Source organism: Elaeis guineensis, chromosome 1 (genome assembly GCF_000442705.2).
Source record: "Elaeis guineensis isolate ETL-2024a chromosome 1, EG11, whole genome shotgun sequence".
Lineage (NCBI taxonomy): Eukaryota > Viridiplantae > Streptophyta > Magnoliopsida > Arecales > Arecaceae > Elaeis > Elaeis guineensis.
Genome location: NC_025993.2, coordinates 118297943 through 118370031, shown reverse-complemented (window position 1 = coordinate 118370031; position 72089 = coordinate 118297943). Strand labels below are relative to the sequence as shown.

At 36.1% G+C, this 72089-nt stretch overlaps 1 protein-coding gene across 3 annotated transcripts; it reads left to right on the top strand.

Annotated features, from left to right (window-relative positions):
* Nucleotides 1-40492: 40492 nt before the first annotated feature.
* On the top strand, nt 40493-65401 carry AGL2-3 (agamous-like MADS-box protein AGL9 homolog). 3 transcript variants are annotated; one of them, XM_010914716.4, is made up of 8 exons: nt 40493-40788; nt 45198-45276; nt 62695-62756; nt 62896-62995; nt 63341-63382; nt 63456-63497; nt 63609-63724; nt 65132-65401. In XM_010914716.4, exons 1-8 carry the CDS (start codon nt 40604-40606, stop codon nt 65208-65210), a joined length of 705 nt encoding a protein of 234 aa, XP_010913018.1. In that variant the 5' UTR covers nt 40493-40603; the 3' UTR covers nt 65211-65401.
* Nucleotides 65402-72089: the final 6688 nt, after the last annotated feature.

The window sequence follows — 72089 nt, the reverse complement described above, 5'->3', positions numbered from 1 at the left end:
ACAAAATACTATGTTTCATAGATTTTTTGATAACATGGGAATCTCTCCTGTGTGATAGATGAAAGAACAGGAACATGGCAAGATTATCGATAACAAGCATTCTTCTATATTACATTATAGATAGGTAAACATGAACGTCACAATGAAGTGAGGTAATTATACGGTCAAACTAGAGACCATCCTTTAATTCTCCAAAATCCAATAAACTTTTTGTCATAATTCATTTGAAAATATGGGAAAGCAATATGATCTCATAACTTTGGAAGATATCTTGTGCATTCACTTCTCAAGTCTGAACCTTCTAAAAGCTAGATATATTACAAGTGAACTACTGGAAACTCAGATGGCTGACCAAGTGCACCATGAAATTCCATTCCCTTGCTTGCTTCCATGTGATGTGACATGCAAACCCAATTGCGCCTGTTGCTGGTGCCAAAGTGGGGCTACAAGTAAAGTTGATGTTGATGGTATTATTTCATTTGCTTTGTGATAGTAGTAGTACATACTAATTGTTTCGATACAAAGATCAGCTTATAGTTTTTTTAATGATTATTATATTTATTCTATTTATTTCATTTTTTTTTGTTGAAGAAGACAAATTCTTAGTTATTTAAGATATGATACTTTTAGTTTAGGAAGTAAAAAAAAAATAATTAAAATATGCAGCTTAGACTGGTACAACATTCAATGCGGTGAGTATTTGGTACAATATAATTAGAGATATAGTAAATGGCTTGATTGAGCTTGCCTATAGTTCGTGCATTTAATCATCGAGCTAGCTTATTACTACTGCAGCTTTTTGGCTAGGCCAATATGGTAGTAAAAAATATATAAACTTGCAAGAATAGCTTAATTATCTAAAATATATAAAAAAATTAAAATAATGAGAGGAGCCTCTTTAGGGAAGAATTTTGAGTGGATGGAAAGGAAAAAAAAAAGAAGAAGAAGAAAACTTACTACAAAGATAGCGTGGTTTACAAAAGTTCTTATCTCAAATTTTTGAAATAATTAGGAATTGGGAATACTTAAGTTTGTCATCCAGTTAGAGAGTAAACTAATCTTGTTATACCTTCAGCTGATAATTTTTTTGAAGTGGTGTCAAAGATAATATGATCATTAATTTATTTCATCTCTTTTTTGTTATTTGTCCAACTAAAAAGCATCTTCTGCTTCATTATGATCTTTAATATCTATTCTTCTGAATGTATGCCTTTGAAATAAAAGTTCTAATTAACAAAAAGCACCAGATCATCAATTGCACGAAGGGAAGGAGCTAAAGAGAAGCCTATAAATTACTAACCATGCCAAGTAGCTCTATAAAAGTGTGTCCTCCTTCTTGCGATCCTGTATCATGTTACCACATCACTAATAATGGCCTCATACTTATCCTAGGAAGGCCTTAACATTATGTTATAATTTCATTTATATAATATACTGTGATGTAACAAGGTCTGTAGGTGTGATTGAAAATTAACCAAAAGTCGATATTTTGTACCACCCCCTTCCTTTCTTCATCTTTTAAGTTACACAGTATATAGGAGCTAGTAATTAAATTTTAAAAAATCAACATTGTAACTTACATATAAAATCTGATGGATCTGGGAATTCACTCTTCACTCTTCATAGTTCACCTAATATTTTTTTTTTTTAAAAAAAAAAGGCTTCACAAAGACTATAAAAAGTGTTGTCTAGAAAATTCTACGTATCAGTAAAACTAGTGGAGGGCCATCCATCTTTTCATTTTTTTCTCTTATGTCTTTGGTGCTAAGGTACATGTAAAATAATGGAGAATGGATAACCAAACCTATCATGAGCCTAGATAAGTACATTAGGCATTTTCCTTTTTCTACTAATAAGTTTGTATAATTCAATTTATATAGTTTCTTTTTGCGGAGTAGTGGAGGAAGCAAGAGATTTCCCTTTTTATTAATAAAATGTACAAGAATTTTCAACATTTGAAATAGAGGGACAGAGGTGATCAATGTTGGGTATAAGGATGAGAAATTGCTCATTAAACAAAAGTATACTTAAGAAAAGATAAAAATGTCCATAATTTTTTGTGATTGTCGACATCTTTGAGCAAAAGTTATCCCAATGCCTGAAGATTCTTGTACATGATGCTTTTGACCAAAGATTTTTTTCTTAAATTCTTGAATTTCTCTTAAGCCAAATTTGCCCGCAAAGTGTAGTAATGAGTTGAGACCCAAGTCCTTCCAAACAATGTGTGTACATTTTTGGATCTCAGATAGTCTATAAAGCTTGTAGGTTAGGTGGCCATCATTGTAATTTTAGGTATAACTTCCATATGAACTAAATGATTCTAGTGAAAGGACACCTAATAAATAGATTTGTTATAGTTTCTAAATTTGCTCCTCTTCACTTAGCCTCTTCTTGTAATTACGACCTCACTTGCATATTTTCAAATAGACTTATCATACTATGCACACATACATACACATTTATATGTAATATCTATGTATATATTGGAGGAAGAAAAAGGATACTTGATATAAACTGCTATTACACTTCACAAAAAGAAAAAGAAACCTCTCTCCCTCTACCCCTACCTCACCAATACACACGATAGAGCATACAAGTTAGATAATTATGTTGTGCAAGATGAACAATTTTTAGCAGATAAAATTTGAAAAGATGACGATTATATCTAGGATAGTTGAATATGAACTCTAAATTGATCCATTATCTATTGTTTGCTTGCCTGAATCACTATTACCTATTTATATGATGGTGGTGTAGAGAAGGAAAAGCAAACATGTAGGACCCTTATAAATTGCAAGATTAATATATATATATATATATAGAAAGAGAGAGAGAGAGAGAGAAACTCCCCTCCGATTGATCGGATTCCAGCATAAATCCAATCAGATCCTCGTCCGTTGGATCAGTGCACATCTCAAAGCCCTTCCTAAAGCCAGGATTAGCCGTTAGCTGACCTGGTATTGTTTAAAAATAAAAAAAAAGATGCGATGGAGAGAAAGCGCACATTGAATGTGATGCGATGGTAGCCCCCGTGCGCACCCCCGTCTCCTAATCTCCTCTCTCTCCCTCTTTCTTCTGCTCCCATCCCTCTCTTTTTCAAAAGCCATCTCTCTCCCAAACCTTCTTCTCCTCTCTTTCATTCAAAACCCTAGCCAACCCAAAACCCCCACTCACCGCTGGCTCTTTCCCAACCCCCAACTCTCATCTTCTTCTCCTCTCTCTCTCTCTCCCTCCTGCCGTCGGCTGTTCCCTAACCTCCAATGCCCACCTATTGCCCCAACTTCTCCTCTCATCCCCAACCCCAAGTTCTTCAACCCCACCTGCCGCCGGCTCTTCCCCAACCCCCACCCATTGCCGGCTCTTCCCCAACCCCCATCTGCTACCTCCACCCACAGTCGGCTCTTCCCCAAACCCTAACTTCCACCCTCCGCCTCTACCCGCCGCCGTCTTCTCTCTTCCCCATTCATCACTAGCCGTCACCACCCCCATCCAATGCTGCCACCAGCCTACACCGCCCCCAACCGATGCCGCCATCAGGCTCCACCACCCCCAACCGTCGCTGCCACCACTCAGTGCCACCCCCAACCATCACCAGCACCATCCGCCACCACCGACGACCTCAACCATCACTGCCACCACCCGCTATAGCTCCTAATTGGCACCGTCACTACTCACTGCTGCATCCCATTGGTGTCACCACCACCCACCGCCGCCCCCGCGTACAGCCAGAGGTCCACCTCTTCCATATTAGATGAGCATCTTTCTCATTTATTCTCTTCATATCAATAGCTAGGTAAATATTAATTCTCTTAGTCGAGGCATGAAAGAGAATTATAGTATTTCTGATAGATCTAAGTCATGATCAATCATAAAATAGAAATATTTAGAGATACGAGAACAAATGAACTAATGACACATATCTTTCTGTTGTGACATTAATCTCAGTGTTTAGTAGGTATTCATAATCTTTCTTGCTGGATTGTGAGTAATGCTGTGCATGGTGCATTGCAATTTGCATATGCGGATTAGTGTACATTAATCATTCTTGCGGGCAATGCTTATCTATTAATAAATGGCAAATGGATTTCTCATGTCTGTAATAGTAGGACGGTTATTTAGGACTTTTAAAATTACTCAAAAGAGAAATCCAGGATTAATATAAGGGAGAGAATGGTCACTACAAATTTTTAACAACTCTGTTATATATTTTTTTGATCTGCTTTTGCTTTGTATAAGATGCACAATGATTTGGGCATATGTTGCAATTTCTATAGAGTACTATTTTTATAAAAAAAATAAGATCTGGATATCATGATTAGCATAATGTAATTCTAATATTTTAATGGCTAAGGTGATTGTTTTAGAGACCCCCTTTTTCTTTTATAACCTTTATTTTAACTAAACTACTAAGACAATAGCTTGTAATATGGTTATACTAATTGTTAGATAACATTCATTAATTAAAAAATATTATGATAAATTTAAAATTCCGTTCATACTCAAGTGATGTCAATATGTTCTCTTCTTTGGCCTCTCATGCATCAAACCTTCTCCCCTCCAAATGTGCCTATGGAAGCATCAAATCGGTGTTCTTCGTCGAAGCTTTGGGACTGCTCCCTCTATTAGAACCCTAATCCTTTGATTTTTTGACTACCCTAATCCTTTTTTGGTATTTGAATGTCACTAAATATAGTAAAACATATTGTATTATTCTCCGTTTAACCGATATTCCTAACTAATACAATTTATTTTATTTTGTGTAGAAGTTTTAATGTCTCAACAAAGTTCAAGATGTCAAAATAGCTCATGTTGGCTTGATTAACATCAATTAAAATCTCAAATTTATAAAAAAATCCAAATAAGTTGTATTATAGTTGTGAAGAACATTATTTTATGGACTAGTGTTTGCCTACAAATGATCCATTGAGCACTCAACCATCGATTTTAGTGGATGATTCGCTTCGAGATATAAGAAGAAAAATTAGTGATTTAAGGATGGAGTCCAAAAAGTTATATTGTAAAATTAAAGATTTAGGTGAGAGTAGTGCTATAACAAATAGAATTCTATTTAAAATGATAGTACTGCTTGTTGTTAGAGTCCTGCTAATATTAAAGCGAATGTTATTGGAAAACATGTTATTGCAATGAATGTTGGAGTTAATTTTGTATGGTATGATTTTAGTTATACTGTAATAAAGTGTTAATGCAAAGAATGACTTGTATCAGTTCTTTTTATACCATGCATTTTATGGAGAGTCTGATGACATAGTGGTAGATTACAATTACAGATGTTCATGTGTTAGAGTTACGTACCAGATATACTGTGTAGGTGATCGTGAAGGATAGTGAGATGGGATTATCATAATTTGCTTTATGCTACCGATTTGACCATACTATTTGTCTACATTTATAAGAAATTTGTATTTTGTCATAATATTTGGATGCATTGTAAATCTCATGTATAAAACTGTATAAATCAGTAATAGATGAATCAAAAATATATATTCAAATTTGTATTCTGTCAAAAATCTATTTGCTACAATGACACTATTATTTTGATGTATACAAGTATTCAGTAACTTTATTTTTTGTGATTGATGCAATAGATTTTTGAACATATCTGATAATTATTTAGTTTTACTATTGGTGTGAGAATTATTTTCTAGATAATTTTATGTTCGAAGTTATTCTAGATTAATTTGTGCTTATTTGTAGGGAGAGTGGTTTTGTTTGTGCATTTACGATCTTGTTTCTCATTGTTTCTAAGATTATTGAGAGGATAAATATGAACTGTCATAGAATAAATAAAAATTATCCACAATAAACAATAAGTCTTGTGAAAATAAACAACAAGAGAAGAGGATAAACAACAAGAGAAGAGAATAAATATAAAGTACTCCAGAATAAACACAAACTTTCTATAATAAACAAAAATTATGAATAATAAACACAAACTTTGAGATGATAAATAGAAACTGTCTAGGACAAATATGAATTTGGGATTCAAAAGTTGAGTGATCCAAGGATTCATCCAGGATAAACAGCAAGAAGAGAAGATAAATACTAAGTCCTACAAAAATAAACATAAACTATCGGAGGATAAACACAAACTTAAAATTATAAACATAAATAGGCCCAGAATAAATACAAACTATCTAAGTTGCTCTCTGCTTTTTATGAACCCATGACAGAATAAACATAAAGTACTCCAAAATAAATACAAACTCCATATAATAAATAAAAATTATGAATAATAAACATAAACTTTAGGATGATAAATAGATTCTACTTAAGATAAACATAACTCGGATCATCCCGTGGGCAATTTTTGTTTATTGTCCCAGAGTTTATATTTATTATGGATAGTTTCTGTTTATTATATGGAGTTTGTATTTATTTTGGAGTACTTTGTATTTATCCTGCCATGGGTTCAAGAAAGGTAAAGAGCAACTTGGGCAGTTTGTATTTATCTTGGATCTGTTTGTGTTTATTATTTAAAGTTTATGTTTATTCTTCGATGCTTTGTGTTTATTCTCGCAGGACTTAGTGTTTATCTTCTCCTCTTGTTGTTTATCCTGAGTAAACCTTTGGATTACTAAATTTTTGAATCTCGAGTTTGTGTTTATCTTGAATAGTTTTTGTTTATCATCCTAGAATTTATATTTATTATTCATAATTTTTGTTTATTAGTTTATATTTATTCTAGAATATTTTGTATTTATCCTGTCATAGATTCATGAAAGACAGAGAGCAACTTGAACAGTTTATATTTATCTTGAGCCTATTTATGTTTATTATTTGGAGTTTATATTTATTTTATGATAATTTATATTTATTTTTGTAGAACTTAGTGTTTATCATCCTCTCTTATTGTTTATCCAATGAGAGCCCTAGGATGACCTAAGTATTGGGCCCCGAGTTTGTATTTATTTTGGACTATTTATGTTTATCGCCTCAAACTTTACATTTATTATATTGAGTTTCTATTTATTTTGTAGTGTTTGTATTTATCCTAGGATAGTTTGTATTTATTCTGGATATGTGTATGTTTATTATTTAGAGTTTGTATTTATCCTTGGATAGTTTATATTTATTTCAGCTGGAGTTAAGTGAGTTCATATTTATTTCAACCAAAAGTTAATTTATACATCTTTCTCATTCTCTATCATAGGAGAACACAAATTCACTTGATAGAGCAAACTCAAATTTCTGAATGAATAAGATTAAAACTTAGAATATGATCCACCTAACTTGTGGACCTTCTCTTTGTGTTTATTTTGGAAGGACCCTTGGATCACCCAACTTGTGGACCCTGAGTTTGTATTTATCCTATGACATTTATGCTTATTTCAGTAGAGTTTCTGTTTATTATATGTAATTTATGTTTATTATATGGCTTTGGTGTTTATTCCTGGGTAGTTTGTATTTATTCTGTAATGAGTTCATAAGGGACAGAGAGCAACATGTGGTAGTTTGTGTTTATTCTCTATCAATTTGTATTTATTATTTAGTATTTCTGTTTATCCTATTATGTTTTATGTTTATTTTAGTAGGATTTAGTGTTTATCCTCCTCTCTCTATCTTTATCTGGGAAGGACCCTTGGATCACCCAACTACAGGACCCCGATAGGGAAGATGTTTCTTCTGATGACAAATAGAGGGGAGAGAGGAAGAAATCTGTTTTGATAGCAAGAGAGAGGGAAGAGTTTCATTTGGAAGAGGCTTTTTCGAGGAGAAACAGAGGGAAGAGTCCTATGGCCTTCGAAGCTTTTAGAGCAGATGTGGATAGTAGTTAGAGAGAAAGAAGAAGAGAAGGTTGATGGTGGCCGGGGGGACTTTCGGATAGATGTGGACCTTGGTCAAAGGGAGAGAAGAAGAGAAGACGGTGGCTGCATGTGGGGGGTTCGAAGGAGATGATGACAGTGGCTGAAGAGAAAGAAGAAAAAAAGATGGTAGTGGCCACAGGGGGAGGGGTGGGGAGGTTCGGAAGAGACAATGACGGTAGCCGGAGAGACAGAAGAAGAGAGGACGGTGGCTAGAGAGAGAAAAGAAGAGAGGATGGTGGCCGGATGGTGGCCAAAGAGAGAGAACAAGAAAGGATGGTGCTGGATAGTGGTCGAAGAGAGAGAAGAAGAGAAAAATTTGGTCGGAGAGAGAAAAGAAGAGAGGACGGTGGTCGGATAGAGAGAAGACAAGATAGATTGCAGGTGGAGTTTGGAAAGAGAAGAAGGGTGAAAGGGAGAGAGAGGAGAAAAGATGGGAGGAAGAGATGGTTTTACGTCACGTCCCATTCAAAAGCATGAGTTTTTTTTTAAATTCTACCACATCAGTCAAACGGCTCCTAAACAGTACGTTAGTCCTTTAAAATTTATTTTGAGATACGTGTCGATCCAGTGGAGGAGAATATGACTGGATATGGACTGGGATCCCGTCAACCGGAGCCCAATCTATATATATATATATCAATGTTACATGCTTCCAATACTTTTTAAAGAAAATAATTCTTTTTTGAGAGATAAATATCACTATTATTGAGTGGATCTAATCAGCTCAGCTAAGGGGCTATCATACTTTATATGCACATAATTTGCATAAACTAGTTTTAACTTAACAACTTTGCATAAAATAATGATGTTTAAGTACACCCTTAATGGTGATTGCAGGAAGTTTGTTGAACAAATTGACTGTTTTACACCCGCAAATTGTTGTGCTTGGAAAAAGTGCACCAATACTACACTACAATAACAAAATATTTAATGATGCTTAACATGGTTCGATAAAATCTTGCCAAATATATTGACTAGAAGAGAATCCTCTATGCATTTTGCAAGACAACCTTGATTTACTTGATCACAAAAATACTAAAAAGTGTAGATGACCTTAAGATTTCATTGAAGTAAATAATTGATTCTAGATGAGTCGGTAATAATAAGAGTTAGGATATTAGTTAGAAAACAAAGAAACATCACAAAGCATGTTGACTAATAAAGAGAACATTTAACTACCTGGCATTTTATGCTCAAAGATCTAAAGCCTATGGATGGCACTGACTAGACTGATTGGTGAATCATTAGCACTACAATTAACTTCTTCACTATCATGGTATAATTTATTTTTAAAAAAAAATTGGAACTAGGATTTTCAATACATAGCACCATTTGTTGTTGTTGTTGTTTTCTTTTTTTTTCTTAGATATTGTTCATCAAGGAAAGTTCTATTATCAAGTGCTTCTAATCCAATCCTAATTAAAATAATGCATGAGGGGATATTACTACCGAGTGAAATAGGCCATAATTTTAAGCAAAGGCTATTGGCACCCATTTTCATGCATTCAAAATTATTTAAGCTATATATTAGAATGTGATTAATATAGTTCATAGGAATTGGTGCGATAAATAGTGGTTGTTGAAATGCTAATGTGCGGCTAAGCCATCAATATATATATGGAACTATGGAGCTCTTCACGTGCACTAACAAGCACTGCAAAGCATTCACGAAAAAAACTATACTCAATACATGAACAACATTGTATAAAGAGGTTTTCTCAATGATATTGTATAGAACCTTCTCAACCCAAAGATCAAAATTAGGAACAAGAGAGAATCCAATTAATTATGAGTGGTCCGAATGACTTTATATGCATTTAACATATCTCATGAAGATGGAGGATACTAATCCTTAAGAATAGAACAAATAATATAGTGGTGAATATTTAAAAAATATGAGATCACACATAATTTGTCTTTCTAGATTAAAAGACAATGATATAGTTTAATTTTGGTCCAACAAGTAATTATTTAATCTTATCAAGAGATGCCATAGCCACCAATATTTAATATTGTTACTGTATATCATTTCTAGATGAGGACTTTATATGAATGCTAAAGTCACTGCACAAGGACTCCTTGAGAGCTCCTTTTTCAAATGAAAAGGAAAAAGAGAAAATATAGAGTCGTTTGAGCTTTTATTGTCTATGTCTTACAGGTTTTAGTGTCTTTGTCATTTTCATGATTCTGTTAGCACGAACATCCATTTAAATTTTGTTTAGTTGGCCTAATGATGCTATTGTCGAGTACAAGTATGATAGAGATAGAGCTCACCAGTAGGCAACCTTAATCCTAGGTACTAATCTAAAGACAAAATAAGTTACTTGTTTGACTGCCATTTGATGAATACTATTTTGTTAATTAATTACTTTGTGTGTAAACTTCTAAATATGCTCTATTATTGAATGGAACCCTTACTCTATGGTTTATTGGTTCTAAGAGGCTATGACAAGGCTGTCCATTATCTCATGTCTTTTTATACTCTGTTCTGAGATTTTTTATGCATATCCTTAAGTGTGCGATTTAGAATAATTTATTGAAAGTTTACAGACCTCATGATGGTCCATATTTTTATTTTTTGCATGTTTTTTTATGCTGATGATTGTTTATTGATTGCCCGTGCCACTGAGAGAGATGCCATCTGCTTAGCTATTTTGATTGAAGCATATTGTCATTACTAAGGATAGGCAGTTAATCTTGAAAAGTCATACATTACTTTTACTCCTAGTACCCCAAGTACTCTAAGAAGTCAAATACTTAGCTTGTTGCATATTACTGAGAAGAGAATAACATGGCAATATTTAGGTTTATCTTTGTTTAGTTCTAAGATCGTATCTTATGCTTTTTTACCTTTAACTATAAAAATCACTCATAGAATTACTGATTGAAAATGGAGGAATTTCGCTTTGGCGGGTTGGACGGATTTAATTCAATCAGTCTTGTCATCTATCTCTCTGTATGCTTTAGTTGCTACTCATATTCCTTTGTCAGTGCTTAACAAGATTGAAAAGAAATTTAGGACTTTTATTTGGGGACATTCAGCAGATAAGTGGGGTTTTCATCCGATTACTTGGGAAACAATCTGCTTGTCAAAACTATTAGAGGGCTTGGGCATTCAATCTTTAATACAAAGAAAGAAACATGCATTATGCAAAATGGCAGCTCAACTTATTTTAGAATCTGACTCTTTATGGGTTGAGTTGGTGAAAGCAAAATATAGATTCCCAGGTAATTGGTTCCAATATCATAAATCCCGAAAGTCATCTATAGTTTGGAATGAGATTGCTTCGTTAGGGCAGTTAGTTCAATTTCAATTCTAATGGCTTATTGGTACATGTCAATCAGTTAACATGTATTCTGATCTATGGATTTTTGATCTTTTGATTGCTGCTTGGCCTACTTACATTAATATAAAAAATATATCATCTGATAGAATAGTAAATCAGTTTATCTTTAATTCCAAAAACTGGCAAGTAAATGGACTGACTGCTTTCCTTTCTGTTGAAATGATAACATAGATACTTGCAATACCAATCCCGTAGGATATTTGGCCTGATCTGCTTATTTGGGGGCACACAAAGTCAGTTCGTATGGGGCTTAAGGATATTGCTCGCATATTCTCTTCAACTTCTATGCATAATGATGTTTTTTCTTGTTCTTGGGTGCGGAAAATGCCTGCCCCAAATTGAGTCAAAAACTTTTGGGTGAGACTATGTGGGGAAAGGTTACCATATAAGGTGGTGCTTGCAAACTGTAATATTATTCCAAGGAATCATCAATATTGTGATACTTGTACTGGTCAACCAGAGGATTGTAGCCATATAGTTGTTCAATGCGTTCTTTTGCTCGTAAACGTTGGTAGCGACTGTGTCATATGTATCAAGTTTATTTCCTCCTGAATTCTTTACTGGATTTGCTGAAATATTTATCAAATGCCTTGGTAGAGAAATCTAGGAAAGTTCTTATGGTGTATTTGGCATTCGTGTTGTAAAAGAATATTTAGTCAGGTCATTATTCTCCCTGCTCAGATTCTTCGAAAGGCTATTGTTTTCTTTCACTCTACAATGCTTTCTTTACATTTATCCTTAAGTATGCCGTTTAGGCACTGGGGTAGTCTCATGTCTTCATCTTTTTCCAAAACAACATCATCTACACTTGTCAAATGGCTACCTCCTCCTATTGGTACACTTAAGATAAATTTTGATACATCAGTGATAGATGGGAAAGGTGTTGTTGGTTATGTTATTCAGATTCATGATGTTTATCCTCTACAAGCTGGTGGTAGGTGTTTGCGATCCATGACAGTGTCATATATTGAACTTGTGGCAGCATGGCTTGGAGTTAGAGCTATAATTTTTGAGTGCAATGCTTCAAACCTATGGATTAAAGGTGGCTCCTTGACGGTAATACAATAGTAAAACAAACCACAGTCTTCAAACTGTTTTCATATCCCTTTCCTCAAAGATTTATATCATTGGAAGTTATCAAATCCTTCTATTATTGTTTTTCATACTTACATAGGGAAGCAAACCAAGTAGCTGATTATGTGGCCTCCAAGGAAAGTTCGGATAATTTTATATGGCATTTGTTGACTGATTTTGATGATCACTATTTCCATCTTATTCAAGCCAATGGATATGGTACTCCATTTGATAGAACATAAATGCTATCAACACACACTAATTTCACATTCTTGCTGTTCATTCTTTCAGCACTTGCGGTATCAGCATTGGATAAGATATTAGTTATTCATCTAGATAAGTATCTTTTATGCATGGTAGACCTTACCTCATTCGTGCTCTTCAAATGTTAATTACTTATGTTGTATGTGGCTTTCATTAATTTCAGCCTGTTGTCAGTTCATGTTCGAGATGAATTTCACAATTCATGACTTGGCAATGCAACTTCTATTGATTCAATATCAGGGTGCTTATGGTCTTTCTATCCCAGATGATGTCCTAACTGATGGGATATGCACTTTAATTTACTTTTCCTATGCATTATGGGATCTTGATTGACATTCCATTTGCCTCCCAAATGATGTTATTCGTGTATTTGATACTGATGTGAGTCAATTTTTATCCCAAATCCTCACTGTACACCAAACAGTTGGTCACCCTAATTGTTACGCTTTAGAGATTGTCCCAGTTATTACTTAGGCATATATTACAAATGGGGCATATCTGGCATGGCTTTTGTTGCTTACTCGATCTTTGCTGCTGGTATTGTTATCTCCAAAAGGACGTATCAATGGAAGCTGATACTGATGGGAAAAGGCATATATTCTACTTACCTTATATATTCCAGGCTTTTGTTCAGAAACTTGTTTTGAATTTATCCAGACTATATTATTTTCAGTATAGTAGTTGCATCATCTTTGCTACATGTCCATGGCTTTCTAGAGTGCTGCATATTTATCTATTCTAGTATATGATTTTTGTTTGGGTGATTCAGCTGACTCTCCGATTTCGACTTTCGATCGGTCTGATAAGTACGACTTACCGACTATCAATCGATAGGCCGACTAACAGTCAGCTATTCACAAATTTAATAGACTCTAATTATGACGACTCGATTGATTTCAGATCGATGACCATCGGCATATCAGAGTTATCGATCGATGGTCATTCGGATTTTCACAACTACCGATGTACGATCGACATATCTTGATTACCGATATATAGTCTGCTTATCAGAAACTGCCAGCGCAAAAAAGTACATAATGACCAAAATATGATCAATAGTGGGTATAACCACCTATCCTACGATTATATAATATCAGAACGAGCAAGACCCATGTCTCTAATCGTTATAGACGGTTACCAACTACTCGTTTATAAAAGGAGGTAAATGAACAGTATTTGATAAGGTCTCTTAAGAGCTGAAACTCTGCCTCTTTGAATTCTTATCCTCTGTTCATCACTCTCCACTGACTTAAGCATCGAAGGATCTCCGTCGGATACAATTCCGATCAGCGTAGACTTTATTTTGTAGGTGCTCTTTCACCGACAACAGGCGTAATAGGAGATTGACCGTAACAGATTGACGCGTCAGGCAATACGAGCAATTATGGCTAAAATCAGAGCTCAACATTCAACTGGATCAGGGAGGCAATCTTCTCACTGGGAAGATCTTCCTCCCCCACCTCCATTGACAGAGCCAAGCTCTTCTCATCCAATAATTACTACGGACGCACAAATTGTTGCTTTAATGTAGCAAATGAAGATGTTAACGGAGGTAGTCTCCAGCCTCCAACAGCAACAAATATAACAATAGTAGCAACCATCGGTGGAGGAGCCGGTGGCTCCTTCGATGCCATCCAGGCACAGTCGCCGTCTTCCACGATATTCACCTTCTTCATCTCCAGAATGACGGCTATCTTGGTATTCTCAACGGGTTGAGCAACTGCATTCTCAGCATTCTCACCACACCACCCATCCTTCGTGGCGATCTCCTTCTCCTTCTCATGTACATAGTATCAAGAAGGGAAAAAGGCCGCGTGAACCTTCTCCTTCTCCATCCTCAAATTCTTTGGGAGACTCTACCCCTGGATTATCTCAGCAATGGTGGCTCGATGACTACAAGCACAAGTTCAAGGAGATCGATCGCCAATTTGCTCGACTTCAGGTGGAAGGTCGGAAGTCCTCCAACGACTATGACTTTCACACTACCTAACCTCTCTCTTAGCGCATCCTGGACGAGCCAATTTCATCTCGATTCAAGATACCGCAAATAGAGCCATACGACGGCTCCACTGACCCAATTGATCATCTGGAGAGCTATAAGGCTCTCATGATAATCTAAGGGGCAACCGACGTCCTCCTATGTATTGGCTTCCTGACGACTATTCGGAAGGCTGCTCAAGTCTAGTATTCTGGATCGCAGTCGAAGAGCATAAACTCTTTCGAGCAGCTCGAGTATTCTTTCGTGACCCATTTCAGCATTAGTCGAAAGGTGTCCGGATATCAGACGATCTCTTCTCCATCAAACAAGGTGAGACAAAGACATTGAGAGATTTCATGGCTCGCTTCAACATGGCCATACTAGAGATCAGGGATCTCAATGAAGATATGGCTATATCAGCCATGAAGAGGGATCTGAAGGGATCCAAATTCACTTATTATTTGGATAAAACTCTCTCCTGGATCTATGCTGAACTCTTGGAGCGCATGTACAAGTATATTCATGTGAACGAAGGTGCTTCTGACCAGTGCCAGACAGAGAGAAAAGATCAGAAAAAGAAGCAAAAGAAAAGTGAAGCTCCGACCGAATCAAATCGATCAACCATCAATAAGCGAGCTTTACCTCGACGATGGAGTCTAAGGCCGAACGACTATGACAAGTATGACTCCTATTCTCCTCTTTCTACTTTTCGTGCATAGATTTTGATGGAGATCGAAGGAGATGAGTATCTTCAATATCCCCATCAATGAAAGCACCATCGAGGAGTCATGATAGGAAGAAGTACTGTTGGTTTCATCGTAATCATGATCAAAATACCGAATAGTGTATTCAACTTAGAGACAAAATAGAGGCTCTGATTCAACGTGGCTACCTCAAAAAATTTTGACGAGATCACCCGACTCAATCTCCCACCGACCAACAGGCTCAGCCACAAGCTGAGGAGATGATCAACAATCGACCAACAGCGAGAGTAATCAGTATGATCTTTGGATGATCGAAGGACTGGGGGATAACTTCCGAAGAAGAGTCGGCGAAGAAACGACGACTGGACAATGTAATCTCTTTTTCGAAAAATAATGTTAGGAGAATACAAACACTTCATGATAATGCTGTCGTTATTTCGGCGACAATAGTGAATTATGATGTAAAAAAAATTTAGTTGATAATGAAAGTTCAACTGATATTCTCTTTTACTCGACTTTCTTCCGAATGCGACTACCGACTGATCGACTCAAAAGAGTCTCGATGCCATTAGTCGATTTTACTGAAGATGTAGTTACCGTGGAATAAATAATTACTCTTTCTTTAACCGTGGAAACAAATCTATAACAAAGTATTTTCTTTTAACATTCACAATCATCCGAGTTCCATCGACTTACAATACCATTCCTGGACGATCTGGACTTAATGCCCTGAGAACAATAATTTTAACATGCCATTTACTGGTCCAATTTTAAATAAGAAATGGAGTCAAAAAAATATGTGGAGATCAACAACTTGCTCGATGTTGCTTCCTGGTCTCTACAAAGAATAATCAATCTGAAGACTTTTTCTCCGTTGATAAATTGGATCCAAGAAAAAATGAAGAAAGCGATAAACTGGCCGAGCAATTGGTTTCTATCACATTAAAAGAGAAAGATCCTGAGAAGACGGTCCAAATTGGATTGCAATTAGATGATCCGGAGCAGCAACAACTGATGAATATATCAAAAGAAACACCAATATTTTTATCTGATCGGCAACCGATATGTCAGAAATTCCTCCGAAAGTAATAACCAATCGGCTGAATATTGATCTTAAAGTTAGACCGATGAGACAAAAAAAAAATCTTTTACTCCTGAAAGGCAGAAGGTCATCGACGAAGAGGTCAATAAGCTCCTCGCAATCGGCTTCATCAGAGAAGCAAATTATCTCAATTGGCTTGCTAATATAGTGATGGTGAGAAAAGACAATGAAAAATCAAGAATTTGCATTGACTACACAAATCTCAATGTAGCTTGTCCGAAGGATAGTTTTTCTTTACCAAAGATCGACCAACTAGTTGATGCGACTTCGGGCATTGACTTTTAAGCTTTATGGATATTTTTGCAAGGTACAATCAGATTTGAATGGCATCTGAAGATGAGGAGCACACTGCCTTCATAACTGACAAAGGCATCTACTATTACAAAGTAATGTCATTCAGTTTAAAGAACGTCGGAGCTACTTATCAATGACTGGTCAATAAACTATTCGAGGAGCAAATTAGATAAAATATGAAAATCTACATTAATGATATGCTGGTAAAAAGTCTCCAAACTTTTGATCATATTTAAAATTTGAAAGAAGCCTTCAGCACACTTCGACGATATCATATAAAATTAAATCCAACTAAGTGTGCATTCGGAGTAACTTTCAAAAAATTTTTAGATTTTTTGTGTCACAATAAGAAATTAAAGCTAATCTCAAAAAAATAAATGCTATCATCAATATGAAACATCGAAGCTCCAAAAAAGAGATACAATAACTTAATGGAACGATCGTCGCACTTAGCCGATTCATCTCAAGGTCGGCAGAAAGATGTTTGCCCTTCTTCAAGACCTTGAGACACGCAAAAGAATTCTCATGGTCAAACGAGTACCGACAATCTTTCGAAGATCTAAAAAAATATCTGGCATCTCCACTATTGCTTACAAAATTAAAGGTCGGAGAAACTTTATATCTCTATTTGACGATTTCAAGAGAAGCAGTTAGTTCGGTACTCATCCAGAAGGATAAAAATTAAATTCAATGACTAATTTACTACACCAGTAAGATGCTTCATAATGCTAAAATAAGACATTCAAGATTGAAGAAGATGATCTATGTCCTAATCATATCATCACAGCGACTTCGTCCTTACTTTCAAGCACATCCCATAGTCATCTCGACAGATCAGCCATTGAAGGTAATTTTATACCGACCTGATACTTCAGATCGAATGACAAAGTAGGCAATAAAATTCAGTGAGTTTGATATTCAATATCATCCACGATCGTCAATGAAGGCATAAGTTTGGATCGATTTTATTGTCGAGCGTATTATATTTGACAATAACTCTGAGAATGAACCCAATGACAAATTAAAGCAAGTTGAAACTCCTAAGGCTGACTTAACATCAGTGTGGGTGCTACATATTGATGGAGCATCCAATGCATAAGACAGCGGAGCCGGTCTCATCCTCACCAATTCTGAAGGGATTGTAACCGAATTGCCCTTCGATTTAATTTTAAAATTTTAAATAACCAAGCTAAGTATGAAGCTCTCCTAGTTGGCTTTAGGATTGCCAAAAAGTTTGATATTGACAAACTGAAGGTCTTCACCGACTCGCAATTGATTACCAGACAAGTTAAGGGTGAGTTTGAAGCCCGAGACCCCATTATGATGAAGTATTTTTAAAAAATGAAAGATCTTACATCAACTCTAAAATATTTTGAGATCTCTCATATTTCAAGAATGGAGAATGCTCGAGCTGATGTACTTTTTCGACTTGCAACCACTTCATTCAACTTGCTGGATTGGACACTCATCGAATGTCTCGAACAATCGAGTATTGATAAAGTCGAAGAAGTGCTACAAATCAATAACGAGCCATGCTGGATGGAACCGATCATCCAGTATTTGACTGATGAAATTCTACCTGCAAATTTCTCAAAAGCCAAACGACTACGATGGATGGCCTCGCAATATATTTTAATGAATAGATAACTTTATAAAAGGTCATTCTCTTTCTCTTACTGAAGTACTTGAGACCAATGGATGCCGACTATGCACTCTGAGAAGTTCATGAAGAAATTTATGAAAATTACTTGGAGGATAAATTATTAGCTTATAAAGTTTTGTGACAAAAATATTATTGATCCAACATGAAGAAAGATGTAGCTAAACTTGTTCGAAGATGTGAACCACGTCAGAAGTATGCTAACATACAATATCAACCGGCCAACCAGCTGACATCAATTGTTGCCCTTGGCCCTTTGCATAATGGAGAATCGACATATTTGGTCTCTTCCCTCCAGCATCCAGTCAGAGAGAATTTATATTAGTTGCCATCGATTACTTCACCAAATAGCTAGAATCTGAATCCTTAATACAAATCATTGAAAGTAAGATGAAAAATTTTATTCAAAAATTAATCATATATAGATTTGGTCTACCACACACTATTATCACTGATAATGGTCAATAATTCGACAATCAGAATTTTAAAGAGTTTTGTACGAAATTTCATATTACGCACAAACTCACATCAATCGGCCAACCACAATCCAACGGTGAAGTAGAGGTAACAAATCGAATAATCCTACATGATCTCAAGACCAGACTGAATAAAGCTAAAGACCTCTAGATGAAAGAATTATATTCAGTCTTATGGGCATATTGGACAACTCCTCGCATACCGATGGAAGAATCGCCATTCAACCTAGCCTATGGGACAGAGATGATGATTCTACTTAAGATCAGATTACCATCAGCAAGAGTGGAACAGTATAATAAGCTGAGTAATTCTGAATGTCAAAGAGCCAATCTAGACTTACTTCTGAAAATTTGACAGCAAGCTCAAGTTCGAATGGCAGCATATCGGTAAAGAATAGTCCGGTACTACAATGCAAAAGTTAAGCTGAATGTCTTTCATCCAGGAGATCTAGTCCTAAGAAAAGTCAAAGTTTCAAAACCGCTAGATTAGAAAAAATTATCTCCGAACTGAGAAAGACCCTATAGAATAATCGAAACATTTTAATCGGGAGCATATCGACTGGAAGCCCTTGATGGGACAACTATTCCTTAGACTTTAAATATTGATAACTTGAAGATGTACTATCAATAAAGTTGTTCACATGTACAATATTCAGAATGAAATATTAAAATTCAGAATTGTGAAAGCTCCAATCAACTACATCTACAAAATGATATTAGACCGATAAATAATCGATTAAATTTTATCGACTCCATCTCAATTTTCACTGTAAAAATTGATTTAAGTCAAACGATGACATCAAGTTGATATATAATCAGTTGACTTATACCGATTATATCTCATTTTTTACTATAAAAATTGATTTAAGTCAAATGACTACTCATGCTGATTTAGCTTTAGCTAAATGAAATATTACACCGACTCAACTCCAATCAAGTAAAAAATACACCACTTGACTACGATCAGTCGAAGAATTTTTGGCTTACCACCATCTATCAAATATCTAGAAAATATATACACTAAGTCAGCTGACATCCGACTAGCAGACAAACTCTACTACAACTAATGGTCGACATTCAATTCACTGATGGATAATCGAAAATCCAACTATTATTCAATGACATTAAAAGTACAAATACAAAGAGAGATTCGGTACTTAAAATTTTTTTTTTCATTCATTGAAGAAAAGATTACAAAATTGACCAAAGGTCCGATTACAAAATCCTACTACAAAAAGAAGAAGTGTTGCATCGATCACCAGTCGGCTTCCTCATCGCCTTGCTCTGATACGACTTCAGTGGTTGGAGCAGGTTCTGGTGCAGTTGGTACGTCTTCTTCAGTTAGCATGATGGTCTTCTCAGCAACCTCTTCTCCCGAACTAGGGAGACAACACTGCTCAGGTCCAAGTTCAGATACAACCTCCCGATTGCATCTCTACCGTCCTAGTATCCGACGCAGTAAGAGGCAATCTGCCCTCGAGAATTTCATCCTTGAATTCTTGCGAATCCTTGAAATTCTCGATGGCCAAACTCAGAGTGCCTCTCACTGACTCAGCTTCTTCTTTTATAGAGGCCGACTCTGCATCGGCCAGTGCCAGCCTCTCCATGGTGGCTCGACGCCTTCCGCACTCCACTTCGAGCTCCTCGATGCATCCATTTCTCTCTCTAGAGCTGACTGATGGAATGCTTTTTGCTCTTGATCCGAGATTCAAGAGATGCGATGCTCTGATGAGCCGACTCAAATTTGACTTTAGAAAACTATAGGTCGGCCATCATATGGGAGATTTCTTTTTGGAGTATCTTTTTTCATTCAGTTGCCGCTTGAAGTTGTTCAATGATAGTAGTTTTTTCGATGTTGGTGGCCGCCACTCTGTCCATCCACACCTGACGAAGTTCGATGATCTTTCGATATCCACTCTCTAGAGCGTACATATCATGTGTCCACTAAAAGAAAAGGACAAGTCAGATCAAAAAAAAAAGAAAAAAGAAAAGAAAGAAAAGTTTTATTGACTCATCCCAAGCATCGTCAAGTAAAATGAAGAAAATATTTCAGACACAGTCTGAGTTTTCTTGCTCTCCCTATTAGATGGGAGAAGAGCTGCTTCGATGAGCCATCTGGCTAAGACTGGATTGGCCAAAACCGACTCACTGACAGGGATTCGAAAGTCAAAGAGGGTGGGGAGGCCCGCAGATGATCCATCATCGGTAGAAGTAGCCGACATCTTTTTTCGATCCCCAATCGGCGGTCGTGCACTTGAGACCGCCATGAAATTAGTGCTTGACTGCATCCAAGACCGCTCTGCTGGAGGAACAGTTGGTGCAGCAATAGATTGTTCGGGTTTGACTGTGACTCCTGATTCAGTCCAAATCCCTATTGCTGGAGCCGTTGATGGTTCTACCATGGCATCTTCGTCTCTCGCTGTCCTGACTCCAGTTGATGGTATTTCAGTCGAAGAAAGTATTGTTGGAGCCGACAATGCTATAACTGGCTTAGGAACTATCACCGACGGAACGTCGGGTTCCCTTGTCGGTACCGACTGAGAATCAACCTAATTTTTTCTTGATGGTCGGGAGGATCCAATGTCGATCGCTGCTCTCTTCTTGGTAGCATGTAAGCGGATGTCGACAGTCGAAACTCGTACCCTCATCCACATAGCTGCAATCAAAAGATAAAGTTCAGTATAAAATTTAGAAACAAATAAAAAGAAAAATGACGTGACTGACTATGCTATACCTAAAGAAGTTACCGAATTAAGTCAGACATCATAGAGAGCCTGCTCGGTCATCAGCTCTCGCTGCGGTAAACTTCCATATTTTTTAGTCAGAGAAAGTCTTTTCGATCGATGGTATCAATCCGACTATGCTCATTGGGGCCAATTCTTGGATCATCCCATCGTGAAGGAAAGCTCTAAGAAGATGAAGAAGAAACGAAAAAAAATAGTTCTTCCATCTATGAATGGACAATGGAAGATGAAGATGAAAGAAAGATCATTCCTTGGGTTGAAAAATCATCAACCCTTGACTTTGGGATGGAGACGAAGAACAAAGAAAATTCCAAAAAGAGAAGGATGAGGATTGATCGGGATAAGACGACACAATAAAGCAAAGCTGATAATCTGTCGAATAGAGTTCGGAGTCAGATGAGCGGGACAAAGTTGATAATAATCAAGAAGATTTCGGACAAACTCCGGAATCGAAAATTAAAAATCGGTCCGAAGATCCTCGATATAGAATGCAACCTAATCCGAAGGAGAAGAGTTCACCCAATCATCCGATCAGGAGCAGAAAGCTGATATTGCTCCGGGATACAATATTATTTTTGGAGCGGTTCGATATTGGGCTCGGATAAGGAAGAGACTTTCCTCTCTGAATTTGAAGGAGAATCGTCGATTGGATTCTCCGATCGACTATCTCGAGAATATGAAGCTTTCATTTTCTTACTTGCCATTAGAAATAAAAGAACCTAGAAGAAAAAGAACAAAAACCTAAGACGGAGGAATAAAACTCAACCTGAAACTAGGGATAATGCGAAGAACAGAAAAACTTTGAAAGCTCTTAACATTGGGGCAGAACCTTTTGTTGCAGAAGAGAATGACGATTACAAAAGCAGAAAATCCAAATGAAAGTGACTTTATGTATATAGGACCCCTCAATGGTCCAGATGAAGTCATTCAAATCAGGATTTTCTGAGATGTCGACATATGGCTACATCAAGATCGATCATTATCAGACAGTTCGATGCATCTACCTTCAGATCACGCCACCTCACCACTATCCGTATGAGCAGTGCTGAGCCAATGATATCTGGATACGTGACTGAAATTGACTAGTCGAAATCAAATCATCCGAATTCTCCGGACGACGGACTATCTTCTCGAAGTGACACCCCAATGATGATGTTGCGGTTATCGAAATGATAAAATGAATGAAGACCTTTCGTATTTTGAAGAATCATTAATATCTGCAATCGAATCGGAGCTCGAGACAATACGTGGCAACTCCCTTCGTCTAATGTGACAGACCATGTGACAACATGCATGTCAGATTACCTTGGACTTGGGAGTGGGGAGCAACTGTTGGGGCGATTCAGCCGACTCTCCGATTCTGACTTTTAATCGACCTGATAAGCATGATTTATCGACTATCAATCAGTCAGCTGACTGACAATCAGCTATTTGCAAATTTAATAGACTCCAATTATGATGACTCGACTGATTTCAGATTGATGACTGTCGGCATATCAAAGTTACCGATCGATGGTCATTCAGATTTTCACAATTACCGACGTACGATCGACATATTTTGATTACCGACATATAGTCGCATACCAGAAACTGCCAGCGCAAAAAGTGCATAATGGCTAGAACATAATTAGTGTGGGTATAACCACCCATCCCACGATCATATAATATCAAAACGAGCGAGATCCATGTCTCTAACCGTTACAAACGATTACCAACTATTCATTTATAAAAGAGGTAAATGAACAGTATTTGGTAAGATCTCTTGAGAGCTGAAACTCTATGTCTGTCTCTTTGAATTCTTATATGCTGTTCACTACTCCTCACTAACTTAAGCATCGGAGGATCTCCACCGGACATAATTTCGATTAGTGTAAATTTTATTTTGCAGGTGCTCTTCACTGACAACAGGCACAATAGGAGATTGGCCACTACAATTTTATTAATAGTTGATCAACTAGATCTAGTTGCTATCAATAAGGAATCTATCCTTAATGGACCTTAGCAACAAATGCATATTTCTATATAGTTTTGTACATAGTTTTAGAGATTAATACAGGTTTATGGACATGCATCAATTTCTACATATATCTTTATGGAATAACAGATGAAGGTTTATGAGCTTCACGGCTCAGTAAGTAATAGATATATTTATAAAATAAATTTAAACCATGATGATATGCAACTCAAATGTATCATACAAAATGTGATATTAATTTGATCAATATCAAACTTATACAATTAAGGATATTCAAGATGTAGTCTTATGTGAGTTTTTCTATAATATAGAATCAATAGATAAGATACAAGTCCAATATATACTTAATTTCATAATACTATAAATAAACATGGATACTCACTTCTTTTAGCTTTACAGCCCCTACTATGGTACTATGATAACCCTATGTGGCGAGAGATCTTAAGTCCACAATTATCCCCATGATAATGATCTCCAATCTATGCCTACCCCCCATGGCGGGGATCTCAAATCCATGATTATCCCTATGGAGAGATCTCAAGTCTGCAATTATTCCCATGGTGGGAATCTGAAGTCCACGCTTATCCTCTATAGTAAGGATCTTAAGTTCGAACATCAAGATAGTAGGGCTAAGAGTCAAGTGATACATACATTAATATACATAATTTATATACTTTTTATCTTTTCGATACAACTTTAATATAGTTTTGATATAACTTAATATAACTTTGATACAGCTATGAGATATTATATTTCAATAGACAATAATTATGATTTATCAAATCTGATCCGATCATAGCATGTAACATCATGTAGTTCAATATATAAAATTTCAATTCATTAATCAATTATTCATAATATATAAATTTTATGCATGATCAGATTAGAAAGTAATTAAATCTAGCTATTTACATTATGTCAAAGAGATGATACACAATAATTTCATATACAATCAGATCTTAATGTAGTTACCATAGTTTGTATCTTGTCAATAAAGATGATTCTCATTTGATTCAGATTAATCATTATCAAATGTTAATATTATTTACAATAATTTGTATCTTGTCAAAGAAATGATATGAATATCTATTTAATTCTGACTAATTATAAAATATAAATATTACTTACCTCAAATATGCTAATAACTGAACAATTGACCACTCTATTAGAATTTCTTGGGACCTAGTAATCCACAACTATAGCTAAGTTAATAAGTCACAATAAAGTTTGAACTAATTCCTATCGATTTTTTTAACTTTTTTAAATCTCCTAATTCTCAAAATTTCACTATTTTGGAAAAGAATAAAGAAAGAGAAGAGAGGATAAACATCCTCTCCTTTATCCTTTTTCTTAGTAATAGCCCTAATCTACTAATTTATCTTGGCTAAACTCATCCAAAAATTTTTAAATTTTTATCCCAAGTCGATTTATGGGCTAATACTCTACGATTAAAATTTCAGCTTAAATTACCTAGCCAATAAGGAATTAAAATTTATGGATTAAATTTAGACAAAGTCAATATGCCCCTAGACACAAAACATCCATCTTTTCAAATTTTTCTCTATCACAATACTTAAAGTTTTTATTTTTACCCCACTATTCAGTCCATCATCTATTACTTAATTCATAACAAAAATCAACTACATACAAGAGTTTTACCATCTACTTATTAATTTCTAACTAGAGTTAGCCAAATAATATAAAATGGCATTTAGGCTTATCTACTCTGATAAAGAGCTTACGTACGTCAACAACCACAGCCTAAAGTAGTGATAAGGAAGAAGAAGAAAAGGAAGGAAAAAAATAAGGAAGGAGAAAGAAAGAGAGAGGAAAAGAGAGATAGAGGTATCCCATTTTCTTTTTTTCTTTGTTTTTGTTTTCCAACCCACACACACACAAAGATGGAAAGAGGGAGAGCACGGAAGAGACAGAGAGGCAAGAAAGAAGGCATGAGAGAGAGAGCACTGGGGAGAGGGCATTGGGGGGGAGCAAGTGTGAGGGAGATTGAGAGCAAGAGAGAGAGCGCAAGAGAAAAATAAAGGGAAGGTTTGATTCGAAAATGACTAAATAAGGAAGTTTTTCTTTTCCTCTAGTGAAAGGGTAGCATGCGGATCCCCTAAAGAGCCATGGATCCGCAACATGCAAACCCCTATGTGGCGAGGTGAAAAGACTGAGTCTAGGCTGGATCTCACATTTTCTCCGCCCATATAAATTTTGTTGGGTGGATGTCTGGCCAGGACACCACCTCCCAAGATCTTTTCAGTACCATGCGATGCAGCAGGAAGAAAGAAGAAATAAAATAAAAAAAAATAATCAAAATACGTGGATCAGCCACAAAAGGGCTCGCCTCCACGGGGCATGCAAACTTCACTATGAAAAAAAATTTTACAAGAGGAGACCTCACCCTCAACCCTTGTACACCAAATTCTCTCTCACTAGAAGTTTCCCTCACAAAAGCTCTCTCTCTCTTGGAAGACCCCCTGAACCCCTGAAGTACCTGGCGACCGCTATCCAGGAGCCTCCTGCTCCTTCTCTCTCAGCGCTTCTGCCTCTCTCTTCTCTCGGGTTCCATACGGCTCGTACGGCGCAAAAAATCGATCCACACACCCTCTCTGTTACCAATCAGCCCTATTTAAAGGGCTTAAAACTTGATTAGAGAAGGATTAGGAGTCCTAAACAAAGCCAGATAACCCCTGGACCATCGGATCAAGATCGGGAGCCACCCACGCCCTCAGATCGTGCTTCGGTCCACAGAATAGTGCCGTGGACCGCGAGAAACACGTGGAAAACGCCCATGCGGTCCACAGGCCCAGCCGTAGACCGCCCGATCCATGGTGGACCAGAGAACAGGGCCAGCAGGCCGCCTGGGCTGCGCGCGCCTGGGCCGCGCACCCGGTTGGGCCGCGCGCCCGCATGGGTCATGCATCCGGCGCAGGCTGGGTCGCGCGTCCCGCGCGTCGCCGCCTGCGGCCGCACCGCTGCCGCCGGTCACCTGTCGCCGGCGGTCTTCCATCGCCTCGAATCTCGTGCCAACTTCAAAAGCTCATATCTCCTCCATCCGAGCTCCATTTCGGGTAATCTTGGTCTCGTTGGACTCCATTTTTCGTCGCGAACCTCGCTGTGGGCTCAATGTAGGCTGAATCTTGAGGCATCAAATTTTAATAATCTCTACCTCGACTCGATATTCGATCTCCTCCAAACTCTGAGAGCTTCTGGATCTCCTCGCCCCCATGCCCTGGGGCAATCGCCTGCTGATCATGGATGGGCAAACATGGGAGTCGAGCCAGGCTGCTCGATCCCATCTCCGTCGTATGCTGTGCTCCTCCTGACCTGAGACCTGCTCGAGGCATCATCCTGCGGCAATAGAAATCTCACCTTGCGATGTCGCCTCTCTCCTCCCGAGTCTCCTGTCTCGTGCCCGATCCACCTCCTGGAGCTCCACCTCTCTCTGGACTCCGCCTGGCTCCCGAAGCTCTACCTCGCACTGGGCTCCCTGCCAGTAATAATGTCCTCTACTCCCCTTCTTCCCCTCCAGCACAATCCTATCGCCGGTAACACCCTCAGGATTCCTCCACCAGCTAGCATCCTGTAGCCTCTTGAATCCAATCTGCTAAGTGAGATAAGATTTCGTCTGAAATCGGATATGTATCGAACCTTTCTCAATCTTCTCACTGCACCGTCATGTGTCCTCCAGCTGACCGTCCCAATGCCTCTGATCGCACAGCTTGATCCATCCGACAGATATACAGTGCCCTCACTATTCTCCAGGGAGTCAAGCTGCTCCTCTCTGTGACATACATGATAGGGGCATGCAGAATCTAATATCCACTGCTGGGAAGAAGTAGATACCTCATCAGATATCTCCAGAACATCTCCATCTAAATCGCTGTCGGCCGTCGCTACAGCAGCCACCGTCCGATTTTTAAGTTGAGGGCAATCTCTGGCTAGATGCCCCAACTCCTCACACGGTAACACCTGATTTTGCTCAAGTCCCTCCTGGACTTAGACCGCCCTCGTTGTGATCTCCTGTCGCTCCGTCTACCGCCTCCTGCTCCTCCAGAAGCCACCAAAGCTGAGCTATCGCCACCTGAGCTCGAAGCTGGGTTCTCCCTCTTGAGAACCTCATTCTAGAGTATCACCGCGGTGACCTCGTCCATCTTGATAGTGCTCTTCCCCACTAGAAGAGCAGTCACCAAGGACTCGTACGAAGGGGAAAGCGACGCCAGCAAAACTAGCACCCTGGTCTTCTCCTCAACGTTCTCGCCAACGCTGAGAAGATCGGTGAGGATCTTCTGGAAGTGGCTCAGATGCTCCTGCACGCTCTGTCCCTCAGTCATCCGCAGTTGGTAGAACTGCCTCCAAAGGAAAAGTGTGTTGGTGAGAGACTTCACCATGTACAACTCCTCGAGCTTCGACCACAGCACCATCGGGGAAGTCTCGCTCAGCACATGGATCACCACCTCATTCGCCAAGTACATGCGGATGGTACTCACCGTCTGCATCAGTAGCCGTTTCCAATCCCGCACCTCCATGGTGGTCGGCTTCTCATCGCACAAGAGAGCATCGATCAACCCTGTTGGATGAGCAGTCCTTCACCCTTGCCTACCACAAGGAGAAATTGCTCTTACCATCAAACTTGTTGATCTCCATCTTGATTGTTCCTGTCTTCTCCATCTTCAGTCTTGCTCACCACTGCTGCAATCTGCGTCCTTGTACCACTTGCTCTGATACCACTTGTTGGGTGGATGTCTGGCCAGGACACCACCTCCCAAGATCTTTTCAGTACCACGCGATGCAGCAGGAAGAAAGAAGAAACAAAACAAAAGAAAAACAATCAAAATACGTGGATCAGCCACAAAAGGGCTCACCTCCACGGGGCATGCAAACTTCACTATGAAAAAAAAAATTTACAAGAGGAGACCTCACCCTCAACCCTTGTACACCCAATTCTTTCTCACTAGAAGTTTCCCTCACAAAAGCTCTCTCTCTCTTGGAAGACCCCCTGAACCCCTGAAGTGCTTGGCGACCACTGTCCAAGAGCCTCCTGCTCCTTCTCTCTCAGTGCTTCCGCCTCTCTCTTCTCTCGGGTTCGTACGGCTCGTACGGCATGAAAAACCAATCCACACACCCTCTCTGTTACCGATCAGCCCTATATAAAGGGCTTAAAACTTGATTAGAGAAGGATTAGGAGTCCTAAACAAAGCCAGATAACCCCTGGATCGTCGGATCAAGACCGGGAGCCACCCACGCCCTCAGATCGCGCTCCGATCTATGGAATAGTACCATGGACCGTGAAAAATGCATGGAAAACGCCTACGCGGTACACAGGCCCAGCCGTGGACCGCCCGATCCATGGTGGACCGGAGAACAGGGCCAGCAGGCCGCCTGGGCCGGCCCACTCCCGCGCGCGGGCCTGCGCGCGCCTGGGCCGTGCGCCCGGTTGGGCCGTGCACCTGCCTGGGCCGTGCGCCCGCCTGGGCCGCCTGCCCGCATGGGTCGTGTGTCCCGCGCGCCGCCGCCTGCAGCCGCACCGCTGCCGCCCGTCGCCGATCGCCAGCGGTCCTCCACCACCTCGAATCTTGTGTCAATTTCAAAAGCCGTATCTCCTCCATCCGAGCTCCGTTTCGAGTGATCTTGATCTCGTTGGACTTCGTTTTTCACTGCGAACCTCGCTATGGGCTCAATGTGGGCTGAATCTCGAGGCGTCAAATCCTAACAAATTTTGTCCTCAAAATTTATATCTTTTGAAACTCAAAATATTTCACATTGCAAATCTAACATTGTCAAATCCATTCTAATAATCATAAATTATACTCACAAATTTTTTTATCGGAACTAGCAAAAAATCTGGCCTTGTCATAGATTACTCTCAAAGTTATTTCTTAAATAAATAAAAGTATTGCTCAAATACTAATCTATGGCCAAAATCTTAATGGTGAGGATAATTTTATGATCTTTGACATTCTTTAACTAATCATTTATTCTATTATTGATAGTTGATCTTTTGGCAAGTTTTTAAACTTACTACAGTCCTTGCAAATTTTCAAATATACTTGTAGATAGTTGGCTTTACCAAACTTCATATCAACTCTTAAAGGACAAGAATCATTAAATATCTAAGGCTTAGTATTAAGAATTGATGTTCCTCATTATGACCATAAGAGTCCTGTTATAATCTAGCCTTAGGCATTCTTCAAATTTCTTACAATTGGGATGTCAAATAATCATCACTTTAATGTATCAACCTAGATCAGCTTGATCATTTTACTATTTATACCTCTATAGTCTTTCTCTCTTAACTATCATAATTCCAATTCTAATATTTCATTCTGATATTAAATTTTCTAGAACCTATTGATTATTTCTTTTCTTTTCTTTAACAATCTATATCAATATTTGTTTCACTAGATTCTAATACATCCCTCTAGTTGACATGCTTGCACCCTTTACTGGGTCCTTTTTTTTTCATAGCATTACTATGGTTAGCATATAATCAACTCCTTCCAAAATATGATAACTTGATTCTTACTCACTACATGTCTCCTTCATGATCTAGTGATTAATAGTTTTCAAATTTTTAAGCAAGTAATAAAATTAGACCTAATAGATTTTTAAGTTTTATCATCAAATATGCTAATATTCAGAAAACCTTTAATTCTGTTGCTAGTAATCAAAGCATCAAATATTTATTATTTAACCTACATGCCCTTGGAGGATTCTTATCAAAAATGACTTCAATCTTTTATAACTACATTAATATTTATATTATTTCTTATCCAAAAAATTATATAAGATAGTAAAATTTAATTAAGGCTTAGTATGTTATTTCTAATTCATTCAAAGTCTTAAATTTCTTTCTAAATTTATTAAGAATATTTGATCAACTATCAGTTTCTTAAATTCTTGAATATCATCTTAAATCTTTTTTTCAAAAGATATCTAGATATTTAATTAATTATGAAAGTTTTCAATAATATAATTCAAAATTCATCACTACTAGGTTCTCCAATATAAGATTAAATTTGAATACATTCAGATCAGTTATTCAGATATCAAGTATAGCATAAAATTATTCTATACAATAATAAATTATACCTTTCTTTGCTTCATCCTCTCCCTCCAACATCAATTTTCTCTCAATGAAGATTCAATATCTGGAAGGAGTCCTTGTCTAAGCCTTGTTATATGATGCTGCAAGATAGAACATTCCTCAATATGCTTTTGATTTATATCTCTTAATCTGTCATAGTGCTACCTCAATTGTTAGAGTTATACTCTTGCAACATTATAACCAGCACTTATCCTTAGATAAAAATACTTATAATACTCCTTATCTAAAAAATTAACATCCCACACCTTAAAGTGAAATCAATGCTTCAAAATATTGAAAGCATACATCGTTGCTTGCTCTGATATCACTTTAACTGTTATGCCTCTGACCCCAAAATTTAAATAAAATAAAATTTGAGAATGTGAACAGCTGCTACATACTTATAGAGTACTATTTCTATACATATGTAATATTTTCAACTTGACAAAAACTTTCATATAATAGAAAAGATAGTTTACTTATCGCACAGACAATGGTATTATCAGAACAACCAACTATTGCATAAAATAATATTTCAAACTTCTACTTTTATAATATTCTATATCTATTTTATACATAACATCATTATCCTCTTACTGACCCTAGTGAACTATCTATTTTTTACAAACCAGCGTCACCTCAATATACAAATCCCAAGATGCCAAGGTCTGATCCCAAAACTAGATTTCTGAATTTGAAAATAATATGTGAAGGTTTATAGCTTTACGGCTCCGTAAGTAACAGATACATTTATAAAATAGATTCAAATTATGATGATATGCAACTTAAATATATCATACAAAATATGATATTAATCAGATCAATATCAAACTTATACAATTAAGGATATTCGAGATATAGCCTTATGTCAATTTTTCTATAATATGGAATTAATAGATAAGACATGAGTCCAGTATATACTCAATGCCATAATATTATAATTAAACATAGGTATCCACTTCTTTTAGCTCTATAGCCCCTACTGTAGCACCATGATTACCCTATGTGATGAGGGATCTTAAGTCTATGATTACCCTTATGATAGGGATCTCAAGTCCATGCTTATCTTTCATGGCAAAACTCAAGTCTATGATTATCCTCATGATAGGGATGTCAAGTCCACATTATTTCTGTGATGAAAATCTCAAGTCCATGCTTATCCTCTATGGTGGAGATCTCAAGTCCGAACATCAATACAATAGGATCAAGAGTCAAGTGATACACATATCAATATACATAATTCATATACTTCTTTTTTTCTGATGCAATTTTAATATAGCTTTGATATAACTTGATATAATTTTGCTACAGCTATGATATATTGTATTTCAACAGACAATAATCATAATTTATTAAATCTGATTCGTTCATAGCATGTAACATCATTCAGTTCAACTTATAAATTTTAATTCACCAATCAATTATTCATAATATATAAATCTCATGCATAAATAGATTGGAAAGTAATTAACGCTATTTATATTATGTCAAGAAAATGATATACAATAATTTTATGCACAATCAGATCTAGATATACTTATAATAGTTTATATCTTTTCAATGAAATAAGATGATTCTTACTTGATTCAAATTTATCATTGTAAAATACAAGTGTCACTTACAATAATTTGTATCATGTCAAAGAAATGATATGAATGTTTGTTTAATTCTAATTAATCATAAAATAAAAATATTGCTTATATCAAAGATATCGACAATCGAATAATTGACCATTTTGTCAGGATTTCTGGGGACTTGATAATCTATAACCATAGTTAAGTTAACAAGCCATAATACTTTTCCAACCTTCTTAAGTCTTTCAATTCTCAGAATTTCACTATTTTGGAAAAGAATAAAGAAACAAAAGAGAGGATACAACATCTTCTCCTTCATCCTTTCTCCCAGCAATAGCCCCAATCTACTAATTATTTACTCTAGCTAAATTCATCCAAAAATTTTCAAATTTTTTTCAAATTGACTCACGAGTTAACACTCCCCAATTAAAATTTCAACTAAAATTATCTAGCTAATAATGAATTAAAATTCATGGATTAAACTTAGATAGAGTTAATCTGCTTCCAAACACAAAATATTTATCTTCCCAAATTTTCTCTATCACAATGCTTAAAGTTTTTATTTTTATCCCATAATTCATTCCATCATTTATTACCTAATTCATAGCAAAAATTAACTACATGCAAGAGTTGCACCATCTACTCATTGATCTATAATTGAAATCAACTAAATAATATGAAAGGATGCTTAGGCTCACCTGTTCTGATAAAGAGCTCATACACAGTAGCATCCATAGCCCAAAGCAGGGACAAGAAAGAAAGAAGAAGGAAAAAGAATAAGAAGGATGGAGAAAGAAAGAGAGAGGATGACAGAGAGAGAGGTATCCCATTTCCTTACTTTCTTTCTTTTTGTTTTGTAACCCACTCATACACACAGACATACATACATACAAAGAGATAGAAAGAGGGAGAGCATGGGAGAGATAGAGAGGCAAGAGAGAAAGGTGGAGAGAGAGCGATGCGGAGAGGATGCTGGGGAGGGAGCAGAGCGCGAGAGAGATTGAGAGAGAGAAAGAGCGTAAGAGATAGAGAGCGTGAAAGAAAAACAAAGAGAGGGTTCGGATCGGAAGCGGCTACTTGAGTTTTTCTTTTTTATCCTCTAGTGAAAGAGTAACTCACGGTCATCCCCCAAAGACTCGTAGGTCCGCAACATACGGACCCCACGTGGCGAGGCAAAAAGGCCAACCAGGGCCAGGCTGGGTCTCACAAAAGTTCTATTATCAAGTGTCTCCAATGAAATCCTATTAAAAAAATGCATGAGGGGATACTACTACCAAGTGAAATAGGCCATAATTTTAAGCAAGAGCCATTGGTGCCCATTTTCATACATTCAAAATTATTTAAGCTATATATTAGAATATGATTAATATAGTTCACAGAAATTGGTGCGATAAATTGGGGTCTTTGAAATGCTAAGGTGCCAAGCCATCAATATATGGACCCGCGGAGCTTTTCATGTGCATTAACAATTACCGCAAAGCATTCACGAAAGAATTGTACTCAGTACACAAATGTTATCGTACAAAAAATTTTTCTTAATAATATTATACAGAACCTTCTCAACTCAAAGATCAAAATTAGAAACAAGAAAGAACCCAATTAATTATGAGTGGTCTGAATGGCTTTATATGTATTTAATATGCCTCATGAAAATGGATCGAGGATACTAATCCTTAAGAATAGAACAAACAACAAAATAATAAATATTTAAAAAATATGAGATCGCACATAATTTGTCTTTCTAGTTAAAAAGACAATGATATAGTTTAATTTTGGCCCACCAAGTATTTATTTAATCTTATCAAGAGATGCCATAGCCACCAATATGTAATATTGTTACCATATATCATTTCTAGATGAGGACTTTATGTTATCGAAATGAATGCTAAAGTCATCAAGCATCATACAAGGATTCCTTAAGAACTCCTTTTTTAAATGAAAAGAAAAAAGAGTAAATATAGAGTTATTTGAGCTTTTATAGTCTCTATATCATAGGTTTTAGTGTCTGCGTTGTTTTTATGGTTCTATTAGCAAGAAAATCCATTTAAATTTTGTTTAGCTTGCCTAATTATGCTATTGTTGAGTACAAATATAATAGGGATGTAGCTCACTGGTGGGCAGCCTTAATCTTGAGTACTCATCCAAAGACTGAATAAGTCCCTTGTTTGACTGCCGTTTCATGAATAGTAAGTACTTTGCTAATTACCATCTTATGTCTAGTTTTATTATTATGCACAACTAAACATGTTATAGACTCAAATAAAATAGTCTTTGAAAGTTGAAACCAAGGATCATGATAAAAATATCAACCAACTTTCTATTAGAAAAAAAAAGTATTCGGCAATTGGGACTAAACATAAAATGGTAATCAATCCAGAGGGCAATCTCAATTTCTTCATTATCGGTTTTATACAAAATAGATAAGACACTATATACAGATAAAAGGCCCTACCAACTACGTAATGTCAAATGAAGACCATTTCGGCAGCTTTAAAGGTTTATTTTTGTCAAAGATAAAGGTTCTGTTACTTTTGACTATTGGTGGAGCTTGGTATGTTTCTTTATTATATGTACAAGGTTCCTAAAATTAACCAATCAAAAATAAAGCTTCATGAGTATAATGCACTTCAGAAAAAAAAAAAAAAAAAAAACTAATTTTGGTTACCTTGCTCTTCTTTGGCTATTTGTGTTTGTTAGACGCTTTTCTTCCTCGTACTACCCCTCTTTGAAGATTGTAATGTGAAGGGGATTGGGGAATTTGAGAGGCCTTATTTTATGGAAACCAATTAAGCTAAATAAAGCATATTTTAGAATAGGCTGCCACTAATGATATGTTAGCCACTTGAACTACATGGATAAGCAAGCTCTCCATGTGATCAAGGCCGCTGTTGATTCTATCTACTATGTATAAGCATTCTTAAACAACGGTATCTCCTTCTTATGCCAATTGAAATTTTCATGCATTTTAAGATCTGCCACTTGCTTGCCCTTTGAGGCTAACATTAGAATGTGTTAGGATATACTTAAACAACTTGCATGAAAAAAATAGTATCCTTTAGTGTGCAAGTGCCACACTAGAAAAATGCAGCATCCTTGTATTGATCAGGCAATTGCCTGGTGCATCACTCATGAAAATTCTATTTATTTATATATTTATTTATTTATTTGGAAAGTGACACTGAACCTCCATTTGTAGCCTAAAGCAACCATAAGATCAGGTGGAGCATGTAATTCAACTATTCTCTTGATAATACGTACGTTGTCGTCCAAACATGACTCAATATATCAAATTATGACAGTTATCTTATTCAGCAGCAAATAGTAGAGTGGCTTCCTCATAATCGAAGAATTTCTTTGTAATTTTGTGTGCTTTGCATGATTAATATGGAATATAATGTGCAAGACATATTTCAAGCGCAAATAAATGATTTGTAAAATATTGATCCTTCTATCTTGGCCCTGATCAATTGATACATACATGTTGATCCTTCTTAATATTTCTCTAATCTTTGGTTGTGCCAAATCAAAACAGGTTGACCTTCGTGTAGTTTATCCCCATGTAGACATATTATAGCAATGCTAGCATAATGCATGGATCTCGCACGCAAAATAAAAAGTTACACAAATGAGATGTAACCTTACTACTACTTATCTCTTTCACAAATTATATGAAATTAGGCACCAATTTTAGAAAATAACCACACCTATAAACATATTTCATGTTACTTCAGTATTCCTTAGCTTCATTCACATTTTAAATTTTTATAACGATTCTAATTAAAACCATGTTTTAATCCAACTAGCCCCTCGAGAAGCTTCACCTAGCTTGCCAATTGGTGAGGCCATCCAAAGTCATGTCACATGTGTTAGGATTTGACGTCTCTAGATTCAGTCCACATTGAGCCCACAGTGAGGTCCACGATAAAAAATGGAGACCAACGAAATCAAGATCACTTCAAATGAAATTCGGACAGAGAAGATACGTGCGAGAGAAATCGGTACAAAATTTGAAGCGACGGAGGACCACCGACGGTGGGCCGGCAGTGTGACCGCAGGCGGCGGTGCGCGGGCTGGGCACGGCAGGATGCGGCCCAGTGCACAGCGTGCGGCCCAGGCTCAGACATGTGAGCGCGCGGGCTGGCCCAGGCCCGAGCACGCGGGGCGCGGCCTAGGCCCAGGTGCTCGAGCACGGGCACGGCCCAGGCCCATACGCACCCCTAAGAGCCCGATAGCCCGATCCACCATGGATCGGACGGTGCACCAGGAGGCCTGTAGACCGAGGGGGCATTTTCCCTCGATTTCTCGTGATCCACAATGGACCGCGTATCATTTCTTGCATGTTTCTCACGATCCACGGACTATTTCATGAACCGGCGCGTGATTGGATGGCGTGGGTTGATTTCGGTGTTAATCCGATGGTTCTGAGACTTGATTTTAGCCTGATTAGGAGTCCTAATCATGTTCTAATTAGTTTTTAACCCTTTAAAGGGCTTGATGATGCGAGAACAGAGAGGTGTGGCCTTGTGTGTTGCGTGGCTATGGAAAACCCAAGCCCATGGAGAGAGAGAGCACGCGATGCTGAGAAAAAGGAGCAAAAAGGCTCTGGACAGTAGACAGCGGTCGCTTCAAAGGTTCAGGAGGTCTTCCTAGAGAGAGAGCTTTTGTGAGAAGAACTTCTGTGAGAAAAAATTAGGTGTACGAGAATTGAGGGTGAGATCTCCTCTTGTAATATTTCTTTTTTCATAGTAAAGTTTGCATGCCCCATGGAGACGAGCTCTTTTTTGGCTGATCCACATATTTGATTGTTTTCTATTTTATTTCTTCTTTCTTCCTGCTGCATCGCACGATATCGAAAAGATCTTGAGAGGTGGTATCCTGGCCAGACATCCATCCAACAAGTGGTACCAGAGTGAGGTGGTACAAAGATGTAGATTGTAGTGGTAGTGAGCAAGACTGAAGATGGAGAAGACAGCATCAATCAAGATAGAGATCAATAATTTTGATGGAAAGAGTAATTTTTTCTTGTGGTAGGTAAGGGGAAGGACGTGCTCATCCAACAAGAGTTGATCGATGCTCTCTTATGCGAGGAAAAGTCGACTACCATGGAGGTGCAAGATTGGAGATGGCTCTGATGCAGGTGGTGAGTACCATCCGCATATACCTAGCGGATGAGGTGGTGATCCATGTGCCTAGTGAGACTTCTCCAACGTTGTTGTGGTCAAAGCTGAGGAGTTATACATGGCGAAATCTCTCACCAATACTCTTTTTCTCTGGAGACAGTTCTATCAACTGCGGATGACTGAGAGACAGAGCATGCAGGAGCATCTAAGCCACTTCCAGAAGATCCTCACCGACCTCCTTAGCGTTGGCGAGAATGTTGAGTAGAAGATCAGAGTGCTGGTTTTACTAGCATCGCTTTCTCCTTTGTATGAGTCCTTAGTGACTGCTCTTCTAGTGGAGAAGAACACCATCAAGATGGACGAGGTCACCGGGTGATTCTCCAGAATGAAGTTCTTAAGAGAGAGAATCTAGTTTCGAGCTTAGATGATAGTAGCTCAGCTTTAGTGATTTTTGGAGGAGCAGAAGGTGGTAGACGGAGCAACAGGAGATCGCGACGAGGGCAGTCTAAGTTCAGGAGGGACTTGAGCAAAATCAATGTTACCGGTGTGATGAGTTGGGGCATCTAGCTAAAGATTGCTCTCAACTGAAAGATCGGACGATAGCTGCTGTAGCGATGGTCAGTAGCGATTCAGAGAGAGATATCCTGAAAATATCTGATGAGGTATCTACTTCTTTCCAGTAGTGAATTTTAGATTCTGCATATACCTATTATGTATGTTGTAAGAGAAGCAGTTTGACACCTAGAGAATAGTGAGGGCACTGTTTATCTGTCGGATGGATCATGCTGTGCGATCAGAGGTATTAGGATAGTTAGCTGGAGGATACATGATGGTACAGTGAGAAGATTGGAGGAAGTTCAATACATATCTGATTTCAGATGGAATCTTATCTCACTGAGTAGACTAGATTCAAGAGGCTACAGACGTAGCTGGTGGAGAAATCTTGAAGGTGCTACACGACGATAGGATTGTTCTAGAGGAGAAGAAGGGGAAGAGATGACATTATTACATGATGGGAAGTCCAGTGCGAGGTGGAGCTTCGAGAGCTAGGAGGAGCCCAGAGTGAGGTGGAGCTCCAGATGGAGGTGGATCGGGCATGAAACAGGATACTCGGGGGATGAAAGGCGATATCGCAAGGTGAGATTCTTATTACCACAGGATGATGCCTCGAATAGATCTCAGATCAGGAGAAGCACAGCATATGACAGAGATGAATCGAGCGGTTTGGCTCAACTTCATATTTGTCCATCCATGATCAGCAGGCGATTGCCCCAGAACATGGAGGTGAGGAGATCCAGAAGCTCTCGAGTTAGAGGAAGCCGAACGTCAAGTCAAGGTAGAGATTGTTAGGATTTGATGCCTCGAGATTCAGTCCATATTGAGCCAACAGCGAGGTCTACGATGAAAAATGAGTCCAATGAGACCAAGATCACCTCAAACGAAGTTCGAACGGAGAAGATACGTGCGAGAGAAATCGACACGAAACTCGAAGTAGTGGAGGACCGTGGGCGGCTGGGGAGCAGCGGCGGTATGGCCGCACGTGGCGGTGCGCGACCCAGGTGCAGCAGCGTGTAGGCAGTGCACGGCCTAGGCCCAAGCGCGCAAGTGCGCGGCCAGCCCAGCCCAGGTGCGCAGGCCGGCCCAAGCCCATGCGCGCCCCTAGGAGCCCGATATCCCGATCCACCGTGGATCAGGCGATGCACCGGGAGGCCTGTGGACCAAGGGGGCATTTCCCTTGGTTTCTCATGGTCCATCGTGGATCGCGTGTCATTTCTCGCAGTTCACAGACTATTCCGTGGATCGATGTGCGATTGGAGGGCGTGGATTGATTTCGGTGTTGATCCGACGGCTCAGGGACTTGATTTGGGCCTGATTAGGAGTCCTAATCATGTTCTAATTGATTTTTAACCCTTTAAAGGGCTGATGATGTGAGAACAGAGAGGTGTGGCCTTGTGTGTCGCACGACCGTGGAAAATCTGAGCCCACGAAGAGAGAGAGCACGCGATACTGAGAAGAGAAGGAGTAGGGAGGCTCCTAGACAGCGGACAGCGGTCACTTCAGGAATTAAGGGAGGTCTTCCTAAAGAGAGCTTTTGTAAGGAAAAACTTTCTGTGAGAAAAAATTGAGTGTACGAGGATTGAGGATGAGATCTCTTATTGTAATATGTCTTTTTCTTATAGTGCAGTTTGCATGCCCGTGGAGGTAAGTCCTTTTTTTTGGTCCACGTATTTGATTATTTTCTATTTTTTTTTCTTTCTTTCTGCTGCATCGTGCGTATCGAAAGATCCTGAGAGTGTATCCTGGCCAAACATCCACCCAACAACATGTCCATCCGAACTGGCATTATGCCAAGGTGCTAAGGGTGAAAGTAATATGGATATTATGCATCCAGATTCATTTTACTATCCAAATAATCGAATATAGATAAAAATTTAAGGATTCGACTAATATCCGTATCTATATCTATTAAAGAAAAATGGATATAGATATGGATAGATAATTATCCGATCCGTATCCAAATATCCGTACCGACATATAATCCTATATAATTTTATATAATATTTACTAATTTTTTAAAAAAATATAATTATATAAATATATTATTAATTTAATTTATTATTTATTTAATAATATTTTTGATTTTATAGTCATAAAATTTGATTATCTAAGTTATATGCGTAATTCTATCGATATTTTAGTATTTGAATTGTATCTATATCTGTTTAAAATAAATATTAATATAAATTTTTATATTTAAATAATATTTATATCTATATTTATATTTATCAAAAAAAATAAATATTAATATAATACGATGATATCCATTCCTGATTCGATTTCAGCCCTAAACGGTACTTAATCCATACCTCAACACGTGTCCACTTTTATCCCTCCTTCATTTCCTCCCCACTTCTGTCAGATATTCCCTCGTCCCAAAGATTTATGCCCTCTCTCCCTTCCAGACGCTCATACAGTCCCCAGCTAAACGTCCCAATAAACTTTTATCCGACGTGGGACAACTCGATACGTTGAGTTCAAAGAATCTCTCAATTAAAGGAAGCCACGTAGCAGATAATTGGTTTTGGTAAATTGTTTGAGTGGTGCAGCTTCTGCGCGGTTTAATCCACAATTACGTGAAGCCGACAAGGGACCGAAAGATAAAAAAACGACAATGGCATTAAAATAATAATGATATAAAACAAAATGACACCAAGCCAAGCTCTCTTTTCATCTCTCTCATTCTATAAATAGCAAAGGGGGGCTCTTTCTTTTCTCCCAACCAGAAGCTTTCCCCCAAGCTCTCTTAGCTTCTTCCACCATCCTTTGAGAGAGAGAAGAAGACAGGAGAGAGAGAGAGAGAGGGGAGAAGAGAAGATGGGGAGAGGAAGGGTGGAGCTGAAGAGGATCGAGAACAAGATCAATCGCCAGGTAACCTTCGCGAAGCGGCGGAACGGGCTTCTCAAGAAAGCCTACGAGCTCTCCGTGCTCTGCGACGCCGAGGTCGCCCTTATCGTCTTCTCCAACCGCGGGAAGCTCTATGAGTTCTGCAGCAGCTCCAGGTAGTGGGCAGAGGACAAAAACTCGGCGATCAAAAAGGAGCGAGGAAAAAGCTTCTTTCTCATGCTTTTTTGTTTGGATGTGTTTGTTCTTTTTCTTGGTTTTGATCTACTTGCCGGTTTGAGATCTCAGGGAGAGGGGATGTTCTTGTTGCGGTTCTTGTGCTAGGTTTCCATTTTGGTGAAACAATAAAAAGGAAGTCAGATCTACTGAGAAAAGAAACTAGTGATCTATAAAAATCGGAACTTTCTGGTTTTTAATTATATTTTTCTTCTTCAACCGATGATCGGAGCCACCTAAGGTTTTTAATGAGATAGAGAAGGATCAGATCTGTGGGAAGATGGTGTTTTGGTTGCACCAGCCCTCGCTTGGGTTCGGGTTTCTAGTTTTAGTTTCTCCTCCGTCCGTTGTGTTCTTTGTTTAATTTCCGTTAAATCTCTTTCTTTCGTTCTTAGATGGTTATTGATAGTTTTTCCTTCATAAAAATAGGATTTTTGTAGTCTTTAGGCACACGCTAGCTCTCGACGTCTGATCATAATTAATTCTAAGTTTTCTTTTCTCAGATCTTTGTCGTGAATCTTTTGGAAACTTTTAGAGTTTGCTTGTTGTGTCATATTTCTGCTGTGAAGTTCATGTAGTGCAAAACGGTTTGAGCTTTGTTTTTTTTTTTTTTTCTTTTTTTCTTTTTTTTTTTGGGATAAACTTTAAGTTTTCTTCGAGGTAAAAAAAGAAATAAAAAAAATAAAAGACGGTCTTTTCTAGTTATGACGATATGAAACCTAGGTCGAGACATCCCTCAGTCGTGTCTGTCTGCGAAAAAAGGTTGGTTGGTTTTCAAGATCCTTCACGTATTTTTCTATCATTTTCTGGTCTTAAGGTTGCGTAGGTTTTGTATGTCGATTACATATGTACATGGTAATAGCCACGTGTTTGAAGCTCGTGCTCTAAAAAAACCTCTGCATGGTCGTCTCGATACGCGAGCTTTTCTGATTTGACCATTGCTTTTTGCTTTAATTCTTAGCACTTCTCTAGTTTTTCAGGTCATTTCAGGTGCTTCTTCAGCAATAACTTACACTGAAGCTTTATGATGTCATTGTGATTTTGCTTTAATGAGTTTTCAGAATTTGATATTTTCAAAGCCATCAGCACCAATTTAGCATATAAGATTTTCAATTTTAGCACTGTTGGATCTAATAATTATCATCTGGTGAAATCATTTTGATTTTCAGATTTCATATGAAACAATTCCACAATTACAAAAAAAAAAAAAAATTCATACTCAAAAGATGATTTTCAAATTTTTTTCTTCTGTTTACCCTCTATTTTTTTCGAAAAAGCTAGATTCTGCAATTCTTATTTTCTCCTTCTCTTCTTCAAAAGATATTCTGACCTCCAGGTCATTTTTCATTTTAGATCTCATGACTATCGTTCTTATTAGCTTCTTTTTATGTAATACTATTGTTTGTCGTTCTACCCATCCTTTTTTCCACCTACTCTTTTACCTATGTTTCTTCATGGTTAACAAGAAATTAAGGTACAACATATTGATGGTTTTCTAAGAACGAAAAGTGAACTTCAAGGAGATTGTTATTCACAAAAATTCATATAGGAGAGAAGTATTGGTAAAATGTTGGTTTATTTTTATTTTATTTTGAGAATTCTCAAGTTAATATCTTTGATATTATAGTTTGATGTCATAATTTTGTATAGATGGTAAATTTCAAGAAATTTTTATGTAGTGGCTTATACGAGAAGATGGTTGATGGAGATCTCCTTCGAATGTCTAATGTTTTATTTATTTAGTTATTTTTTTGGGGGGGAATCTAATGTTTTATGCATTAGGATTTGTCCTTTAAGCCCTTCAAGAAATATTTTCAGATAATAATTTACATATCATTTAAATTGGATGAAATATATCTCAATAACACCCCACACCTCTTGAATTATTGTAAAAGCAACAACAATTTCTCTCTGAGTTAGTCATCTTGTCATGTATAACTTCCACCTATATCCTGAACTCTATAAGCTTCTTTGTCTTATATTTTATGCACAAGCAAAGAGACAAATCTATCAAAGCAATGCCTTTAACTCATTTTTCATAATTACTCTAGCAATTTCTATTTTTACATTTGTGTATAGAAGTCGTTTAATTGAATTCAAATCCTTACACTTGTATCTTGTCTCTTCTTTTTGTACCTTTTGTCTTGTTTCCATCATTCTAATTTTATAGATGTTGATGCTACACTTGCATTAGTTTTGTATGTGTGATGTTATTCATAGAGATCCTAGAGCTCCAATTAATGTTCTGCATGGTGGGCCAATAAATAAATAGATTTGCCATATAACATATGCCAATATTGAAGATTTGTGAAGGTCGGTCAGATATAGAGCTTGTTGCATGGCACAAATAGTGACTTTAGCATGTGATGGTGATTGCCATGAGTTAGAATCCAGTTTGGGTTCTAGTTTCATAATGCCAATAGAGCCTTATGATTTGGAAGATATCCTATTCATTTCATGGATGATGGGCAGCTACCCTTGTTCTCAACATTTTCTGTTTTTTTATCTTTAGTGTTGTAGGATCATTGTAGTGGTGATTAACATGAAAAATGATGTTCTTAGTTGGTGGGTTAGCGGCCCCAAAAGAGTACATAGCTACTCAATATCATGTGCATTCATCAACTCAAGAGGTATGAAAATTCAAACAAAAGTAGCAGCTAATTATTTGGGTAAGCATTTATTTAATTAGAAAAATGAGGAAGAACATTGGGACAAATGGAAAATTGAAGATGTTGAAAGAGGAGGAAAAAAATTTAAGGAATAGTTGCTGACGAACCCTGGATTTGCTATTGAACTTCACTCATTTGTAAAAAATGCTCAACTATGCTCAGACTAGTTTGACAATTTCTTCTTAGATTATTTGAAATGGTTAGTCAACAAGTCACACTTTTTATTCAATGTTTGAATGAAAACACAGAACATTTTTAGTCTCAAATGTACAAAATATCCATTTTTCCCATCCCTTTTCCCCTAACTTCGTAATAATGATTTTCTAGGTCTTTTATGAAATATTTAAAACTTTTGGAATTGAATAAAACCTTAATGCAAACATCATTCTAATTTCCTAGAACCATGTATAGTATTGATAATTTTGCATGCCAAGGTAATGGAGTCAAAAACTCGAATGGTAAGTCCAATATTTTGCTAATATAGAGTTGTAATATTGGTAGCAGCTATATAAAGCTTTTTCTTAGCAAGGAGAAGAAGTTAAAGCATCATATTTGACCTCTTGAAAAGTTGTTATAGTTTCACTTACAGAAACTGGGATTGGTTAGAAAATTTCCAAAATCACTATACATATTTAACAATGTAAGGAGGAAACTATAATAATGAAGTGAGAATTTTTGAGTTTTCTTCTACTTATGTCCACTTCCATTGTCTATAGTTGGTCTGCTTGAGTGCATTTTTTCAAGACAAAGCCTAAGTTTTATGAACATTGAAAAATAATTTAGGCAAACAATATTTTAAGAGGATAATAATATAGAAAGTCTCAAAGTAAGTATATATTCTTGAAAAATATTTAACAATGTAAAGAGAAACTGCCATCAATTGGGATATTTTGAATTTTACTCTTCTTATCTTCTCCATAGAATTCAACGAAAGTCTGGTTTGTTAACCATGTGAAGTGGATAAAATATTTTGTTTAACTATTATATTTATTGAAGCGGTGTCTATAAACCTAAGACAAATAAATCTTGTGATAGCAAATTACTTAAAGATACTTATAGTGATAATATTGACTTATGAGTTAAATTTACAGTTGTAATGATGAAATTATATTAATATTATCAAATCTTGCTTTATATAAGAATATGTTAGATTTTTTGGGATAATAATTTTTTATTATACTAAGAAATCATAACATTTCATGCAATGGAAAGTTGGGAGATCCTTGATAAAGTATGCTCATTTAATTAATGAAGTCACTAAATTATCTTATTCATTGTATTTAATATAAATATTTATTATTATTATATAATAAGAATAGATACTTATAACACAATTATTGTTCGTTTAGCTTGAATTTGTGTTAATGTTAGGATAGGAAATAAGTACTACTTTTGAAGAAAGTAATATTTTTAAAAAGTATTTATGGCCTTTTTTTTTTCTTTTAGTTATCTAGATGCAATGCTATTAGAATAAGCTGATATTTTTATCTTGAAGAATACCAATATAAGTAGAAGTACAAAAGAGAATATATTTAACCAAAGATATGTTTGATGCTTTATAATTATGTCATCCAAGAATTTTTCTTTGCATATTCTAATAGAATTTTTAGTTTATAATATTTCTCAATCTAAATTTTTATTAATATCTGGTATTCTAATATGTGCTTATCTTTTGAATATAGTATGTTGAAGACACTAGAAAGGTACCAAAAATGCAACTATGGTGCACCAGAGACTAATATTGTGTCAAGGGAAACTCAGGTAAATGGATAAAATTATCTTTCCTTTTTAGCTCAATATAAATTAAAACTTTTATTAGTTCTAACTACTATCTATAGTGAGATATGGTTATTTTTTCTCTTTTTTAATATTTCTATATTAGTGTAGGAAAAACTTACTAATGTGAGGATCTTGTTAATGATTAGTTGCCTACTTTCAAGGGAATACTTTTGAATATAGAGTTTTACGAAAACTAGAAGAAGTTAGATACTTTTATTGGAACCAAAATCTAATATATATCATGAAATATTTCACTTGAATTTAGATATGATAAGTGTAAAATATTAGGTATGTTAAATACAGAGTTTTTTTATTTTTAAACCATAGATTTGAGTACAATGGTTATAGAACTATGGATAAACTAAAAAATAAGAGATGCCAAGTTGTTTTCTTTTTTTTTTTAACTTTTTTGTTCTTTTCTTCTCCTCTTTAACAGCCATGGATGGAGGGCTATGGGTCACCTAGTATTTAGTATTGCTATGATTCGAACTGTAGTGGACATTGTTGTGCAAGAACTATCAATAATTATTGATAAAATTATTAATGATAGAAGCAATTGCTATAGCAACTATTACTAACAACTATAATTCTTATTGTTACCAGTGCTGCGGGTAGATATGGATAACCCTACTCTTAGTGCTATTGTTAGAATAGTTTTTACAGATTAAATGTTTGAATCCGAGGTGCTTGCTTAGGCACCCATCTATCATTTAGGTCTTAGGCAATCCTCTAGCCTTCCATCTTCTATCTAGTATTTTTTTAAATATTGGATTCATTTGAACTATGCCTTATCAATTTTTAACTTAAATAAGAAAACAAGAGAAAAAGAAAAGCACTTGGCAGAGTCACTCTCTTAAAATTGATGACTCAAATGATGAAAACAACAGACTAGCCCTTAATGATTCAAGAATGTTCTTTATTTCCTTCCTCATCATACCTATCAAAATTTTAATATAGTCTCTATTATTTATTTATTTGATAAAAATTTTATACATCTAAAATATTGATTCATGTGAACAAATTTATACTATGAAAATAAAATTTATAGAATCCAACAGTATTAAATGGATAACAAGAAATTCTAGATATAAGAGGATGGGCAAATTATGAAAGTAAAAGGTGATATATTAAGGGTATTAACTATTAAAAAATCGGATAGACAGCATGTGTAGATTTCAAAACTTTTGAAATACACAGTGAAAAATAAAATGAGTTAAACCCTTTAACCCCACATGCAAGAGATCAAATCTAATCCTACCCAAGCGCAGAAGAAAACACATATATATAATCTGAAATTTAAAAATAAATATGAGATCAGATCTCATTACTTTGACGCGAATAGATATTCACCACTTTTGATGATCACGGATTCATAAATACTCGAGCCGTATACGTGTCCGACCTTTACGGATATCCATCGAGATCAATTTCGAATTAATTTCTCCTCGTAGAAGACTCTTCTTCCTAAGAAGAATTTTAGCCTTAAGCACTTTGATCAACACTTTGATCTAGACTACGAGATCAACTCCTTGATCAGCAGCCTTCTTCTTCTCCTCGATCTTCACTCTTAAAGATAAAGCAGCACCTCTTGACGTGTGAAAAAAGGAGACGCCCAACTCTTGGGTATAGAAGAGAAAAGAGGAAGGAGAGGAGGCGTGGGGAAGGGAGAGAGAGATTTTTCATCAAAAATCAAATTAGCTAAAATTTCTAGAGACATACCCTTTATATAGGCACTACCCTAACACATAATAGAAACTCAATTATCTTAAAAAGGTAGATCCTTATCTCATAAGAATCTTCTATCTTTTTAATCTGATTTATTTCAATTATAATCAGATATAAATGATATATGATCAGTCCCTTTAAGCAGGTACAAGAAGCATCCATCTAATATATGTCAGGTAGTTGGGATGCCAACTCTTGGCACCCCACAATAGAGTTTCTATCCAAATAAGAATGAGGCATGGCCCCACCTGTCTCTCTTCTACGCCATGTCACATAAGAGGGGGCAGGCCCCTCAAGGATTTGGTGCCCAATTCCTGCCAAAAGAGAAGGAAGGCGTCATCCAATCTTTCATCTATTCCACATGCACACTTAGAGATAATTAAGAGATAATATTAGAATAATTAAGCCAACTAATTGACTTAATCAAATCCTCTTGAGCTCATAATTAAGAGCCCAATTAAACTCAACTAGATTTAGGTTAGATTCAAGGCTATGGACTTGATTAAATCGAAGTCTCAAAAGAATTAGGTTTAACCATGTACTAGCATGGTTCTCACAAATTTAATAAGATTTCAATAAACCCTAACTTAATTGAACTTCATAAGTCCAATTAGCAAATTTGAGATTAAATCCCTTAATGGATGATTTCATAGATTCTATTCTATCTGGTAGTAAGATATATTGTGATCTCCATTACAATATTATCGAAACTCTTTTCAATGGATTAAAATATTTCTAATTTTATCCTTCGAGGACCATCGATCATCAAGATAACGTTCGATGAGTCTCACCATCTATCAGTGACACCTAGCAGTATGTAATGGCAACTCAGTAGAATGAAAGTACTAATCTCTAGATACAGTTATCGTATGATTCAGTCCTTCTATCGTAAGTCCTGACTTAACGAAGGTCATGGAGAACTCGTCATATCCCATCGTCAGTCATATACTAGATTGACTTGACTTAAGTTCATTTGTGAATCTCGTGAAATTTTTTTTTCAGTCTTCACACTTGCTTTGATCAAAGACTTTCTGAACTCAGTCTTGCAAATCACAAAGAACTTTTTTTCTACCAAGATCGATAGATTCTATCTAAGGGCATCCTACTCCAAACAGTGAATCTGAACCTACTGAAGCCAACATACACAGTAAGGATCTGAATGGCTAGAGACCAAGAAAATATGCAGTCAAATCCAGTAGCCTCGCTGCGAATAGCCAATGGCACCGTAGGTCAAAGGATCACTTATATCACTGCAGCATCGAGAAGACCACTGACGAGTGAGTAGACAATCATGTGGTTCTCATATTGGTCACGTTCAGTGCAAGTTGTTCTCTAACAACCATCCACACCTTCATCCTAGTGTCTCTACACCGCAGATCCGAGACTCATTTGCCCACAAGAAAGGTGAACCATGCACGATCTCAAATAGACTGATCACTGTCCTCCGTGATGATCTTTTGATTGAGAGTATTTAGAATTAACCACTAATTAATGTATGACTCAAATTTTAACTCTTTAAAAATATATAAAATTATCTTTATTAATTTTTAGGATAAATCATGGACACAAACATAATTGAAATGAAAAAGTTCTTTATTGATAATAAAAAAATTACAAGTATAATTTTAGATCCTGAAACTACATAATGTGCCAGACAACAATTGACTTCTAGGACATAAATCTAACAAACTCCCACTTGAACTAAATCAATTGGCCACATACCTAAGATCCATCTTCTCAAGGTGACCTTCGATCTTTTTTGGCTGAGAGGCTTGGTCAGTGGATCTACCACATTCAGCATAGAGTCGACTCTCTGTACCTCGACGAATTTCTTCTCGAGATATTCACGTATGATGTGAAACCGCTGCTCTATGTGTTTGGACTTCTGGTGAGATTTTGGCTTCTTAACGAGGGCTATGGCGCTATTATTATCACAGTGCAGTGCAATAGCATCTGATGGCATCACACCCAGCTCCGTAACAAATTTTTGAACCAAAAAGTTTTCTTAGCAGCTTCAGAAGTGATGATATACTCGACTTTCATGATCAAATCTACAATGATCGACTACTTGAAATTCTTCCAGCTAACTGCACCATCATTACACAAAAAAATACACTCTGATGTAGACTTTCTATCACCGACATCAGTCATAAAGTCTGAATCGGTGTATCCCTTTACTTTCAGCTCCGATCCTCCATCAAAGACCAACATCAAATCCTTAGTCCTTCTCAAGTACTTAAGGATGTTTTTAACAGCAATCCAGTATTTTTCACCTAGATTCGCCTGATATCTACTCGTAACACTCACGACAAGTACTATATCAGGACATATACATAATATGGTATACATAAAGCTCTCTATTGTAGAAGTGTAAAAGATCTTGCTCATGCACTGGATCTCCTCAGGAGTGTCAGGGTACATCTTTTTAGAGAGATGAATGTCATGTCTAAGGGGCGAAAGATTCATCTTGAAATTTTTATGTTGAACCTCTTCAGCACTTCCTCTATGTACATATATTGTGAGAGTCCTATCATTCTCTTAGATCTATCTCTATAGACCTTTATACCAAGAATGTAGGAAGCTTCTTCTAGGTCTTTCATAGTAAACTCTTTCGATAACCATACTTTGACCGACGTCAGCATGGGAATATTATTTTCAATCAAGAGGATATCATCTACATATAAACGAAGAATATGACAGCACTCCCACTATTTTTTTATACATGCACGGCTCCTTATTTTTGATGAAATCAAACATTTTAATATATCATTGAAGCGAGTATTCCAACTCCGAGATGCTTGCTGAAGTTCATATATAGACCTTTACAGCTTGCAGACCTTGTGGTCACTATCACTGAACGTGAAATTCAGAGGCTGCTCTATATAGATATCTTCCTTCAGATATCCATTTAGGAAGACAGTTTTTACATCCATCCATCAAATTTCATAATCATGAAATACTGTTATGACAAACAGAGTACGGATAGATTTCAGCATGGCTACAGATGAAAAGATTTCATGATAGTCGATGCCTTCACGTTGACTATAACCTTTCGCGACTAGCCTTGCCTATAGATCTCTACCTCACCATCTGATCCAATCTTCTTTTTGTAAATCCATTTACACTCAATAAGTACAATACCTTCAGGTAGATCTACTAAGTACCAAATCTGGTTAGAATGCATGAAGTCAATTTCTGACTTCATCGCATCCATCCATTTCTCGAAGTCTATATCTAACATTGTCTCATCGTAGATTTTAGGATCATTCCTAATATCTCTATCTCCCACAAGGAATGCTTCCTCTAAATTCTTTGTAAGAATATCTATGTACTTTTCAGGAGGACAGGAGACCCTACTTAATCTATGAGATGAAGGAGGTATCATATCTACTAGCTCATTATTGGGTTCAGGTTCTTGGACTCGATGCTCTTCAGAGACTTTCTCTTCGAGCTCAATCTTTCTCCCATTGCCTCCATTTTGGACAAACTCTTTTTTCAAGAATACGGCATAATGGCTCACAATCACATTGTGATCTTCAGGAAGATAAAAGTAGTATCTCATGATTTTCTTAGGATATTCTATAAAACGAGTCCTAAAGGATCTAGCTTCTAACTTGTCCGTCTGCTATCGCTTGACATGGGTCGGACATCCCTAAATCTTGAGATACCCAAGAGTTGGTTTCTTACCATATCATAATTCATATGGTGTGGTAGGAATAGATTTAGAGAGAACCCGATTCAAAAGATGAATCGCAGTAAGTAAAGCATGTCTCCAGAGCAAGTCAGAAAGATTTGTGAAGCTCATCATAGATCAGACCATATCTAATAAGATCCAATTTCTCCTTTCAGATATCCCGTTGAGTTGAAGTGTCCCTGAAGGTGTCCACTGTGAGACTATATCATTATCTTTGAGATAGGTCCGAAATTCTCCATTAAGGTATTCTCCTCCTCGATTTAATCGAAGAACTTTTATAAATTTTTTGGTCTGTTTTTCTACTTCATGTCTGAACTCTATGAACTTTTCAAAGATTTCAGACTTTCAGTGCATCAAATATACAAACCCATATCATGAATAATCATCAGTAAAGATTATGAAGTAGATATAGCCACCCCTGACTTATACATCGAATAGACTACACACGTCAGTATATACCAGGGCTAATATCTCAGTGGCCCTATCCTCTTGTCCCACAAAGGACAGCTTGATCATTTTTATTTTGAAGATACGATTCACAGACTGGATAAGACTTGAAAGTCAATGGTCCGAGAAGACAATCTTTCTCCAGTTTGTTGAGTCTGTCCTCTCCAATATGGTCTAGCCTACGGTGCCATAGATACTTTTGGCTAATCCTCTTAAACCCTATAGCATTCACTATTTGCTCATTAATGTTTACACTCACATCCGTATGCAAAGAGTAAAGACTGTCAATAAAAAAAGCACGTGTAATAATTTTATTTCTGAAATAAATTGAACATATGTCTTTATTGAAATGAAAATTATAGTTATCCTGTGCCAGCACAGAGATAGAAATCAAATTTTTTACTGATTACAGATACATAATAACAGTCTTTCAAAAGCAAACTAAGTCCTAATGATAGTCACAGAGGATAGGTTCTGATGGCTACAGTAGCAACTCTTGCTCCATTGTCGATCCAGAGAGTGGTCTAGCCTTCCCTCAACCCTCTTCTTCAAGATCCTACATTGAAGTGTACAAATGAGCACTTGAACCAGAATCTAGAATCTAACTAGAAGAAGAGAAAATCATTAGATTAGTTTCGATAACGAATAATTCAGACGTACCTTCAAAAGATCCATCCTTCTTCCTACCCTTGACAGTTGCCAGGTAGCCCGGACAATTCCTCCTCCAGTGGCCTTCGACATTGCAATGAAAATATTTTTCTTTATCGTCAACCTTCTTAAGAGCCTGTTTCTTGAGCTTGGCCTCGTTCTTTTGCTTTTTGCAAGCTTTTTCTTTTTCTTAGAAGAAGACTTCCTTTTGGAGGAAGCCCGCTCCACAACTAGAACTGTGCCCCTTGAACTCTTCAAGGTGCCCTCTGAAGTCACCAGCATATTCAATAACTTAGGCAAAGTAGCATCGATTTTATTCATATGGTAGTTCATAATGAACTGTCCATATAAATCAGGAAGAGACTGGAGGATCAGATCCACCAGTAGTTCCTTGTCTATGTGCATTCTGAGCTTCTGAAGCTCCTCTATGTTCTTGATCATTGTCAGACAATGATCATTGACAGATTGCCCATCACACGTCTTCACTCTGAAAAATCTCTAAGGGACCTTAAAGTGAGCTGTGCGACTCTGTTCACCATACAACTCTTGTAGGTGAACCATCATTTCTCTGGCAGTCCTCATATCTTCATTCTATTGTTGAAGATCATTGGACATGGACGCTAAGATGTAGCACTTTACCTTGTTATCTTCGTCCATCCATTTTTCAAGTGCAGCTTGTTGATCAGCGGATGGATGAGCAAGTAACACAGATGCTTTTTGGTCAAGGATATGTGTGAGTTTTTCAAAATTGAGAATAATTCTCAGATTTCAAAGCCAGACTTTGTAATTGGTGCCGGTCAACTTATTTATATCGAGGATTTGGGCTATGGAGTTTGAATTCGACATGGTTATCTGTAAAAAGAATAATTTCTAGTTAGATTTTGTACTTATAAGATTATTTATTCTAGAGACTTAAAAAATAAACAAAGGCTCTCACTATTTTTCGAATCTCCCACACTCCTCGAATAGAGAAATAGAAATCTATACGCGATCAATTTTAAATAGGTATTGCGATTCCATTAATCTATACGCACCTCACCTAATAGTTATTGGTGAGTACGAACCAATAAGTGGACAATACTTTATCCATTGCTTCACTAAGCAAGATACAGTGGGCTTGGTCTCTAAGTCTTGTGGCATCATCTAACAATTATTGGTACATTTCTTAGTTAAGTCAGATCCATCATTCACAGTGGGTGCAAAGCCATCATTGGGACCCTCACCTAATAGTTATTGGTCAGTCCAATTCCATCTCTACCTCGGGACATAAAATGTCAATAGAGTGATTGTACTTTTCGATACAACCGAACTACTGTAATCAGTCGAAAATGATCAACGTCAGAAAAGCACCTGTATCTCTACAACAATGAAAGACCTTTAAACTTAATATTTAATGAAAAAATTTAGATTTAGATATCTTCTAAATCAGCAGATCTGACATCCGACTGATTAAATTAGATCAGCATATCAATATATCTAATCATCCTAGTCGATATGGGTGAACTCGAGTTAATAAGTAACTTAACATGAAACTGAATCTTCCAAGATGATCAGGTAATTAGTTAAGATGCATGGGGGTCTCTTCATTGTTTTCTTAGATACCAATCAAAATTAATCAGGTCAGACAACAGAATCAATTAAATAACCACCATCTAAATACTTCTTAGACATCAAATTATTGATTAGATTAACATATTAAAATGGACTCGAATCGTTGAGCCAAATTCGGTCTTGAGTCAATCAATTTACATCAAAATATGAATTGATGTGACCAACTACAACTAAACTCAACTTTGAGCCCCTTTGATCTAATCCTAATCATCCATTGATTAGGTTCAATTAACTACTCAAAATCGAAAATGGGTTCTAGTCTGATCTAATCAATTAGACCCTAATTGTAGTTTGATCATAGACCTAATTTGTCCAATCCATATCCACATGCAATAACATAATTTTAGATCTAAAAATAATTTTAAATTATATTTTATTGCATGCAATTAGTGGCTTATGATCTTGAAATTGTTTTAGATCTAAACCTAATTTCATATATCAAATATATGAAGTTTCAGATCTAAATTAAATATGCATCACATATACATTAAATTTTAGATTTAAAACTAAATTTATACATATCAAATACATATAAAACTAGATCTAGAATAATGATTAAAATATTTTAAAAATATCTTTTTAAAAATCTATTCGCATCAAACTAGAATCATTTTTACAATATAGAGGATAAACCCTATATCAGGACAACCTTATATCAATTTGTTGTGAACTTTTAATTATTCTAATTTCAGATCTAAACACAAAATTAAACATATCACATATACTAATTTTTAGATATAAAAGATTTAATTTAATTATTTTAAAAATAATTTTCAAAATCGATCAATCTTGTACTAGGACAACCTTTGCAATATAGGAGGTGAACCGTATACCAGGACAACCTTATATCAACACAATTGATTTTAAATCATTAAAACTTTTGGATCTAATCTAAAAAATCAGATCATATTGTTTTCAAAAATTTATAGCTCTGATACCACTGTTAGAAAATCGGGTAGGCATCATGTGTAGATTTCAAAATTTTGAAATATGCAGTGAAAAATAAAACGGATTAAACTCTTTAACCCCACATGCAAAAGATCAAATCTAATCCTACTCAAGCCTAAAAAAAATACATATATATAATCTAAAATTTAGAAATAAATATGAGATCATATCTTATTACCTTAATGCTGGTAGATATTCACCGCTTCTGATAATCACGGATTCGTAGACACTCGAGCCACACACGTGTCCGACCTCTATGGATATCCATCAGGATCAATCTCGAACTATTTTTTTCTCGTAGAAGACTCTTCTTCCCAAGAAGAATCTTAGGCTTGAGCACTTTGATCAACACCTTAAACAGGATCAACTCCTTGATCAGCAGCCTTCTTCTTCTCTTCGATCTTCATTCTTCAAGACAAAGCAGCACTTCTTGGCATGTGGAAAAAGGAGATGCCCAACTCTTGGGCATGGAAGAAAAGAGAGGGAGAGGGAGAGATTTTTTTCAAAAATCAAATTAGCTAGAAATCTAAAGACATATCCTTTATATAGGCACTATCCTGACACATAATAGGAATCTAATTATTTTAAAAAAGTAGATCATTATCTCATAAAAATCCTCTACTTTTTAATCTGATTTATTTCAATTAAAATCAAATATAAATGGTATATGATCAGCCTCTTTAAGCAGGTACAAGAGGCGCCCATCTAATACATGTCAGGTAGTTGAGGTGCCAACTCTTGGTGCCCCATAATAGAGTTTCTATCCAAATAAGAATGGGATGTGGCCCCACCTCTCTCTCCTCCATGCCATGCCATATAAAATGGGGTGGGCCCCTCAAGGTTTGGCACCCAATTCCTACCAAAAGAGAAGTTACCATCCAATATTTATCTATTCTACATGCACACTTAGAGATAATTAGGAAATAAAGAAGAGATAATGTTCGGATAATTAAGCTAACTAATTGACTTAATCAAATTTTTTTGGGCTCATAATTAAGAGCCTAATTAAACCCAACTAGATTTAGGTTAGGTTCAAGGCTATGGACTTGATCAAACCAAAATTCTGAGAAGAATTGGTTTAATCATGTGCTAGCATGGTTCTCACAAACCTAATAAGATTTCAATAAATCCTAATCCATTTGAATTTTATAAGCTCAATTGATAAATTCGAGATTAAATCCCTTAATGTGGGACCCCATAGATTCTATTCTATTTGGTAGTGAGATATATTGTGATCTCCATCACAATATCATCGAAACTCTTTTCGATAGATTAAAATATTTTCAATTCTACCCTTCAAGGACCATCGATTATCAAAATGACATCCGATGAGTCTCACAATCCATTAGTGACACCTAGCAGTATATAGTGACAACCCAGTAGAATGAAAATATGATCTCTAGGTGCAGTTATCATATGATTTAGTCCTTCTATCATGAGTCTCGATTTGACGGAGATCATAGAGAACTCTTCAGATCCCATCGTCAGTCATATAGTAGATTGGCTTGACTGAAGTTCATTTAGTGAATTTCATGAAAATTTTTTTTCAGTATTCACACTTACTTTGGTCAAAGACTTTCTGAACTCAGTCTCACAAATCACATATGACTTCTTCTTTTCTACCAAGATTGATAAATTCTATCTAGGTGCATCCTACTCCAAACAGCGAACCTGAACCTACTGAAGCCAACATACACAGTAAGATCCGAATGGCTAGGGACTAAGAGAACGTGCAGTCAAACCCAGTAGTCTCACTGCAAATAGCTAATGACACCGCAGGTCAAAGGACCACTCACACCACTACAGTATCGAGAAGATCATTGATGAGTGATTAGACAACCATATGGTTCTCGTATTGGTCACGCTCAGTATAAGTTATTCTCTAATAACCACTATATCTTCATCCAGTGTCTCTACACTGTAGATCCAAGACTCATCTGCCCACAACAGAGGTGAACCGTGCATCGATCTCAAATAGATTGATCACTGTTCTCCGTGATGATCTTTTAATCGAAAATATTTAAAAATTAACTATTAATTAATGTATATCTCAAATTTTTAACTCTTTAAGAATATACAAAAATCATCTTTATTAATTTTTAGAACAAATCATGGACATAAATATGATTGGAATGAAAAAATCCTTTATTGATAATAAAAAGATTACAAGTACAAGTTTAGGTCCTGAAATTACATAATGTGTCAGCTAACAATTAGCTTCTACGGCACAAATCCAATATTAACATACTTTTGTATTTCTCTTAAAGCCATTCTAGCAATTTGGTTTATTGATGAGTATGGTCTATTAGTATCTTTAATATTTATTTTGAATTTATTAACCTTTAATGGTGGATATAAATATATTTTGCTTATTTTTCTTCTTAGACAACATAGTTTAAAACCTGATAAATAAGTACACAAACCAGTAAATTAAAAAATTAGATTTAAAATGGCAATAATTTAAACTAGATAAAGTTTTATCTTGGGGTGGTAGATTCTATCTTAAGTTTAATTTTTGTGTTATTTTCTTATCATTATCAAATATAATCATAAGTTACTGCATGATAAAAAAATTATTTATGGAATCATGCTCGAGCTGAAGTATTATGCTTTAAATATTGAAATTCTTGTGGCATATAAAGTTCTACCAAATTATCAAATTATTGAAAATTCCATGCAAAAGATAAATTCTTTTGGAGAAAACTTGAAATATATTAGACTACATTTGCTAGGCATAACATTGAATTTTTATTTTCATATAAAAATTAGCTTTTTATTAGTTTTTATCAATAGACATTCAAGTTAATGAATAAGACAACTTCCTAAAACTTGTATAATATCTGGACTCTTAATTCTTGGATTATTCAAAAGATAAACTTACCATTATTTTAGAAGATTGTGATTTAAGGGGAGTTATTGATTATGAAGAATATTAATTCATAATATTTTAAGATTTTTATTTTTTAATTTGAAATTTGTAGCCCTTAATATGAATCATCTATGATGAAATTCTATACTGCCAGTTTTATGTATTGGAACAAGGTTTAAAGTTATAGTTATATTGAGAAATTATTCAATAAAAGGTTGAAGCTTGAGTTCATATGGTTGGGTAATATTATTTAGAGTTCTTTTATTAAAAGAAGATTAGTTCTTTGAGTATTTACTCTTTTTATTGAACTTCATTCAAGTTCATAGCCTTTAATATGAATTATTCATGATGAAACTGTATATTACTAGTCCCATGTTTTGGAGCAAGATGTAAAAGTTATGGCTATAATAAGAAATTATTTAAGAAAAGATTGAACTTTAAGGTCAACATATTACTCTTCTTGGAGTCTTTGGCTCCCATCCATTTTTTATTTACATTTTCCTCGAAGATCTTCATAGATGAATTAGAAAATTATATTTCCAAAAAGGTGATCATCTTCTTAATTTTAGTTTTCATAGTACTACTTATTTGGATATGTCTGTCATATTTTCTTTTTCAGATCAACCATCTTGTTTTCTTGATTTATCTACATTCAACTACTTGGGTTTGCCATATCTTATTGTTCTAGTTTGCTACTTATAGTTGAAGCTAGCATTAATATTATGAAAATTGTAGTACATTCTAGATGATGCAATATTTATTCTTCGAAAAAGAAATATATCAAATGCTTGTATAGTAAAAATATGGAGGATAAGGATTGAAAAATCAGCTTTATAGATAAAATACACAAGAAATAATTTTAGTAAAAATAAATAAAGATAATACTCCATTCAATGTTGATGGATGAGGTCGTAGATATGATATGCATAATAAAATTGCAGTTGGTTAGATAAAGTATGCAAATACATTTTGAGTCATATTTGCTTGACTTGTACTTTAATAATTTAATAAAAATATTTAAATAACAACCATATATCTCATAACATTATATGATTAAATATACTAGACATAAATAGTATACAAAAGAACGAGTTGAATGTAGCAAAAATAAAAGTATAGAGACGAAGTGAGATAAAACTCAAAAGAAAAGTGTACTAAATTGTAAGTGTTACATTATTTAAGGATGAAGTTAAAGGTTTCCTCAAAACATATGGATATTAGATTTTTTAGATTATATGAATATATAGAAGGAAAATGCCGAGAAACATCAACAAAGAGATGTTGTTCAATTTCTAGTGAAGGATGTAGCAAGAGCAGGATAAAGCCTAAGATATTATGAATAAAAGTTGAAAGGGCATGGACAAATTTGAAATAGCTATCAAGGTAATCTCAAATAAAAATGCTCAAATGTGTATTCATAAAGTTGATCTCAAGTAACTTAACCAAAGCTTGATGATTATGGTTTTCTATCCTTCTTACTTAGTTCTAATACAAATCTTTCTTTGTCCAAGATCCTTTGGAGGCTTAGGATAAAGCTTTAAAGAAGAGTTTGATGGATGAATTACGAGGGGAGACTTGAGCCTAGTCTTTGTTACTATTACTTTAGATCCAAGAAATGGAAATTAGGTGGAAGTCTTAAGTTATAGTAAATTAGAATGGTAGACATGAAATGAATGTTTTAAAAAGAAAATTAAAAGGACAAATATTTTCTTAAAAGAAATAAAAATTATGTACGAACTCATTGTTGTGGAACATGGAAAACTTTTATTTTGTTACAATACCCTTCAAGAATTTTTCTTAAGAAAATCTTATAAAAGTTGAAGCTACCTATGGTAAAATACATGACTAAGCAAATTTAAGATAATAAGCTTCTAAGTATCGGTAAACATTGGAGGGAAAATCATAGAAAGTGGAAATATTTTCTTTTTGCATGAATATGAAGAAAAAAGTATGCAGAGGAAGATCAATATATTTAAAAAATCTTGATAGCATCATGGCTGAACTTTAAGAAAAGGTAAATTATTTATATCATTTTGATTGTGTATATATTTTTTAATGAAGCATGAATGATAAGAAAATGCAATTTGTTCTTTATAGCTTTGATTTTGGATCATTAGATAATACTAAAATAATGTTCAAAGATAAAAGAAATTTGGCGTCGATGGGGATACTATGAAAAAGATATAAAATTGGAGAGCTTTTAAATGGGTTGGATATGCTTTAGAAAAGAAAGTAACCATTCTTGTTCTCTTTATCGAGTCTATGGTATGAAAGAAAAAATGATGGTTAGGTGTGCAAGATGTTAAATAAGGTTATAAGTTATATTTCATACAAAAGATCTTAATTTTTTATATATAGAGTTAAATTTTTTTATGCAAGTCTATTATTGAATTAAGAAAGAAGTATTTAAGATATCCAGCAAGCCTATCTATTTGGATAACGACGTATGTTTATCCTTTTGGACAATCAATTTTTATTTATTTTTAGTTTTCCAAGTATTTTTGTATTTTTTTTGAATTTTGTATATGTTTTGTTATCTGGCTATCTTTTTCTTACGTTTCTATTGCCATAATAATATATGTATATATTAGACTATTTAAAGACTGAAGAAGTGGATGCTTCCTATGGCCTAAGATTTTAAGTAATGTTTCATCTCATTACAGTGGAGCCCATCGAAATAATTATTGAAACCATTATTGACCACTATAATATTTTTGTTTATCTCAAAAAATAACTAATGAGAAAATAATGGTATTACCTTTCCTTTCACTTTCATTAGATAAAGTATTATTATTTTGTGGACTACATGACTATTTTTGGAGAGAATTTTGAGGTAAAAAATGAATTTAAAAATATTATTTTATTCAAATGAAGGTACAACTAAAAGATATCTATTATTATTTACATTATAACAGTATGCTGTAATAATAAAAAATAATGAAAAATAGTTGCCCTTATTTTTTAAATATTGATCATTATCTAAGACCATTATATGGCAAAGTTGGTGCAGTTTCTTATAAACTAATTAGGTAGCAGTTAGATGCCTGAAGGCCAATAGTAGTATTTAAGGTGGGTTATTGGAGTACAAAATTGTTCATTCAGTAGCAAGCAAGCAAATAAATTATGGAGAAAAATGGTATATCAAATACTAGACTTTATTGTTGATGATGCTTCATTATGTTTCATAGTCTGTTTGTCTCCAACTTGAGTGGGTTGAAAACAAACTTGAATGAAATCCAACCCGATCTTGGGTTGGGATATCTCTAGCCTTTAACCAACTTAATCTAATCTCAAGCTAAATTCTGATTAGATTAGGTCAGATGGGTTTGGTTTGTACCATCTTAATTGGGTTAGATCACCTTGAATAGATATTTTAAGACAGGGAATATGGTTTAGATATTTTTGCTAGATTAAATATCTATTGGATTGAGATATCAACTATTCATCAATTTCAATGATATACTTACAAATAATTTAACATGACTAAAAATATAAATATATAAATGTAAACTGATCTATATCAAATATAATTTTCTATTTGTAAATAATTAGATTGGCTTTGAGGTCAACCTTAAGCTAACCCACTTGAGATCGAGTTGGAATATTTATTCCCAAATCCAATCCATATTTATAAAGCTTTAATATAACCCCAAGAAATGAATGGGTTGGAGAGGTAGGTTTGGTGGAGTCCTAATCTTGGTAATTATCTAACAAGCCCATAGTCTCAGAAACTTTTCTTTATGTACTTTTTTAATTGCAATCTAGATCTTTTTAATGGAAAGAAATTAGCAAGTTCATTGAATTATTGCCCAGCAATAGCATTAGACAAACTATTTTGTGTTTTATGGTGTATCGAAAACTAGCACACTTCATCTTTTACTGCTCGAATCGACTAGCAGTAGTGTCTAAACTGTTGCATATCAAGATTTGACACTTCTATGTAAAATTTGTGAACTTTTAGCATTCAATGATGTTTCAATTGATCCAACTGATTTTTCATTTAAATATGTATATGCATACATATTTACACAAACATCTACTCGCTACTGGTGTGCATTCTTATGTTAAATTCTAAATTTTGTTTGTCAAGTTTTTTTCTGGATACCTGGATGCTTAATACTTAATGTGGCCATGTAACATTCGGTTCAAGGAAAACCTATATCTTTTTGATAGGTTCTTGTAACTTCTTTTAGATGTAATATCTACATCGACATCATCTATCTAGGCAGTCTCAATATCATTGGCAGTGGTTTAGAGACCATCAAAGCGTTGTGGGCTTGGCCCTAACCATGATGAGTTAGACTAAATTATTTTGAGACTAAATTTTATAGGTAAGAATGTGTTGCTTGGATTTGATTCAGGTTTGGATTCCCTTAGCTTGAATGGAAGCCATTCAAGATCTCTAAAAACAGCACATATAAGATGCAATAACATATTCTTAACTCATCATAGGTAATATTATACTGTCAATTTGACATATGCTCACTATTTAAATATATAATGACTAGGTTGACGATGGAAGGACCTAACAGGACTGTTAGTTAACACCTTTCCTCTATGCGTAAATCAACCTTGACCTTTTTAAGATAAAATGTTTCTTTGAACCCTGCCATAGGCGAGGCATAGCTATTGGCACACCTTTTTTCAGAAATGGTACAAATGTATCATATAGAATGATCAAGACGATTCCATGGGATATCCCTAATTGACTTGTTAAAAGAGACTAAATTCAACTATATCCCTAATTGACTTGTTAAAAGAGACTAAATTGAACTAGTGGTAGAATTCAGTCCTGTTGAAATGTTATTTCACCCGTGAAAGCTCCTCACTTATAGCAAATTTCCTAACTCTGGTTGATCACCTCATTTTTGGCCATCTACATAAAAGTAAGCACTATGAACCTAGTATAGTCCTTAATTCAATCCAGAAATGTACCTATAAAGTGAGACTTGGAGATATAGTGCCTATGAAAATTGAAAGCAAGTTTGCTCAATATGCCATGCAGGTTGTCACCCTTCAAGTCATGTAGGTCTCAGAGGATTTTTGACATTGAAGGGTGCAAATTCTGTGTACTGGCAGACGACTACAAAGATGGAGTCGCTTCTCCCAGCTTTCTTGAAACATCCAGTGACGAAGTCCATTTTGACACCACATGAAGGCACTCTAGCAATCAGCCAAGTGTAGATAACAATTTGTGTGTTAACATTTAGGTCTTAGTAAGCTTTTGAGAACCAAGATGGGTGGAAGGCTTGGCTGAAATCTGTTGAGATGGGGATATTAATAGGTCGAACTATATGCTATGACAAGAAGATTTTAATACTTCAAAAGTTATCACCTTGTAATGTAAATAAGGGATACAAACAAATCATCACGTAGCATGTTACCTTGTGATATAACTTTTCAGATTATGTGATCGTTGTGCTCTGGAGAAGATTAATTTACCTTTTTGCTAGCACAGACTAGTCAGCAAGAGTACTTAAAACTTAAAGCACGTGTTGAAGCATTACAGAGATCACAGAGGTGAATTTCTTCCACATCGATGATTTCAGTCTCTTCCATGCTTAACAATCTGCACCCTTAATTACAAATCTATATTTAGCCTGAATCCTTGAATACTAATAATGGGATCTTATGTGTTCTTAAACCCCTGCAACTTCAGAAATCTCCTTGGTGATGACTTAGGGCCACTCAGCAGCAAGGAGCTTGAGCAGCTTGAGCGGCAACTAGATGCATCATTGAAGCAAATCAGATCCACAAGGGTACTGCATATATTACTTTTCCCACAGAGGATGTTTAACATACAATATCAAAGGTTCATAATTTTCTGAAATATAGACGCTTTTCTGCTTAAGAATGTACTGCATTATTATCATGGTTTAAGTCCCCTCCTCTACTCCCATGATGACAAATAATGTCTACATCTGTGTTCTAAGACAAGAACGTTCATTTATTTTAATAACCACATTTGTAAAGCTGGTGAATGCTTCATATATGGAAAAATTTTCATAATTGAAGTCAGCTAGTTCCTATTTCTTTAAAATAAAATAGGATCTAACTTGTCAGGCTACTTAAGTAACTCGTACTGACCAATTATCTTCTCACAGACCCAATACATGCTCGATCAACTTGCAGATCTTCAACGAAGGGTATGGTTAATAAAATCAAACAGCTTTTCTCATTCCACCATTTCCTTCCTACTACCATTGTTCTTTCTTGCAGGAACAAATGCTCTGTGAGGCCAATAAAAGTCTAAAGCAAAGGGTAAGGAGCCTGTAGTAATGGTAGCTCTAAATATGAATATTATAGGCACATGGATTGTTTTACTAGCAAAAACTTAGAAGCTTACCATAGAATTTTATTGTGGATGTGCAGTTGGAGGAAAGCAACCAGGCTACTCAGCAGCAAGTTTGGGATCCCAATGCTCCTGCAGTGGGCTATGGCCGGCAGCCACCTCAACCACAGGGAGATGGATTCTACCAACAGATAGAGTGCGATCCAACTCTCCATATCGGGTATCTTCTTCCAGTGTCGGTTCTTCTTTTAGTTTTGTTCTCCATACATGAGGAAATGGCCCTGTTTTTTGGAGTAAAAATCACCATAATTAACCTGTAAGGGGGTCATGTTAAGAATTTGGAAGTACGTCAGCCACCTTAACCAAGAAAAGCAGTGGTTCTTAAGGTCTGATGTCTCCCTCCTGTACTTGCCGATATGGTGGGATCCATTGGTAGGTTGCATTTGGTTCAGCTAGCAATGCAGGGGAAATGCCCCACAAAAGAGATCCAAAAATGAGAGCCTACTCACAGCTGAAGGTGGATGATATCAGCCCCAGCTGAATCTTCCATTTCTCAGCGACTGCTGTCTGTTTAGGAACTCCTTCGTGGGTATTCAAGGCATTGCATGGCTGTCTCCAACCTTATAGATAGCTGAACCGCTCCCTTTAAACGTACCTCACCCACCATCTTTTTCAACTCAAGATGTGGGACCCGATTCAGCTGTTTTGCCTCAGCATGGCAAGTCTTGGTGTGCAAGCATGCTAGATGGACCCCCCGCCGCCTACTTGATTTGATCTCAATATCCAACAGAAATCAAGATTTATCATATATCCATGGATCCCATTTTGAGACAAAGCACGCTCTGGTATAAGAGTTTTTTGCCCCACTGTGACACTTGTCCTGCCAACCATTTTGTCATCTAGGAACTATAGGTTGAATCCAGTAGCCTATGCTTGAGTATACCTTGGAAGGCCATTACACCAACAAATTAGACTCATCACTGAAGAACAATAATCACTGCATACCTATTGATGGAACTTTATGGAAGCCACTTTTAACTCCAATCACTTAATATCAGGAATAACTTCATGCTGTAAAAATATGATGTTGCATTGTAGGTTGGATGGTGGTTCTAACTTAAAGAGCTTCACCTCATAATCCATAACATATTCGGGCTACTGCAAAAATTTGAAAACTTTTGATCCAAGAAATGTATTATGAACTGTGACTTAGACAATGCAACTTGTCTACTGAGATGGATTAAAGTTTTAGATATCGTACAAGATATATAACTGTGTTATCTGGTCTCCAATTAAAAAAATTATGGACTGAGAGTAGAACTGCATGCTTTTATGACATGATAGTCCCCATGAATGCTTGAGTTTAAAGATGCCATGGTTTTACTTGTTGCAAAGGAAAAATCTCAAGATTTTCTCATCGTTTCATGTTCCAGTACATGAAATGCAAACCAAAGTGTTCAGATTATCTCTTCTAAATATTCTAGCAAACTATTTCATGAAAATGAAATCTTTCCTAGCTGACCAAACTTGGTGTCAGAAACATCTATCAGCCACTCTTACTCTATTTATTTTTAATCAAAGTACTTTGTTAATTGTCCTGTAGGTATCCTCCAGAACAAATAACGATTGCTGCAGCGCCTGGGCCTAGCGTGAGTAATTACATGCCAGGATGGCTTGCGTGAGGACAGATGATTGATTTACCTCTGCTTGTGACCTTGGGGCATAATGTATGTTGTATGACAAAGACACTTGCACTCCATATGCTGAGTGTAATGGTCTGTAATTGGCAACTGTTCTGTTGTTTCAAGCAAGACAATGTTGTCTACAAACCTATTCTATGAAAACTCTTGAAGAGAGCTATTCTACTACCGTATCTGAGATTTTTGTTCCCAGATTTATGCTTAATTTTCTATATCGATGGTTTAGAAGTAAGCCTTTTAATATCTGGGTGGTAATTTTGATCAGGCTGGTTTAGTTCTAGCTACAAGTAACCTGAAAGTTAGGCAGCGCAGAAACATGCCAACAATCAAGTAGATGACGATGCGTTGTTACTTCGCATGGTTACTTTTATCATTTTGTTAGACAGCATTTTTCACCTGGTAATATTTTGACATGCTGAAATCTTATTATATAATACAGAATCTATATGCAAATATTGATCTGTTGAGGCATGCCTATGTTCTTGAGGACATACTGTGGCCCTAAGAAATAAATTTGGCTGGTACTGTGCGTAAGATGGCCTGGCACAAGTGAGCATTCAGCATCTCGTTGCCTAGATGTTTTACTGCTCTACTACCCTAACCATTGGACACTACTCTTTGATTTGTTAAATACTCATTTGTGGCTACATTCAGATTTGAACATACGACTCCCAGAGAGATGTTATGCTCTCACATGGTGTTTGACTTTTCTGTCAGTTGAATCCATGCCAATTAGGAAGATTCAGCACTGGCAGATGGATCTGAATGTTTGCTCTAGAAGAAGCTTTTCTTATAATTTGAAAGCTTGATGGGGTCCCGTTTGGAGTATAATCTTCTACAGCACTGCTTGTAGAAAATTCCTTCAAATAGGGCATATGGCAATTTTCTAGTTGCTATACAATTTTGGTTCATCCAGCTGGAATAATTGTTTTTAATGGATTAAAAAAATGTTATATAGGTCATTTTGGCTAATCAAAACTTTCCATCATTTCTTCTCAAGATGGAAAGAAGATATAAGAACTCGGTTTTAAGAACAGCTTGCCATGCCCAACCAGCTATCAAGGTCAAAGTTATAGGGGTTTGACATTGGCTGCTTCAATTCCCTGGATGTCCCCCTCACAATATTTGTTGGTTTTATTTCTTAGCAAATTTCATTTAGCGGATATGTGTGGATATATGTGAGTAGTGGGAGTCGACACATGGATAGTTGCCAACATATATAAAGAGATGGCCGTATCCAATCTTGCTACGTAGATCGCATGTGAGTCATTTCCTTCTTATATGCTTCACCATTTCAAAGCTTGGGAATCGGTACAGCCAACCCTCTCTTTCTTGAATCTCCTCTAGAACACAACAGCTTAATTAGATCGTCATATAACTTAGAATTGACTTTGCACAAGAGACTGAGTGCCAAGCTCCACCAAGAACTCATTTCTTTGGTTAGAGTATTCTCAAGTTTGTTAGCATGTAGGATGAGGATGTGTTGTATATTATTGTCTTATTTTGAGACTACTGGTAAGAGCTTTATCCATACGCTCATGTAGCCTTCTTAAGTTAATATGGTCTATTATTAACCAAAGTAATGGGTTAAAAAGATAAGAGGATGATAACTTTTAGGTTAAAAAACAAGAATAATTAGGCCTTGAACATGAGTACTAAGAGTAGTGGGAAAGTATGTGATTAATAATTAGCTCCATTAGGACATGCATACGGTGTTAAAACGTGAAACTTCTTTCCATTCATGTTCCCCCTATTACCTCAAGACCAGCAACAAGTTATAGTCATTTTAATATTGAAATGTAACAATACTATATTATTTCTGGTCAAGCTAGATAAAGGTTGTTTCTTCTCTCTTACCCGATCCTCTTGAAGTATACAAAATTTCTGTCTTCTTTTAGCCATTGTAATCAAGATCTCGGACTCTCCTTCCTACTTCAAGGAAACCCTCCAGATTCTTCAGAAAAACAGAACATATCGGTCATTGCTCACTGCGAGGTCCCAAGCATTCTTATCAGGTACAAAAAAAAAAAATCACTTCCGTTAGCTGTAATCCGTTTAAAAATTTTGTCTTGTCCCCGCCTCGGAACATCTCAAGTTAGCCAACTTTTTCCTTCCTAATTTCAAGCAAAATAATCTTTTAATTACTTTACAAAAACGAAATAACCTATTAATAACCTATAATTATTAATTACAAAATAATTACTTTTCCAATTGATTCACTCTTTGCTCTCACTCTCTTTCCACGTCTAGTCTCAACCAGTTACAGTAATTCGGGTGCATACATCAAAATTTGATTATTTTAAAAACTAAATAACGTTGCACGAGAATGGATAAATACACTCTTCATTTCTAACAATCCACTCCTTACTTGCTTTCTCTTTTTTACGTATCAATGTAATTGGTGGTGAATATATCAAAAAATTTCCGTTGCTCTTCCGGTCTCCCCCGTTCGGCCATCCCTCCCATTCTCTTCGCTCCCGCGAGTCCGATTAGAGCAAAAAATAAGAATAAAAGATTGAAGAAGAGAGAGAAGAGTTTTGGTCCCATTCTATCCACTCCCCGCCCACCTCCATCGCCGAAATTTTTTCGAAGAGGGTATTTCGGGAATTCTCTTCTCCCTCCTCTCCCTCTCTTCTAGTGTCCACCATGAGGGGCGAGGACGAGCCATCGTGGGTTCTCTACGATCTCTGCTCCTTCCTCCTCTCCGTCCTCCGATCCCCCACCTCGCCGCCCTGGAGATGCCGCCGCCGCCGGCCCGGCCGGGGAGGTGATTGTGCTCTGTCTCGCTGGGATTGTCTCCAATCTCTCAGGGTCAGGGTTGGGGCGCGCGACCTTTGCCTCGGCGTCCCCGCGGCGACTACAGCGTCATTCAACGAGGTCCCAGGTGAGATTTGCTTCTCTATGGATTGTTTAGTTGACGCTATAGATCTCTGTTGTGGTATCAGTTAATTTTTCTACTAAAAATTGGATTTTTACTTTGTTTTTTTTGCGTTTCTCATTGACTGATTGATTCTTGTTCGAAATACATGTGCTAATCAATGAACTCTATTATGTTGCTTAGTTCTGATGAATATAATTTTTGATGTTGAGTTTGTTCCTGTTTTAGATCACTTGAATCTTTCTGAGATATTTCGTTTCATGTGTTTATAATCAAAACATGGTTGCATTTGTGTAAGGGGCTCTATTGTCTGATTTAATCCAGTTTGAATTCAATTACATAATTTTTTATATGAAATAACTGCAGTGTTGTCGAAATTATGTGGGACATGTGAAGGTGTGGTCGGATGCTATATGTTTATTGGACTCTAAAGATTATGTCTTTGTCTATTGGTGCTACAATAATAGTGGTTGTTTTGTTAACCAAATGCTAGCTGTTTGTGAATGAGACCTCCTTGGAAGGCCTTTAATTAGTGTCTGGCATAGACTCAGTCCTTTCGAATTATTCAGGGATGAATTCATGTATTCCCTGTATGTCTTTTTCCTTTAGACAAGTGCTCAATTATTCTGATTCTTTTGCTCATAATCTGTGTATGGTATTTGGTTCCTCATTCTATCTTGTCCTTGTCTTATTTCTTATTGTTAAGGTCCTCAGATTCTCTATAAAAATTATTGGAGTGCAGTTGTGTACATATATGTATGTATGCATGAATCCTTTCTCAATGATGTGGCAGCATGTGGGGAATCCATGGTTCATTCGCTTTGATCATCAATCACATCCTAGCATACTATGTAGATGCCATTTGCAGTGTGGGCTTGCCTTTTAAGTTTTAAATCACGTTCATGTATGAAAGTCCATCTCAACCTGCTATTTATTCGATTCTTTAAAATATTTTATTCTTTCCATCTAACACTAACTCGCATCACAGCCTTGTCTCATGTTTATACACATTTTGAACTACATATGGTAGTGGTGTATATGAGTCTTTGAGAACCAACATATGGTGCATGGAGAAATCCTAATATTTTCTTTTTTACCAAACTAAGCATCCTATTGCTAGCAAGCCTTGGTTCTTTTATCATGTTGTCATCTCATCATTTTGTCAAGATAACCAGCAAAAAAAAAAAAAAAAAATTCTTCAAGATGTTTGGGTAGACCAGATGATACATCCAGTTGGTGGAACTTGCTGTTATAGTCTCTTTTGCTGATCATCCAATGAAAAAGGATGCTCGAAAGCACTTAACAACAATTTAATTGTCCGATACAAGTTACCAACACTGTAAAGTGATCATGATATTTGCTATTGCTTATCAAAGAAAATTCTCATAGCCTATTTAATGCAATAAGGTAAAGGTCAATATATCAATACTGTTGTCAAGATCAAGCTTAAAACTTTCTAAATTACATGACTGAAAGATGTGAAGCTATTTAGAGAAATGCAACATTTCTAAATAACCTTTCTTGATAGCACCTTCACCAAATGCAGCTGCTACATATGATCTAAAAGGCTAGTTGTAAATGTCAATATTGCCAAATGGAGTAGGTGGTAGGCAGGCGTGCCAGGAGTGCCTAGCTCTTGGAACCTAGGCAGTCTCCCATAGGTCAAGGCAGCCCAAAAATGATAAATTAAAAATAAAGTTAAATGCAAGAAGCCTTAAAGATACATAAAACCAATAAATGGAACATAGTTAATCAAATAAGATATAGCAAGCACAGTGAAGGGAAACTTCTATCTAAGTGCAATCCCCACTAAGAAACTCTCAGGATATTCCTGTTCTTTCTTTTTCTTCTTCCTTGGGGATCTGCTACATGGCATCTGCACCTAAATCCACTTCACACTCTCTCCTACTTCAGGTTACTAACATTATAAGTCAAGTGGCTACCAACTTGGCAACATCTAGGACCAATTTATATATCAAACTCATTCTCCATATATTTGAACATGATGCAAAATTGAAAGGCGGGTGCCCAGTCAGTCCCACCTGGTGGACCATGTAGGCAACCTATCAGCTGTGTTTTAAATATCAATAGAAACTTAGCAATAAAGAGTTTTGTCGCTTGTTGTGGAACCCGCATTTGTGCCAGGTATATTTGATGACCCAAACAACATAATGAAAAACTCATAGATTTTTTTTTTCCTGTGTCCTGGACACTGTCATTTGTCTTTCAGTTTGCATGTGTATATAATTCTAGAAAAGAATTGTCGAGGTCCATCATTAATAAATGCTGATAATGAAGCCAATATATTGTCTAATAAGAGATTGATTACTCATATACCAATGAACCTGTAATAACATGCATATAGATGCAGTTGTACTAAAGGTACAAATTGGAATCATGTATGACAGGACTGATTTATATACATAATTCTAGGCTTCTGTTTCTCCAGGGCATTTGTGCTGAAGTTTGTTGACTGCACAGCTTTTTACATACATGGGCAAACCATCTATTGTGTCTGTGGGCCTTAAGCAAAGAGCTAGGGCCATTCTTAATTAGCTCCTCATGTAGCCAATTTTCTATTTGTTGTTGTAGAAATTTATGCTTATTGGGACTAGTTCAATGGTTGAAATTTAAATTCATGACCTATTGGGACCTATTCCATTCATTCCTGTGCATTTGAGTCCTCTAGCTTAAGTTTGATGATTTCAGGTCCTCATTATCATCATCATTATTGAAAAGAAACCGTTGATGAGGTTGCTGCCCCCTGCTGCTAGGCCTGCAAGTGGGTCGGTTTGGATCAAGGATAGACATAACACAAATCCAATCCATATCTAAATCGAGTCAACAAATTGAATCCAAATATAATCCAGATCCATTTGGATTGTATCAGTTCGGGTATAATACTAAATTTACAAATCCGTCAGATATTTTGGATTAAATGGGGTCACAAGTAATCTAAATACAATTCACAACAGATATATATAAAATGATCATCTAATTATCATAAATATATTATACAAAATAATACTGTGCAATGCGTAGACGTAATAAAAGATTTGATTGACAACCATCTATAGTTATAATTAACAACACAGATTGTTGACGGAATATATTGTGAAAGGAAAAATAGTTTTCTTATATTTAAGGAGTGTTTGAAGCATATATTGGACTAGCTTGGGATTGGTCAAGTTTTAGAAATTTAGTGATCCAAATCCAATCCATATTCAAAAGAGGTCATGTTTTTGAATCCAAGACTGATCCAAAAAAAAAACTTGCAACTCAAGTTGGACCAAATTAAATTTGGATTGCTTCCAGATTAGAAGCTGGTCATCCACTCTGCGGACAGCCCTACCCACTGCAACACAGATATGCAAAGGCAGGACAGCAACCAAACTCTTATCTCATAGATGATAGATTAGATGCATGGCTAAAATTTTCTACAAACTTGTAAGGTTAACTGTTAAGGAAATTGTCGGACCCGCCTCATACAGACATAGAAAGAGGCAGGATGCAAGCAAAACCCTTATCTAAGAGGTGATAGATCATATAGATTGCTAAAATTTCTACAAACTTATCCGGTTACATAAGGAGGTTGCTGCCCCCACACGAACACTGACACAGAAAGATGCAGGGTAGCAACCAAACTCTTATCTAATAGGTGATAGATTAGCTGGATGGCTAAATTTTCTACAAATTTATAAGGTTAATATATTAGAGACTAGTGGTGAATATATGTGGCTTCAATAAAACTTTTCTAGTGGTAGACTCCAAGTTATTCCTTCTCCCTAAGGTGGATACCTAAAACCTATTTTCTTCACCTTTTTCTTTTTCTTCCACTTCTTTTTTTTTTTTTTTGTTTCATTTCACTTAAATTTCATTCGTATGTAAGTTTTGGCAGCAGATTGATCACAAATTAGATTTGACTTTTTCTGCGAATCCTAAATGATATACTTCATAGTTACTCAAATGTGTCCTACTGCATA

Bases quoted from the DNA above. Each gene is read 5' to 3' on its own strand.
- AGL2-3 (XM_010914716.4), top strand. From the start codon at position 40,604: ATGGGGAGAGGAAGGGTGGAGCTGAAGAGGATCGAGAACAAGATCAAT. The intron at 63,383-63,455 runs GTATGGTTAATA...TCTTTCTTGCAG, and splicing joins TTGCAGATCTTCAACGAAGG to GAACAAATGCTCTGTGAGGC. The intron at 63,725-65,131 runs GTGCGATCCAAC...ATTGTCCTGTAG, and splicing joins GGATTCTACCAACAGATAGA to GTATCCTCCAGAACAAATAA.